The following is a 72,089-nucleotide window of genomic DNA, read 5'->3' on the forward strand; positions in this document are numbered from 1 at the left end:
TATATGATACACCTAAATAAAATGGGAATGGTTGGTGATATTAACTTCCTGTTTGTGGCACATTAGTATATGGGAGGGGGAAAACTTTTCCAGATGAGTGGTGACCATGGCGGCCATTTTGAAGTCAGCCATTTTGATCCAAACTTTATTTTTTTCAATGGGAATAGGGTCATGTGACACATCAAACTTATTGAGCATTTTATAAGAAAAACAATGGTGTGCTTGGTTTTAACATAACTTTATTCTTTCATGAGTTATTTACAAGTTTATGACCACTTATAAAATGTGTTCAAAGTGCTGCCCATTGTGTTGGATTGTCAATGCAACCCTCTTCTCCCACTCTTGACACACTGATAGCAACACCGCAGAAGAAATGCTAGCACAGGCTTCCAGTATCTGTTGTTTCAAATGCTGTACATCTTGTATCTTCACAGCATAGACAATTGCTTTCAGATGACCTCAAAGATAAAAGTGTAAGGGGGTCAGATCGTGAGACCTTGGTGGCAATTCAACTGACCCACGACTACCAATCCACTTTCCAGGAAAATGTTCATGTAGGAATGCTCAGACCTGACACCCATAATGTGGTGGTGCACCATCTTGTTGAAAAAACTTAGGGAACATGCCATCTTCAGTGCATAAAGAGAGCAACACATCATCATGTAGCAATTTCAGATATCCAGTGGCATTGAGGTTTCCATTGATGAAGAATGGCCCCACTATCTTTGTACCCCATATACCACACAATACCATCAATTTTTGTGTTCCAACAGTCTTGGAGGGATCTATGAACTGTGCGCTAGTGTCAGTGTGTGGTTTTGTGTGTGGTTTTGTTCACCATTCACAAAAAAGTTTGCCTCATCATTGAACATAATGTTCTGCGTAAACTGAGGATCCTGTTCCAATTTTTGTTTTGCCTATTCTGCAAATTCAGTGCGCCGATCTGGGTCATCCTCGTTGAGATGCTGCAGCAGCTGGATTTTGTAAGGGTGTCATTTGTGAGTAGCTAATATCCATCGAAGGGATGTTTGACTGATGCCACTCTCAGGTGACATGCGACGAGTGCTACGCTGTGGGCTCTTGCTGAATGAAGCAAGGACAGCCACTGATGTTTCTTCATTAGTGACAGTTTTCTTGCATCCACATTTTGGCAAATCCAACACTGAACCTGTTTCATGAAATTTGGCAAGAATTTGCTAAATGTAGCACGGGAGATGGGTGGTCTCATAGGGTGTCTTGCATTGAAATCTGCTGCAATGACCCGGGTACTGCATTCACCAAACATCAACACAATTTCTATCCGCTCCTCACGTGTTAACCTCTGTGACATGTCAATGGCTGTAAACAAAGAGAAACTTGTAATAACTCATGAAAGAATAAAGTTACGTTAAAACCAAGCACACCATTGTTTTTCTTATGAAATTCTCAATAAGTTTAATGTGTCACATGACCCTCTTCCCATTGAAAAAAATAAAGTTGGATCCAAAATGGCCGACTTCAAAATGGCCACCATGGTCACCACCCATCTGGAAGTTTTTCCCCTCCTATATACTAATGTGCCACAAACAGGAAGTTGATATCACCAACCATTCCCATTTTATTTAGGTGTATCCATATAAATGGCCCACCCTATACATAGGATATTAAAAGATTATCATTGTACCATAGTTAAATGTCTTAATCATAGGAAATATATCTATATAAGAACTAAATATTAAAATTTGAAAGGTCGAGGGTTTTATCTAAAATAATTAATTTATTTTAATTGGTTAATAAAACCATGTCACAGATCATGGATAATATTGTAGTAAATAGATATTACAATAAAATATCTTATTAAAGATCATGTAAATTATTACAATTAATACTAATGTTAAGGGAGCTTCCACATCAGACTTTCTATCTCCAAAATGACCATATATGTAGATTTCTTACCATCTAAAGCAATGGTCTCAAACATGCGGCCCGCGGGCCACATGCGGCCCCTGAGGCAGGCATCTGCGGCCCGCGGTGCACCACAAGTCTCACCCTAGCAGAGAGGATGAGTGCGCCGCTCTGTAGTGGCTATGGCCCTGCGTTATGACATCCCTCTGGCGCTGCGTTATGACATCCCTCTGCAAGGAGGTGGGCACTGCTATAGAATAGTGAGCAAAACGGGGTGCTACAGTAACCTGATATAATTGTATAATATAGTTTGGAAGAAAAAAGACTCAGGATATACAACCGTGCACACCCAATATTAGAAAAATGAAAAAATCTTTATTACATGATTACACACTGACAACACAAGAAAAAATAAAAACATTTAAAAACAGACAAGGCATAACAATATTCATGGGGGAAGAACAATAATAGTGTTCCAAAGCAATAAATCCCCCCTTAGGCCACAGGTATAATATATATAATTTTAATATCTCATAATACAATAATGGTTTTTAACCAAGCTATGTCACCCTAGTGGAGGGTAGCACAGCACCACTAGACCAAACATAGGTAATGGACCAGGCACTCCCAAATAATGAGACTATACATCATAATAGATCAAGGAATGAAGGAATGAGTGGGAGTAATAACCTGCTAGCACTAGGGGCCCGTATAGTATCAGCATTTACCAAAAAGTGTCATCCCACGTAAGGTACGACATCGGATCATGAGTTAAATCATGTATGGCAAAATGGGCACTCCTGAGTAGTCAAGGGATAAATCAAAAATAATAAATTGACATAGTTACCTGTTGGCACCGAACACCCTACGCGTTACGCTGCTGGACCGCAGCTTCGTCAGGGGTATGTTGTCAGTGAACACATGTGTACATTAAATAATCTATCCAATTTAGTGTGATTCCCTTCAGGTGAGTATAGATGCCCTCAGAAAGTCTCTCCAGCATCGTGGCAAATCGGACGGTAACTTCCTGTTTCCACAGCGTGCCGCCCACGTGCTGTGATGTAACGCAACCGGAACTGGATAAGACGTCATATCCGGTCGGCGAACCGCCGCCCCTTCCTATCTCTCATGCGTTCCACCCAGACGCTATGGTGGAACGCAACCGGAACTAGGTAAAAGATCATATCCGGTTTTGGAAACCGCCCCCTCAGAGATCAAGAGGGATGTAGTCCCTTGGGATGGTCACAATAGGAAAGAAGCTGGCATTCCCGGGGAAGAGAGAACGCAAAAAATATATGTATACCCCCGGAAGTAGCGCGTCCGCTACAAAAAATTACCGGTACAAAGAAAAGAGGGCTGGCCCTGATCAAGGAAAGTGCCTGGCCAGGCCAAAGAGCAAGATGAAAAGTGTGATTGGAGTCAGAAAGTCACCAAATGTGCATAAAAGTGTGACCAATAATAACAATACAAACAAAAACATAAAAGACTTACCAGACAAACCAACCACAAACAAACATAGAACAAACAACAATCATGTACAAATTGTGGGACATTACAAAGGTGGCTAATGAAGCCAAACAGCAACATATATGGATATACGTACAATTATAAATAAGGACCTGGCATTTAAGATGATAAGAATGCTGGGGATTAACTTGTTATGGGATGGAGGAAATGCACAAGCCAGCCACACGAGAAGAGATGGAAGGATAAAAAGGATAAAGAGGAAAAAGGTTGAACCAGAGAGCCCTCAATCTAAAGCGGGATTCCAATAGCAAGGATACCATGGGAGTTTAAGCCAAGTAATCAGTAAATGAAAAGTCCTCATTTATACCCCTAGGGGCCACTGTATCAAGAACAAAGATCCACCTAGATTCAGATCTCAATAGATCCTTGGTGTGATCTGAATTACGTGAATTGGGCCTCATCTTCTGGAGGCCCATGACTCGCAATTTATTGGGGCTACCAGAGTGGCATTGGAAGAAGTGCAGAGCCATCGAAGAGATGGCTTTGCCCTTCTTCAAATCCTGTTCAGCAAGATGGATGTTGGAAACATGTTGCTGTACCCGTCTACGGAGTTCCTGCGACGTTTGACCAATATAAACCTTCGGACAGGGACAGGTCAATGCATATACAACATTAGTGGACCTACAATTGATAAAGTCCCTCAAAGGGTATTGATGGTTGTCAATCGGATTAGTGAAAGTTTTACCAGAAGAGAGAAATGGACAAGCAGAACAATCGCCACAAGGGAATGAGCCCTTAAATTTACTGCCGCCCGAGGTACTACAACTGGGGCGTGTATAGTGACTATGCATAAGTTTATCCCTTAAATTTGGGGCACGTCTAGCCGTCAACAACGGTCTCTCTGGTAAAATGCTAGAAAGACGACTATCCGTCTTAAGTATATTCCAATGTTTCCGAAATAGACTACCACTTCATTCCATTGATTGTTAAACCTGGTGATAAATCTAATCTGTGTATCCTCCATATTGACACGTGATTGTAGCAACATCTCCCGTGGTTTGACCAAAACCTTCTGGTGAGCCTTGGAAATTACCGCTTTAGGATATCCGCGCTCCCGAAAACGTGAGGTTAAATTGCTGGCCTCGGTTTTGTAATCCTCCTGTGTTGTACAGTTCCTTTTAGCCCTTGAGAATTGTCCCACCGGTATGCTGAGGAAGATATACAATGGGTAAGATGAATGTTAAAATCATTAACGTTCAGCCTATCAATGAAGGTAAGTGCCTCGGCTTCCGTGCCCGTCCAGATAATCTGCAGAAAAACCAGGAATTCCTGATAAAGGAAGCAGACAAAGGGGGAAATATTGTTTTATGGCCTCGTGGCATGTACACTGCTGAAGTACATAGACAGCTCAATAACACCAGATTTTATTTGAGACTTCCCTCGGACCCCACACAGGTCTTCTCGGCTAAGCTTGAACGACTACTTTTGAAGGCTTTCTCTATGGGAACCATTAATAAACAAGAGAGGGAATTTATGATAGTGAGGAAACCTACCATACCCACTTTCTATGTCTTGCCCAAAGTCCACAAAAATCTGGAATGTCCACCGGGTCGACCTATTGTGTCAGGCATAGGAAGCATTTGTGAAAAGGCATGTATTTACATAGATTTTTTCTTGCAGCCCCTCGTTACCAGTTTACCCTCTTATCTCAGAGATTCATCTCATCTGATACGGACTCTCAACTCTCTTTGCTTACCTGACCAGTTCTTATTCATCACTGTTGATGTTGAATCGCTATATTCAAATATAGCCCACAAAGATGGCATAGCAGCAGTCCTCTATTTTCTGAATGCTACAAGTGGAGGTAATCGTTTACATGACTCTTTCATTGTGGACCTCTTGAACTTCATTCTTACCCACAATTATTTTGTGTTTGATCATATCTTCTATCGACAAATCTCTGGGACCGCCATGGGGGCACGGTGTGCGCCCTCCTTTGCCAACCTTTTTCTGGGTTGGTGGGAGGACACACACGTGTACCCCTCACAGGCATACAATCGGGGGGTCTTCAAGTGGCTACACTTCATAGATGATATCTTGATTATCTGGACGGGCACGGAAGCCGAGGCACTTACCTTCATTGATAGGCTGAACGTTAATGATTTTAACATTCATCTTACCCATTGTATATCTTCCTCTGCAGTTAACTTCCTGGATCTGGAGATCAGGAAAGTGGGTGGCTCACTTGTATCCAAATTACATAGGAAATCGACTGCCACAAACAGTCTCTTACACTACTAAAGTTTTCATCCTAGAAACTTGAGAGACAGCATACCGGTGGGACAATTCTCAAGGGCCAAAAGGAACTGTACAACACAGGAGGATTACAAAACCGAGGCCAGCAATTTAACCTCACGTTTTCGGGAGCGCGGATATCCTAAAGCGGTAATTTCCAAGGCTCACCAGAAGGTTTTGGTCAAACCACGGGAGATGTTGCTACAATCACGTGTCAATATGGAGGATACACATATTAGATTTATCACCAGGTTTAACAATCAATGGAATGAAGTGGGTAGTCTATTTCGGAAACATTGGAATATACTTAAGACGGATAGTCGTCTTTCTAGCATTTTACCAGAGAGACCATTGTTGACGGCTAGACGCGCCCCAAATTTAAGGGATAAACTTATGCATAGTCACTATACACGCCCCAGTTGTAGTACCTCGGGCAGCAGTAAATTTAAGGGCTCATTCCCTTGTGGCGATTGTTCTGCTTGTCCATTTCTCTCTTCTGGTAAAACTTTCACTAATCCGATTGACAACCATCAATACCCTTTGAGGGACTTTATCAATTGTAGGTCCACTAATGTTGTATATGCATTGACCTGTCCCTGTCCGAAGGTTTATATTGGTCAAACGTCGCAGGAACTCCGTAGACGGGTACAGCAACATGTTTCCAACATCCATCTTGCTGAACAGGATTTGAAGAAGGGCAAAGCCATCTCTTCGGTGGCTCTGCACTTCTTCCAATGCCACTCTGGTAGCCCCAATAAATTGCGAGTCATGGGCCTCCAGAAGATGAGGCCCAATTCACGTAATTCAGATCACACCAAGGATCTATTGAGATCTGAATCTAGGTGGATCTTTGTTCTTGATACAGTGGCCCCTAGGGGTATAAATGAGGACTTTTCATTTACTGGTTACTTGGCTTAAACTCCCATGGTATCCTTGCTATTGGAATCCCGCTTTAGATTGAGGGCTCTCTGGTTCAGCCTTTTTCCTCTTTATCCTTTTTATCCTTCCATCTTTTCTCGTGTGGCTGGCTTGTGCATTTCCTCCATCTCATAACAAGTTAATCCCCAGCATTCTTATCATCTTAAATGCCAGGTCCTTATTTATAATTGTACGTATATCCATATATGTTGCTGTTTGGCTTCATTAGCCACCTTTGTAATGTCCCACAATTTGTACATGATTGTTGTTTGTTCTATGTTTGTTTGTGGTTGGTTTGTCTGGTAAGTCTTTTATGTTTTTGTTTGTATTGTTATTATTGGTCACACTTTTATGCACATTTGGTGACTTTCTGACTCCAATCACACTTTTCATCTTGCTCTTTGGCCTGGCCAGGCACTTTCCTTGATCAGGGCCAGCCCTCTTTTCTTTGTACCGGTAATTTTTTGTAGCGGACGCGCTACTTCCGGGGGTATACATATATTTTTTGCGTTCTCTCTTCCCCGGGAATGCCAGCTTCTTTCCTATTGTGACCATCCCAAGGGACTACATCCCTCTTGATCTCTGAGGGGGCGGTTTCCAAAACCGGATATGATCTTTTACCTAGTTCCGGTTGCGTTCCACCATAGCGTCTGGGTGGAACGCATGAGAGATAGGAAGGGGCGGCGGTTCGCCGACCGGATATGACGTCTTATCCAGTTCCGGTTGCGTTACATCACAGCACGTGGGCGGCACGCTGTGGAAACAGGAAGTTACCGTCCGATTTGCCACGATGCTGGAGAGACTTTCTGAGGGCATCTATACTCACCTGAAGGGAATCACACTAAATTGGATAGATTATTTAATGTACACATGTGTTCACTGACAACATACCCCTGACGAAGCTGCGGTCCAGCAGCGTAACGCGTAGGGTGTTCGGTGCCAACAGGTAACTATGTCAATTTATTATTTTTGATTTATCCCTTGACTACTCAGGAGTGCCCGTTTTGCCATACATGATTTAACTCATGATCCGATGTCGTACCTTACGTGGGATGACACTTTTTGGTAAATGCTGATACTATACGGGCCCCTAGTGCTAGCAGGTTATTACTCCCACTCATTCCTTGATCTATTATGATGTATAGTCTCATTATTTGGGAGTGCCTGGTCCATTACCTATGTTTGGTCTAGTGGTGCTGTGCTACCCTCCACTAGGGTGACATAGCTTGGTTAAAAACCATTATTGTATTATGAGATATTAAAATTATATATATTATACCTGTGGCCTAAGGGGGGATTTATTGCTTTGGAACACTATTATTGTTCTTCCCCCATGAATATTGTTATGCCTTGTCTGTTTTTAAATGTTTTTATCTTTTCTTGTGTTGTCAGTGTGTAATCATGTAATAAAGATTTTTTCATTTTTCTAATATTGGGTGTGCACGGTTGTATATCCTGAGTCTTTTTTCTTCCAAACTATATTATGACATCCCTCTGGCGCTGCGTGATGACATCCCTCTGGCGCTGGGTGATGACATCACGCCAGTGCACAGAGAGCAGAGGCGTGACTTTCCCCCCCATTGCTGGATTTTGTAGGTGACATATGCTGTGGCTGTACATGTACAGCAAGATGATAGCGCCGGCTCACATGCAGAGCCGACCCTATCATCCGCTGAGGTAAGCTGTACATCACAGCTGACAACCTACTTTAATGGCCACGATTGGTATTAACACCGATCGCAGCCGTTTAACCCTTTAGATACCGCCATCAATTGTGACAGCGGCATCTAGATGGCTATTTCAGGGGAGGGGCTTACTCTTAAGCCTATGGTAACCTGAGACCAAATAATGGCCTTTGGGTTAGCCATCTTTGGGGCCTGGAATATGCAGGGTCCTACATGTGAACTGTCAATATAAGACAGACAGACCTAATATTCTGCAGTGCAGAAGTATTGCAGGATATTAGATCAGTGACTGTAAAGTAAAAGTTAAAAGCTACATAAAAAAATCTAAATAAAATATGAAATAAAAGTATTCTGCTACTAAACTTGAAAGTGAAAAAAAAAAGTACACATTTGTGGTATAAATCTGTACCATATCCCTGGCTTACTGTGCCTTCACATTACGCTCAATGTCCCCATCGGGGCATACGTCCGGACCCCCCCACAAAACGGGATTCAGACATATGTGCCTATGGGGCCATATACTGTAATGGTGCCGACACAGCGAACGTGCGTTCTGCTGGCATCATTTTCGGAAGTGTACACATACTGGAAGCGGACATTCAGATGCAGTCTATTATGTCTGAGTGTCCGCCTCCTGTAGGCGTGCACTCCAGAAAATCAGGCAGAGCGCACGTTTGCTCTGCCGGCATCATTACAGTCTATGGCCCTGTAGGCACAAATATCCGTACACCGTTTTCTTGTAGGGTTCGAACGTATGCCCCAATGGGGACATTGAACAAAAGCGTTTTTGCAGCGTTTTTCACCCATAGCAATAAGAAAGTGGGAAAACACTGATTTTGCAGGTTTTTTGGTGAATAAAACTGACTTTATTAAACGTACTGTAGATTCCTATAATCTCCACCAAAAAACGCCACAAAACCTGTTTTTTAGGCCGGTTTCGCATATATTTCCGTTACTGGAGATATCCGTTTTACATGTTGCATCCGTGTGCGGCCCATGTGCTGCATCAGGATCACACATACCGGCACCAGGGAATCAGCGTACAGCTAACGCTGTTCCCAAGCGCCGGGTGTTGAATGCTGCACTCATCATGATTCCTTGCCTGCGCTGCAATCAGCACCAGCAGGGACAAGGATGAGGGTAGTAGTAGTGTCTGCTCCCGCTGTGTCCCTGTGTAAAACAAAGAATAAAACAATAAAATCCATATACTCACCTCTTCTAGGTGTCCCCCGCTGTAATCCTCTGATACCAAGGAGCCAGGGAGAATGAGTGGCTCCGGAGCTGAGCTCAGGAGCCGTGTCCTGTCACTCACTGAGCGCAGCTCCAAAGCCGCTCATTCTCCCCGTGGAGCGCACTGACACATGGTCTGTGGAAACACATTGAGATGTGCACAGACCAATTCATTCATCGTGTATTGATGTCTCCAGCACGTGTGGAAACTGTCACCACTCATACTGGAAATACTGACGTGTGAAAGAGCCCTTATAAGCAAGAGCAAATTTTGGTTGCAGAGAAAACACTGCAAAAACGTAATGTGTGATCATAGCCTCATGATGAATAAAAAATAATAAACGCACCAAAAATGGAGCTTTTCCATCATACTGACAGAAAATAGAATAAAAAATGATCAAAAACCCATATACCAAAAATGGTATAGCTGAAAACGTCAGAAACAGGAATAATCTGCAGGTAAATAGTGTTACAACGTTTCCTGGCAGCTTTACTAAAAGTTCAGCTACTGGGAGAAACTGAACTATATTTCTTTCAAGAGCCATCGGCTTTCAGTCATGCAAGGAGTTGCTTAAGCCGGCTTACTACACTATGAGTAGTTGCTGTAAGCACGCTCCAGCACTTGGATTGCCAGCTCAGTGTGCAGCGCATCTGTGCGGAGAAAATCAGAAGGTGTGGGGCGTGCTTACAGTATAGTGAGCAGTGCTGTGAGCCATGAATGTAGCTTCTATGACTGAAAGCCCATAGCTCCCGGGAGGAAATAAGTTACTTCTTTCCTGGTAGCTGCACTTACAGTAAGACGGCCATGTAGCATTGTAAAGATATTTACCTGCAGATTGACTCTATATCACCAGGTAAATAGCGTTTTCTGACATTACAGGTTCTCTTTAATATTGACATGTATGGCATTGCTATGTTGAGAAACTACATAAAGAGATTCTGCAGGACTTAAAGGGATTGTCCATTGCTTTTATATTGATGGCCTATCCTTTGTAATGGCTGCAACTGGGTAATGCAAATCTACGCCTCAATAAGAGTGGATATGAAGTGCCGAGCCGTGGCCACTATACAGTTGATGGAGCTGTGTAGTTCCGCTCCGCAAGTGAGCACATACCACGGGCACCAGGAACTGCTGATCAGTGGGGGGAGCTGGATGTTGCATCCCACCGATCAGATATCCATCACCTGTCCTAATGATAGGCCATCAAAATAAAATTGTCTGACAACCCCTTTAATGATTAAATGGCCACTTCATTGAATAAATCAGTGATATGAAATCAGTGGGGTGCGGGCGCCCGGCACACCCCTTTATCAGTTGAAAACTGCTCTGGCAGTGAACTAAGCAATGTATGGGCAGAACACAGCAGCCTCATATATTGCTGACGCCCCTTTCACATTGTGTTCTTGCCCATGTGTGTTGGTCCCGTCGGGGCTTATGTCCGAACCAATATAAAATGGGATTTGGACGTATGTGCCAACGAGGATCATAGAATATATAATGGTGCTGACAGAGTCAATGTGTGCTCTGTCCTGCATCATTTTCGGGCGTATACACCTACTGGACGCAGTCTACTATGTCCGAGTGTCGGCCTCAAGTAGGCGATGCACGACAGAGCAGATGTTCGCTCTGCCAGCACCATTATAGTCCATACTCTGCATACGCCCGCAGACTATGATGCATTTCTATGGGAGCAGGACGGAGTTGCTAACAGACATATTTTTCAATACACAGAGCACCAGTTTAACATCATAAATGGCATCGTCATCAAAAAAGCGCAAGATTGCTGATGATAAACGAATATTTCAGGAAAAGTGGGAAAACTTATATTTTGTCACAGAGGTCGGAGAGAGCCCAGAGTCTGATTTGTCTTCATTTGTCGCAGCTTAAGGACTACAATGTGCGTTGTCATTACATGACGCAGCATGGAGGACAGTATGGAGCAATGTCTGGCAAACAGAGAGGAAAAGCTTCAGCAGCTGAAAGCGTCTCTTCAAAAACAGCGAAACTTCTTCCCAAGTATTAACGGGTCAAGTGAAGCTTCTGGAAAAGCGAGTTTTGTACTCAGTAACATGATAGCAAATCATTCACGACCATTTACTGAGGGTAACAGATACTCCATACTGTGCTGTGTTCATTCGTGGGGTTGATGAAAACCTAAACATAACCGAGGAATTATTGGATTTATTACCAATGAAAGGCACAACGACCGGTCGGGACATTTTTAAAGAGCTTGAAGGTTGTATTAACCCAGCAGGACCGCCATGGGATAAACTGGTGTCTGTGGTAGCGGATGGGGCACCAGCAATGTGTCCTGAAAACATTGGTGTTGTGGGATTATTGAAAGCAAAACGAAGCCAGCGTTCATTGTCAGGTCCTTTCAGTGCTATACACTGCATTCTGCATCAGGGGGCGCTGTGCGGAAAAAGTGTACAAATGAAAGAAGTTATGGACTTTGTGCTTAAGACTGGTAACTTTATACGGGCAAGAGGTCTTAACCATAGGCCGTTCACTTCATTCCTGTCTGATATGGACAGTGAATATGGAGACTTGCTGTAGCATACCGAGGTCAGATGGTTGAGTCGGTGAAGAGGGTTGGAAAGATTTTTTGCTTTGAGACAGGAGATAGATTTTTATGGCGCTGAAAGATAAAGACGCTTTCCAACTTTCCTTCCCAGCTTTTCTATCTGACTTAGTGTTTCTAACAGATGTCACAGAACACCTCAACGCACTCAACTTGAAGCTCCAGGGCCCAAAGAAGATGATTACAATGATGATTGCTGGTATAAAAGCAATCAGATGTAGCTGTCTTTGTGGCCCAGCAGCTGCAGTCTGGCAATTTGTCTCATTTCTCAGCTGTGCAGTCGCTGGTACGAGCGGAACCAGAACACTTGAACTACTCTTCCAATATAATTTCTCAGTTACTACAAGAGTTTGATAGACGTTTTCATGGGTTTCAGGATCTTGAAGCTGAATTTACACTCTTTGCCACTCCGTTTGCGGTAGACATTGCTTGTGTTTCAGAAGATCTGCAGATGGAGATTGTGGACTTGCAATGCGACGCTGTTCTTAAACAGAAGTATATGGACATTGCTGTTCCAGATCTCTATAGGTTTGTCGCACGAGAAAAATTTCCAAATCTTCTTAAAGCCGCTGCCAGGATCATGGCCATGTTCGGAAGTACATACGTACAGTACAGACGAAAAGTTTGGACACACCTTCTCATTTAAAGATTTTTCTGTATTTTCATGACTTTGAAAATTGTACATTCACTCTGAAGGCATCAAAACTATGAATTAACACATGTGGAATTATATACTTAACAAAAAAGTGTGAAACAACTGAAAATATGTCTTATATTCTAGGTTCTTCAAAGTAGCCACCTTTTGCTTTGATGACTGCTTTGCACACTCTTGGCATTCTCTTGATGAGCTTCAAGAGGTAGTCACCGGAAATGGTCTTCCAACAATCTTGAAGGAGTTCCCAGAGGTGCTTAGCACTTGTTGGCCCTTTTGCCTCCACTCTGCGGTCCAGCTCACCCCAAACCATCTCGATTAGGTTCAGGTCTGGTGACTGTGGAGGCCAGGTGATCTGACGTAGCACCCCATCACTCTCCTTCTTGGTCAAATAGCCCTTACACAGCCTGGAGGTGTGTTTGGGGTCATTGTCCTGTTGAAAAATAAATGATGGTCCAACTAAACGCAAACTGCATGGAATAGCATGCCGCTGCAAGATGCTGTCGTAGCCATGCTGGTTCAGTATGCCTTCAATTTTGAATAAATCCCCAACAGTCTCACCAGCAAAGCACCCCCACACCATCACACCTCCTCCTCCATGCTTCACGGTGGGAACCAAGCATGTAGAGTCCATCCGTTCACCTTTTCTGAGTCACACAAAGACACGGTGGTTGGAACCAAAGATCTCAAATTTGGACTCATCAGACCAAAGCACAGATTTCTACTGGTCTAATGTCCATTCCTTGTGTACTTTAGCCCAAACAAGTCTCTTTTGCTTGTTGCCTGTCCTTAGCAGTGGGTTCCTAGCAGCTATTTTACCATGAAGGCCTACTGCACAAAGTCTGCTCTTAACAGTTGTTGTAGAGATGTGTCTGCTGCTAGAACTCTGTGTGGCATTGACCTGGTCTCTAATCTGAGCTGCTGTTAACCTGCGATTTCTGAGGCTGGTGACTCGGATAAACTTATCCTCAGAAGCAGAGGTAACTCTTGGTCTTCCTTTCCTGGGGCGGTCCTCATGTGAGCCAGTTTCTTTGTAGCGCTTGATGGTTTTAGCAACTGCACTCGGGGACACTTTCAAAGTTTTCCCAATTTTTCGGACTGTCTGATCTTCATTTCTTAAAGTAATGATGGCCACTCGTTTTTCTTTACTTAGCTGCTTTTTTCTTGCCATAATACAAATTCTAACAGTTTATTCAGTAGGACTATCAGCTGTGTATCCACCAGACTTCTGCACAACACAACTGATGGTCCCAACCCCATTTATAAGGCAAGAAATCCCACTTATTAAACCTGACAGGGCACACCTGTGAAAACCATTTCCGGTGACTACCTCTTGAAGCTCATCAAGAGAATGCCAAGAGTGTGCAAAGCAGTCATCAAAGCAAAAGGTGGCTACTTAGAAGAACCTAGAATATAAGACATATTTTCAGTTGTTTCACACTTTTTTGTTAAGTATATAATTCCACATGTGTTAATTCATAGTTTAGATGCCTTCAGTGTGAATGTACAATTTTCATAGTCATGAAAATATAGAAAAATCTTTAAATGAGAAGGTGTGTCCAAACTTTTGGTCTGTACTGTATAAGAACAGTTTTTCTCTTCAATGAAGCTTAACAAATCAGCATTATGGTTAAGACTTACAGATGAACATCTTCGTGCAACATTGCGATTGGCCAACACTCAGGATTTCAAGCCCAATCTTGACATTCTCGTATCTGGCAAATGCTGCCAACTGAGCAGCCAGATTGAATTCTGCGACACTTGAAGTGGAAAACTGGATTGTTAAAATAAGCATGTGGAGTAAGCCGGCAAATTTCCGTTAAGTTTAAACCTAGCAGTATTATAGTAACGTAATGGAGAATTGTTATAGTAGTTCAAATAGATAATTGTTTAACAATAATTTTGTACTGTATTAAATTTGAAAGGAATGCGGCCCGCCAGCTTACAATTTTTTTTAAGTGCGGCCCATTTACTCTATCGAGTTTGAGACCCATGTACTAGTGGAAGTCACGAGTGCAAGGGTTCATGGGCGCCAGTAGTGGAAGACATAGTGCGCGAAACCGAAGAACAAGTAAGCAGACCTGCTGATCAGCACTGCAGTGCTGAGGCCGAGTTATGGCGAAATAGGGAGCGACAGTGCGCCTCACCAGTCCTGGAGTATATTACAGAGGAAGGATACTGTGTGGAAAATGCTTCATACTGTAAAGGAAACCTCCAGAACACTTTGTGCCCCCCGATATCCCTTGTATGCCGGGACGTTGCTAGGGTCCTAAAAGATCAGGGGCCAAAGCCCCAAAGTAGGTGTTTCCCCATACAACCTCCCCGCCACTTAAAAGAGGACCTATACATATATAATTACAGTACACCATTGTTGCTAACCTAAAATACACAACTGAAAGACCAATATTCCCAAAATTACTTCTATACAAGGCAATAATAATCCCGCTACACAATGCCCTCTACCATCAACACTACACAGTGAGTACATAGTATTATGATATGACCATTGTCTCTACATAAAAAACACACTGTACAAAGACCATCTGACTTCTCACATTTCCAGCACCGTCCCCATCTATTCCCACCCTGCACAACCTCCCCATGCTGCCTGCTCTTCCGACGTGGAATAGGAACCTCAATGCTTCAAAAATTATGTCATTACTATGATTACCCTCCACCAATTAATGCTACAAAGACTGTGTGCCAGATAGAGGGGACCTATAAAAATAATAGCGTCCCATAGAAAGTAGTAAAGACCCCACTGTGCTACCTAGCAAGTAATAATGCCAGATATGCTCTTATGAAAGTTTCAATATCTGAAGTGTTCCCTCCAAGCAACAAATACCGTTGAGTATCCCCTTTAAGTAATAATGCCCCCTTAAAGCCACAATCAAACTACACCCAACTACAAAGTTCTTCTTCAAGTCTATGGACGATAATTTCGGGGTGGTGAAAGAAGAAATTTCTGATGATGCACCCATTTAAAAGAAATAATGTCCTGAGTGCCCCCATAGCACCCTGTATATTGTATGATAGTCCCACAGCTCCCTACACACTGTATGATGGTCCCCACAGCTCCCTATGCACTGTATGATGGTCCCCACAGATCCCTATACACTGCATGATGGTCTCCACAGCTCCCTAGACACTGTATGATGGTCCCCACAGCTCCCTACCCACTGCATGATGATCACCACAGCTCCCTACGCACTGTATGATGATCCCCATAGCTCCCTATACCCTGTATGATGGTCCCCACAGCTCCCTATGCCCTGTATGATGGTACCCACAGTTCCATATGCACTGTATGATGGTCCCCACAGCTCCCTACGCTCTGTATGATGGTCCCCACAGCTCCCTATACACTGTATGATGGTCCCCACAGCTCCCTACACACTGTATGATGGTCCCCACAGCTCCTTAGATACTGTACGATGGTCCCCACAGCTCCCTAGACACTGTATGATGGTCCCCACAGCTTCCTACACACTGTATGATTGTCCCCCCAGCTCCATAGATACTGTATGAGTGTAAGCACAGCTCCCTAGACATTGTATGATGGTCCTCACAGCTCCCTATGCTCTGTATGATGGTCCCCACAGCTCCCTATGCTCTGTATGATGGTCCCCACAGCTCTCTACGCTCTGTATGATGGTCCCCACAGTGCCCTATGCATTGTATGATGGTCTTCACAGCTCCCTATGCATTGTATGATGGTCTCCACAGCTCCATATGCATTGTATGATGGTCCCCGCAGCTCCTTATGCACTGAATGATGGTCCCCACGGCTCCTTATACACAGTATGATGGTCCCCACGGCTCCTTATGTACTGTATGATGGTCCCCGCAGCTCCCTACGCTCGGTATGATGGTCCCCACAGCTCCCTATACACTGCATAATGGTCCCCACAGCTCCCTATGCCCTGTATGATGGTCCCCACATCTCCCTATGCACTGTATGATGGTCCCCACAGCTCCTTAGGCACTGTATGATGGTCTTCACAGCTCCTTATGCATTGTATGATGGTCTCCACAGCTCCCTATGCATTGTATGATGGTCCTCATAGCTCTCTACGCAATGTATGATGGTCCCCGCAGCTAATTATGCATTGAATGATGGTCCCCACGGCTCCTTATACACAGTATGATGGTCCCCACGGCTCCTTATGTACTGTATGATGGTCCCCGCAGTTCCCTACGCTCGGTATGATGGTCCCCACAGCTCCCTATGCACTGCATAATGGTCCCCACAGCTTCCTATGCCCTGTATGATGGTCCCCACATCTCCCTATGCACTGTATGATGGTCCCCACAGCTCCTTAGGTACTGTATGATGGTCTCCACAGCTCCCTATGCGTTGTCTGATGGTCCCCACAGCTCTCTACGCACTGTATGATGGTCCCCGCAGCTCCTTTTGCACTGTATGATGGTTCCCACGACTCCTTATACACTGTATGATGGTCTCCACGGCTCCTTATACACTGTATGATGGTTCCCACAGCTCCTTATGTACTGTATGATAGTCCCCACAGCTCCCTACACTCTGTATGATGGTCCCCACAACTCCCTATTCACTGCATAATGGTCCCCACAGCTCTCTATGCACTGCATAATGGTCCCCACGACTCCTTATACACTGTATGATGGTCTCCACGGCTCCTTATACACTGTATGATGGTTCCCACAGCTCCTTATGTACTGTATGATAGTCCCCACAGCTCCCTACACTCTGTATGATGGTCCCCACAACTCCCTATTCACTGCATAATGGTCCCCACAGCTCTCTATGCACTGCATAATGGTCCCCACGACTCCTTATACACTGTATGATGGTCTCCACGGCTCCTTATACACTGTATGATGGTCCCCACAGCTCCTTATGTACTGTATGATAGTCCCCACAGCTCCCTACACTCTGTATGATGGTCCCCACAACTCCCTATTCACTGCATAATGGTCCCCACAGCTCCCTATGCACTGCATAATGGTCCCCACAGCTCCCTATGCACTGCATAATGGTCCTCACAGCTCCCTATGCACTGCATAATGGTCCCCACAGCTCCCTATGCACTGCATAATGGTCCGCACGTCTCCCTACGCACTGCATAATGGTCCCCACAGCTCCCTACGCACTACATAATGGTCCCCAGAGCTCCCTATGCCCTGTATGATGGTCCCCACAGCTCTCTATGCACTGCATAATGGTCCCCACAGCTCCCTATGCACTGCATAATGGTCCCCACAGCTCCCTATGCACTGTATGATGGTCCCCACAGCTCCCTATGCATTGTCTGATGGTCCCCACAGCTCCCTATGCACTGTATGATGGTCTCCACAGCTTCCTATGCATTGTCTGATGGTCCCCACAGCTCCCTATGTACTGTATGATGGTCCCCACAGCTCCCTATACATTGTCTGATGGTCAACACAGCTCCCTACGCACTGTATGATGGTCCCCACAGCTCCCTATGCACTGTATGATGGTCCCCACAGCTCCCTATGCACTGTATGATGGTCTCCACAGCTCCCTATGCATTGTCTGATGGTCCCCACAGCTCCCTATGTACTGTATGATGGTCTCTACAACTCCTTATAACTGGCATGATGGTCCCTACAACTCCCTATATCCTGTATAATGGCCCTCACAGCCCCATATATACAGTACTGTATGATGGCCCCCGCAGCCCCTTATAAACTGTATTCTGGCACCCACTCCCCATTTTATATAATATGATGGCCCCACTGCCCCTTATATATAGCATGATGACTCCCATAGCCCCTTATAGTATGATGGCACCCACACCCCTTATATATACAGGTGCATCTCACTAAATTAGAATATCATCAAAAAGTTTATTTATTTTAGTTCTTCAATGCTGAAAATGAAACTCATATATTATATAAAGTCATTACAATCAAAGTGATCTATTTCAAGTGGTTATTTCTGTTAATGTTGATGATTATGGCCAGGGGCGCACATAGAAATCATGAGGCCCCATAGCAGAAGCTCTAAAAAAAAATAACTAAATATTTGTCTGTGTCACAGAAGAGCCGATCTCACAACTTTCCAGCCTTTACTTCGTTTTTCTAATTTTCCTCCTACTGAAGTCCTAGATCCCTCTTTCATTGCCCCCATGAAGTAGGATGCCAATAAAAGTGCCCCCCAAACACAGTATGATACCCCCATGGTGCATTCCTCCACATTAGCCTCTACATGAACAGTATAATGACCTTATTGTACCCCACTTCAACTCCCAAGGCAAAGTATGGTGACCCTAACACTGTATGATTTCCCCAACTGTGACTCCCACACAGCCCTCCATACAGTATAATGGCCCACACAGCCCTCCAAACAGTATAATGGCCCCACACAGCCCTCCAAACAGTATGATGGACCCCACACAAACCTTCACACCGTATAATTGCTTTCATACAGTATAACGGCCCCCCACATAGCCCTCAAAATATCATAATGGCCCCACATAGACTTCCATATAGTATAATATGCCACCCATAATCCTCCATATAGTATAATGCACCCTCCAAAATCCTCCATATAGTATAATGCACCCCCGATAATCCTCCATATAGCATAATGAACTTCCCATGGTCCTCGATAGAATATAATGCACTCCTCATAGTCCTCCATACAGTATAATTCACACCCCAAAGGGTAAAATGCAGCCCCCATATAATATAATACACCACACAGTCCTGCAGTATTATGGGCACCACGTACTCACTGATTTTAAAATACCGTATGTTTTAAATAAGACGACCCGAGTATAAGCCGAGGCCCCTAATTTTACCACAAAAAAACTGGGAAAACGTATTGAGTTGAGTATAAGCCTAAGGTGGGAAATGCAGCAGCTACTGGAAAATTTCACCATCCTGGTATGTATGGCTCCCTCATCACCAATCCTGGTATGTATGGCACCCCTCATCCCCCAATCCTGGTATGCATGGCCTCCCCCTCATCCCCCAATCCTGGTATGCATGGCCACCCCTCATCCACCAATCCTGGTATGCATGGCACCCCTCATCCCCCTATCCTGGTATGCATGGCCCTCCCTCATCCCCCAATCCTGGTATGCATGTTCTCCTCATCCCTCAATCCTAATATGAATGGTCTCCTCATCCCCCAATCCTGGTATGTATGGCCTCTTCATCCCCCTATCCTGGTATGCATGGCCTCTTCATCTCCCATTCCGGGTATATATGGCCCCCCTCATCCCCAATCCTGGTATGCATGGCACCCCTCATCCCCCAATCCTAGTATGCGTGTCCCCCTCATCACCCAATCCTGGTATGCGTGGCCCCCTCATCCCCCAATCCTGGTATGTGTGGCCCCCTCATCCCCCAATCCTGGTATGTGTGGCCTTCTCATCCCCCAATCCTGGTATGTGTGGCCTCCTCATCCCCCAATCCTGGTATGTGTGGCCTCCTCATCCCCAAATCCTGGTATATGTGGCCTCTTCAACCCCCAATCCTGGTATGTGTGGCCTTCTCATCCCCCAATCCTGGTATGTGTGGCCCCCTCAACCCCCAATCCTGGTATGCATGGCCCCCTCATCCCCCAATCCTGGTATGTGGGGTCTCCTCACCTCCCAATCCTGGTATGTGTGGCCCCCTCATCCCCCAATCCTGGTATGTGTGGCCTTCTCATCCCCCAATCCTGGTATGTGTGGCCCCATCACTGCACACTGTCTGTCATCACTGTGTTCCTGTGAGAGCCAGCCTGTTGCTAGTGTTCATAGGCGATCGTGATTTCTGCTATATATAGCAATGCTGTATATAGCACAAGCAATCAGATGATCGCAGGTTCAAGCCCCCTAAAGAGACGAACAAATACAGTGAAAAGTAAAAAAAAAAATGAAAAAAGTATAAAAGTTCAAACCATCCCAGTTTTCCCCCCATTAAAAATTAAGAAATATAAAACATTTAAAAAATACACATATTTGGTATCGCTGCGTTAGTAAAAGTCAGATCCATCAAAATATAAAATAAATTAATCCATTTAGTAAACGGCGTAACTAGAACATTACATAAAATGCCAGAATTACAGATTTACAGTCGTTGCAACAAGAAAAAAATATATAATAACAGACAATCAAAACATTGTATATACCCCAAAATGATATCAATATAACCATCAGTTTGTGGTGCAAAAAACTAGCCCTCACGCAGCCCCATTCCCGAAACATGAAAACGCCACGGCTGTCGGATCTCGGAAAGTGGCGACACAAGCAAATTATTTTTCATCACTAAAATATAAATCCTATAAATCGTCACTTAAGTAGAAGAGATGAAGCTTTACTACCTCCTGCTCCAGGTCCAGCACTTTACCGCTGCCACTGATCTTTAGTCACTGGCTTCAAGGGTGACATCATGACTGCAGCTCTGCAGCCAATCACTTGGCTCAGTGGCCCATGCTGACAGAGCTTCTAAGCTCAGTGATTGGCTGCAGCAATGATGTGTGCTGAAGTTGAGCCATCACCCCTGCAGCCAGTCACAATAGAGCACAGGAAGCGCTGAAGATCCAGAGCTGGAGCAGCAGGAGAAAGTAAAGCTCTGTGTGTTTTCTCTACCACTGGGAACCTCCTATATATTACATAAAAACATTCCTGAAAACCCCTTTAATCTGACTTTATAGAAAAAGTCTATATCCGGCTACTGTCCTCCCCTCATGAATCACAAAATATGCCAAGTGTGAACAACTCCTGTCCCCAAATGAGGACTTGCAGGTGATCAGTTGATAGTCGGGGGTCCGGCAGTGAACCCCCTCAGCAATCAGCTGTGTTTTGCTGGACGTAGTGGCCTCTCCAGGACACATGTGGTATTACATGGTTCGCTTTCAAAATAATATGTAATATGTAATACATGATATCTTGAAGTCTTCCAGAAGAAGATATTGGCAGACAGGTAATGACTTATTACCTACCAGCCATTGTCTCCTTTATCACTCGCTAGTTCTTATACACATTTGGATGATTTCACATCTTCGTTGGAAGCCGTATTAGGAACCTCCATCGCAGATTTTATCATACAGGACGAGTTCTCAGCCAACAGCTATTTGGCCATTGTTCACATGACGTAAGCCTATGTTATATACAGCAATATGCAGCAGGATACACGAGATCCAGGGAAATATCCGATCGCCAAAAATGGGGTCAAGAATGGTATGTGGGGCCTTCTCATCCCCCAATCCTGGTATGTGTGGCCCCCTCATCCCCCAATCCTGGTATGTATGGCCTCCTCACCCCCCAATCCTAGTATGTGTGGCCCCATCACTGCACACACAAAAAATAAACACTTATACTCCCCTTCCTTCCTCACCTCTGCTCCAGAGCTGCTGTGTTCTGTCTGCCAGCAGCTCATGTTGGTATCTGAGCAGCGCGCGCTCTCAGTTGCCGAGGTGAGCTGCTGCTGCTGCCGGCATATTCACTCCTCTCCACGCCGGGACTATGAGCGTTGACAAGCGTGAATATGCATTCTCTTTGGCAGCGGGCACTGTAAGCAGGAGCCACGGCTCAGCGCTCCTCCGTGCCCGCTACTAAAGAGAATGAATATTCCCTCTTCTCCACGCCCATGGAAGTGGAGAAGAGGGAATATTCATGTCCTTTTAGCAGCGGGCACACGTGGTAGCTACAGCAGCCGCTACTGCTTGTGCCCGCTCCTCCGTCGCCGCAACCTCCCACCCCCCCAATACTCACCTATCCTCCTCGCTCCCCCGAGGCTCACGGGCCCCATAGCAGTGGTGTGGCCTGCCACCATTGGCGGTGCGCCACTAATTATGGCTTACAGCCAATGAAATCACAAAAGTCATTATCTCAGTAAATTAAAATACTTTATAACATCAGCTTGAAAAATGTTTTTAAAATCCGAAATGTTGGCCTACTGAAATGTATGTTCAGTAAATGCACTCAATACTTGGTCAGGGCTCCTTTAGCATCAATTACTGCATCAATGCGGCGTGGCATGGAGGCGATCAGCCTGTGGCCCTGCTGAGGTGTTATGGAAGCCCAGGTGGCTTTGATAGCAGCCTTCAGCTCGTCTGCTTTGTTGGGTTTGGTGTCTATTATCTTCCTCTTGACAATACCCCATAGATTCTCTATAATAGATTCTCTATGGGGTTAAGGTCATGTGAGTTTGCTGACCAATTAAGCAGAGTGATACTGTTGTTTTTAAACCAGGTATTGGTACTTTTGGCAGTGTGGACAGGTGCCAAGTCCTGCTGGAGAATGACATTTCCATCTCCAAAAAGCTTGTCGGCAGAGGGAAGCATGAAGTGCTGTAAAATGTCCTGGTAGACGGCTGCGCTGACTTTGGTCTTGATAAAACACAGTGGACCTCCACCAGCAGATGACATGGCTCCCCAAACCATCACTGATTGTGGAAACTTCACACTAGACCTCAAGCAGTTTGGATTGTGGCCTCTCCACTCTCCCTCCAGACTCTGGGACCTTGATTTCCAAAGGAAAATTGGAACTCTGGGACCTTGTGGATGGTGTCAATGACTGCCTACTTGGCATTTGTCAAGTCAGCAGTCTTCCCCATGATTGTGGAGCCTACTGAAACAGACTATGGGACATTTTTAAACACTTAGGAAGCCATTGCAGGTGTTTTTTGTTAATTATTCTAATTTACTGAGATAATGACTTCTGTGTTTTCATTGGCTGTAAGCCATAATCGTCAACATTAACAGAAATAAACATGTGAAATAGATCTCTCTGTCTGTAATGACTCTATATAATAGATGAGTTTCACTTTTTGTATTGAAGAACTCAAATAAATTAACTTTTTGCTGATATTCTAATTTAGTGAGATGCACCTGCATATGATGACTGTTGGCCCCAGTGGAATATATGCGGTGTCTATTTTGGGATATTTTAGTATACCCATGATGATACTATAGACAGCCATTATACCTGGAATGACAACATTCAATTTAGCACATAAAGTATTGAAAAATGGGGAAAAAATCAAAGTAAGGTTATTATTTATGTTTGCTTGTTTTTTTTTTATGAACATTTAAAAAAAATGTGGTTTGTGAGACCATTTTCATCTTGCGAAGACCTAATTTTATAAAATGATCCCATTGATGGAGTTGTCGGCTTCTTCTTGTGGAGAGATCAGTAGTTACAAGTTTCTGATTGCATTTTTGGGAGGGAAGTAGAGAGACCCAAAAACCACAACCACAACCATGGCACTTTACTGTCCTTTACAGCATTGACCCGACGTGTAATAGATTTATATATACTGAAAGATTGTACTTATGTCAATGCAGCAGAAACAAATATTGTTTTACGCTTTTTCTTTTTTATAGTTGGCCAGAAAACCGCAGAACCTTAAGCAGAAAATGACATGAATGAGAACATCTGCCCGGCTTGTACCGGATCCGGGGGTATTACGTACAAGGCGAAGTCCCCAGAATAAGGATTTGCTTCATTTTGGTGCAGAGTTTCTAGTAGTTTCTGGTTACTACTGTTACAGGCAGATGCCGTCTGCATAATACAGCCAGCACCGCCTCAACCCCTCCATGCATGTGGACCCCGGCACAAACACTCAGGTCCATCCTTTTATGCTGAGACATTAATAATTCTACAATTATCACACACAACTTATATACAGAAACCCCCCAACCGTCCCCGATCCAATGGGACTGTCCGGCTGTCGCTGGAGGTCGGGGCTATGTCCTGACGAGCTGTGTTCTGTCAGGACAGTCTGTGTAGTACAAGAAAGTCTCATGCCGTGCTGCTGTGATCGCTCCTGGAGAGGGGAAGCATCCGCTCCGCACGCCTCGTACACGCCCGGCTCCGCTCCGCACGCCTCGTACACGCCCGGCTCCGCTCCGCACGCCTCGTACACGCCCGGCTCCGCTTCGCACGCCTCGTACACGCCCGGCTCCGCTCCGTACGCCTCGTACACGCCCGGCTCCGCTCCGTACGCCTCGTACACGCCCGGCTCCGCTCCGTACGCCTCGTACACGCCCGGCTCCGCTCCGTACGCCTCGTACACGCGCGGCTCCGCTCCGTAGGCCTCGTACACGCCCGGCTTCGTTCTGTACACCTCGTACACGCCTGGCTCCGCTCCGTACACCTCGTACACGCCCGGCTCCGCACGCCTCGTACACGCCCGGCTCCGCACGCCTCGTACACGCGCGGCTCCGCTCCGTAGGCCTCATACACGCCCGGCTCCGTTCCGTACACCTCGTACACGCCCGGCTCCGCTCCGTACACCTCGTACACGCCCGGCTCCGCACGCCTCGTAAACGCCCGGCTCCGAACGCCTCGTACACGACCGGCTCCGCTCCGTACGCCTCGTACACGCCCGGCTCCGCTCCGTACGCCTCGTACACGCCCGGCTCCGCTCCGTACGCCTCGTACACGCCCGGCTCCGCTCCGTACGCCTCGTACACGCTCGGCTCCGCTCCGTACGCCTCGTACACGCTCGGCTCCGCTCCGTACGCCTCGTACACGCCCGGCTCCGCTCCGTACGCCTCGTACACGCGCGGCTCCGCTCCGTACGCCTCGTACACGCGCGGCTCCGCTCCGTACGCCTCGTACACGCGCGGCTCCGCTCCGTACGCCTCGTACACGCGCGGCTCCGCTCCGTACGCCTCGTACACGCGCGGCTCCGCTCCGTACGCCTCGTACACGCGCGGCTCCGCTCCGTACGCCTCGTACACGCGCGGCTCCGCTCCGTACGCCTCGTACACGCGCGGCTCCGCTCCGTACGCCTCGTACACGCGCGGCTCCGCTCCGTACGCCTCGTACACGCGCGGCTCCGCTCCGTACGCCTCGTACACGCGCGGCTCCGCTCCGTACACCTCGTACACGCGCGGCTCCGCTCCGTACACCTCGTACACACACGGCTCTGCTCCGTACACCTCGTACACGCGCGGCTCCGCTCCGTACACCTCGTACACGCGCGGCTCCGCTCCGTACACCTCGTACACACACGGCTCTGCTCCGTACACCTCGTACACACGCGGCTCTGCTACATCCACACTGTAAACCCCTCCTGACCCCACACATAAACTTCAGCTCATCCAGCACCATGACAACCAGCACAGCAGAGTCCTGCATCCACTGAGGCCCCTGATCATGTGACCCCTGACTCCTCCCCTCCTGTGACCTCATCACAGCTCCTGTGCGCACAGAGCAGCCATATATGTGGTGGCGGCTCTGCAGGTGGAGGTATGTGGAGACCCCATTACTGGGCGCAGGGGGCATTAACACCTTAAGCACCGAGACTCTTTTGGGGTCTTGTGTTGCCCCTTTATAAGAATCATAAGGTTTTTGTTCTGTTTCCTGTAATAGATACATACGACCCAACTATGGAGACAGGAAGGGGGGAAACGTATTGTTCTCATAGTACAGGACCCCTTTACTGCCCCCACAGTGTAATGCCCCCATTATGCCCCTTATGCAGGATGTATGATGCCCCCACACAGTGTAATGCCCCCATTATGCCCCTTATGCAGGATGTATGATGCCCCCACACAGTGTAATGCCCCCATTATGCCCCTTATGCAGGATGTATGATGCCCCCACACAGTGTAATGCCCCCATTATGCCCCTTATGCAGGATGTATGATGCCCCCACACAGTGTAATGCCCCCATTATGCCCCTTATGCAGGATGTATGATGCCCTCACACAGTGTAATGCCCCCCCATTATGCCCCTTATGCAGGATGTATGATGCCCCCACACAGTGTAATGCCCCCGTTATGCCCCTTATGCAGTATGTATGATGCCCCCACACAGTGTAATGCCCCCATTATGCCCCTTATGCAGGATGTATGATGCCCCCCCACAGTGTAATGCCCCCATTATGCCCCTTATGCAGGATGTATGATGCCCCCCACAGTGTAATGCCCCCATTATGCCCCTTATGCAGGATGTATGATGCCCCCCACAGTGTAATGCCCCCATTATGCCCCTTACACAGTATGTATGATGCCCCCACACAGTGTAATGCCCATATTATGCCCCTTATGCAGGATGTATGATTCCCCACACAGTGTAATCCCCCCATCATACCCCTTATGCAGTATGTATGATGCCCTCACACAGTGTAATGCCCCCATTATGCCCCTTCTGCAGGTTGTATGATGCCCCCACACAGTGTAATGCCCCCATTATGCCCCTTATGCAGGATGTATGATGCCCCCCACAGTGTAATGCCCCTTATGCAGGATGTATGATGCCCCCATTATGCCCCTTATGCAGGATGTGTAATGCCCCCATTATGCTCCTTATGCAGAATGTATGATGCCCCCCACAGTGTAATCCCCCCATCATACCCCTTATGCAGTATGTATGATGCCCCCACAATGTAATGCCCCCATTATGCCCCTTATGCAGTATGTATGATGCCCCCCACAGTGTAATGCCCCGATTATGCCCCTTATGCAGTATGTATGATGCCCCCACACAGTGTAATGCCCCCTTTATGCCCCTTATGCAGGATGTATGATGCCCCCCACAGTGTAATGCCCCTTATGCAGGATGTATGATGCCCCCATTATGCCCCTTATGCAGGATGTGTAATGCCCCCATTATGCTCCTTATGCAGAATGTATGATGCCCCCCACAGTGTAATCCCCCCATCATACCCCTTATGCAGTATGTATGATGCCCCCACAATGTAATGCCCCCATTATGCCCCTTATGCAGTATGTATGATGCCCCCCACAGTGTAATGCCCCGATTATGCCCCTTATGCAGTATGTATGATGCCCCCACACAGTGTAATGCCCCCTTTATGCCCCTTATGCAGGATGTATGATGCCCCCACACAGTGTAATCCCCCCATTATACCCCTTATGCAGTATGTATAATGCCCCCATTATGCCCCTTATGCAGTATGTATGATGCCCCCCCACAGTGTAATGCCCCCATTATGCCCCTTATGCAGGATGTATGATGCCCCCACACAGTGTAATCCCCCCATTATACCCCTTATGCAGTATGTATAATGCCCCCATTATGCCCCTTATGCAGTATGTATGATGCCCCCCCACAGTGTAATGCCCCCATTATGCCCCTTATGCAGGATGTATGATGCCACCACAAAGTGTAATGCCCCCATTATGCCCCTTATGCAGTTTGTATGATGCCCCCATTATGCCCTTTATGCAGTATGTGTAATGCCCCCATTATGCTCCTTATGCAGAATGTATGATGCCCCCCACAGTGTAATGCCCCCCTTATGCCCCTTATGCAGTATGTATGATGCCCCCACACAGTGTAATGCCACCATTATGCCCCTTATGCAGTATGTATGATGCCCCCACACAGTGTAATGCCCCCATTATGCCCCTTATGCAGTATGTATGATGCCCCCACACAGTGTAATGCCCCCAATGCAGTATGTATGATGCCCCTACACAGTGTAATGCCCCCATTATGGCTCTTATGTAGTATGTATGATGCCCCCACACAGTGTAATGTCCCCATTATGCCCCTTATGCAGTATGTATGATGCCCCACACAGTGTAATGCCCCCATTATGGCTCTTATGTAGTATGTATGATGCCCCCACACAGTGTAATGCCCCCATTATGCCCCTTATGCAGTATGTATGATGCCCCACACAGTGTAATGCCCCCATTATGCCCCTTATGCAGTGTGTATGATGTCCCCACACAGTGTAATGCCCCCATTATGCCCCTTATGCAGGATGTATGATGCCCCCACACAGTGTAATGCCCCCACTATGCCCCTGTAATCAGGTGACAGGATACAACACACAGGTAAACAGAAACCCTTTAATCGTATGTTACTTTACTGACAAGGATGTTGGTCCGGACACATATAGGCCATTATGGTCTCCGGCGTGGAACACATAACTACGGTCATGAGCAGTCACGGGTACGAGTGGCGCGGCGGCAATCAGTTTATTTGGTGTTTCAGTGTAAAGCGCGTCACTTCCAGACATGCACACTAGGGGGTGGATATTATTGTAGACAGACTGCATTCAATATATTCTATGACAATTTACCTCTAGGAATGGGAATGGGTCTCCTAGTCTGGGAAGGGGTTTTGGATGAAGTGGGATATTTATACTTGGACACCTGGCTATTAGACACACTATGCTGAACATCATGAATTATCATCCCTGTATCAAGCCTCCTGATGAAGCTGTTGGGGAAACGCATCGAGGCGGATTATTGAACCGTTCTCTGATGACTATCATACCCTTTCCTTTATATATACCTGGAGACATATCTGATCCTATTTAATTTATCAGTGTATTTTTTATATGTATATCAGCATTAAGTAGAGCTTCTGAGAGACAGCCACCAGTGAGCGGGGGCACCATTGTTGAGGGTGCTAACCTCCGCAGCTAGGCAGTATCCGCTTTGTTTAGGTACAGGATAGGGTAAGGTAGTGACTGTATCAATTATTCAGCAGCATCATTGTTTACATCTGTTTATATACAACCATAGAAAGCCATTGAGCTTGTAATTTTGCTAGCTTTAAGTATATATATATATATATATATATATATATATATATATATATAATTAGTTCAATTTTCAATGCATATATTTAAAAAGGGTTTAATATTTTATTTTAGGGGGGTTTTCCCACAGTATGGCCCCCTACACACGCAACATGGTACCATCCACCCCACCAACTACCCCACAACTAATGAATGAATACTCACTGAGCCCCATTCTTGGTGCAGATACTAATGAACCCAGGATCTATGAGATATTATTTACCACACAATAGTTGGCAGGGGCGTATCATTCATAACGGAAGCCCTTGCGGCCTGTATGGTGCCCATGAATTGAGACGGCTCAGCACCGAGCACACTCTCCTTACCCATCATCACAATTTCAGTGATATCCACGTTCCTATGACAATGATACCAGTGAATAGAATAGTAAATCAGGGAGTTGAAAGCTCCCCGATCCACCATTCATCCTTCAACTGTGAATCTGAGGCTCCGTGCACTGCAGGCACAATGGCGTCACTACATCACAGCTGTAGTACGGCGCCTCAGTACTCACACTGCACAGACCGGAGCAGCGCATCTCAGGAAAGGGGTTGGTTGAATAGTGTGTGTGTTTTTTTTTTATATATCAGTAATTGTGGGGGCATCATACTGTGTGGGAGCCCTCATTCTGGGCTAGATGGGCACACATGAGAACAATTTCCTGGTGATGAGTCAGATAAGGATAAGTGAGAAATACAGACATTCAGTCCATCTGGTTGCAGACTTGAATTGATATGGTGTTGTGTGCCAGGAGTGGAGACATCAAATAGTACGTTCTGAAGGAAAGCAAAGATATAATGGCAGTGGGAATCTGGATTCCAGGCAGGGAGCATAGTGGAGACAAAGAGCAGGATAAGGTCCTTATCTCAGGCCAGGATGCTTGCTTAGATGGTACAGAACTTTGCCCTGAGTGAACAGTAGGTCTAATTAAAGGAGATTAACCCCATTACGTTCAGTGACGGGGATAGCCCGTCATGGCCGGGTGCTAGTTCGCGCACCAAGATGGGTTATCCCCTCACAGCATGGTCTCACAAGTATTCTACAAAGGTATAATGTACTGCAATGCTAGTGCATTGCAATACATTATACCTGTGAAAAAAGTGAAATTACCATATCGGGACTAAGTAAAAAAAATGTTAAAAAATAATAGCAAAATATATTACACTAATAAATACACATTTTTATGTAAAAAAAAAAAATAAACAAAAAAAGTAAACATATTTGGTATCGCTGTGTCCAGAATGACCAGTGTCACACTAGTTAACCCCTTCAGTGAATAGCGTAAAAGCCTTTTCATCATACTGCTGGAATAAAACGCGATCAAAAAGACAGATGTAAATAAAAATGGCACCGCTAAAAACGTCATCTTGTCCCGTAAAATTCAAGCTGCCATACAGCTCCATCAGCCGAAAGATTAAAAAGTTACAGCTCTCAGCATACAGCGATGTCAAGATAAAAACTTTTATAGAAAAAATAATTATGTAAAAGCGCAAAAACATAAAAAAAATTACATAAATGAGGTATCTCTATAATCGTACTGACCCGAAGAATAAAGCTGCCTTATCAGTTTTACCACACAAGTAACGAAAAAAAAAACAATTCCTGAATTGTTGGTTTTAGTTCATTCTGCCTCCCCAAAAATCTGAATAGAAAGCAATAAAAAAATGTAATTTTCCCGAAAATTTTACCAATAAAAACATTAACTTGTCCCGCAAAAAACAAGCCCCTACATGACTCTGTCGGCAGAAATATGGAAAAATTATAGCTCTCAAAATATGGCAATGCAAAGACTAGTTTTTGCAAAAAAAAACATTTTTTAGTGTGTGACAGCAGCCAATCATAAAACCCAATATAAGTCTGGTATCACTGTAATCACACCGACCAAAGAATAAAGTTGCCTAATTACTTACACTGCACAAGGAACAGCGTAAATAAAACCAATCATTCACCTGCTGTTGATTTGTTCATTCTGCCTCCCAAAGATCTCATTAAGGCTCAGTCATTCATTTATCCGGCACTCTGCGCTGAGCGCTTACACCGGGGTTTCCGTGTAAATCTCTGAAATAAATGATTCAGACTGAACCCCCGGTGGAAGATTCCCTGTAATGAGGCAAATGGAGGCACTGTGGACGTCGTCTGACCTATGATTTGGCGGTGTCCTTCTTTTTAGCCGTAGATAAAAGCGCGGTCAGCCACAGTTTTGTGCACCTCTGAAAAGAAGGACAACGCTGAATAGAAAAAAAATACAGTAATTCCCCAGACGGAGTCCAGAGTAACTCTGCTGCCTCATCTCATTATAGTGAATGGATCTCTCGGGGATTTCATCTGAATAACATCATTCTGAGATTTAGATGGAAACACCAAAGTAAGTGCTCAGCGTAGAGCGCTGGATAAATGTGATCCAAAATGTTATGTAAAATATTCCCAATTAAAGCTTCACCTAAAAAGCCCCCACTCAGGTACGTCATGTGTTAATGGAATTATAGGGGGCTTCCACGTTACTGGTAGTACAAAGGCTCTGGAGAAGCAAAATGGGTTCTCGCCCCCCTCCCCTCGCCAAAAGAAATTCAGCAAATTCTGCGCTCCCAAATCCCCCCTCCCTTCTGAGCACCACAGTGTGTCTTAACCTCCTTTAGCGTCCACGTGTTTGGCAGGGGTATGATTTCCAAAATGGGGTCACTTGAGGGGGGATTCTGACCTTTTAGCACTTAGGGGCTCTGTATATGGAGTCCGCAAACTATTTTAGGACAATCTGCCCTCCAGCAGGCAAATAGCTCTCTGTCCCTCCCGAGTCTCACTGTGTGGCTAAGCAGTACTGTACAGCCACATATGAGGTATTGCCACGTTGAGCAGAAATTGTGTGACACATTTTGGTGCCTTTTTTTTTTTTTCCAATTTCCCCATGCGAAAATGTAAAATCTGGGGCTAAAACAAAATATTTGTGGTAAAAATGTAATTATTTTTTCCTTCACTGCCCAATGGTATAAAATTCTGTGATATACCTGTGGTGTCAATATGATAACTGCACCCTTAGACGAATTCATTGAGAGGTATAGTTTGTAAAATGGGGTCACTTATGGGGGATTCTGCTGTTTTGGCACCTCAGGGGCTCTGCCAATGTGACATGGCATACTCAAACCATTCCAGCAAAATTTGAACTCCAAAATGGCGCTTCTTCCCTTCTGAGTTTTGCACTGTGCCTCAAAGGTAGTTTTCGACCACACATTGTATATTGGTGAACTCAGGAGAAATTGCATAACAACTTTTGAGGTCCATTTTTTCATGTTACCCTTGTGATAGTAAAAAATTTGGGACTAAAAGATCATTTTTGTAGAAAAAAATAGACATTTCATTTTCACAGCTCTATGTTATAAACTTCTGTGAAGCACCTGGGGGTTCAAGGTGTTCACCACACATCTAAATATTCCTTGAGGGGTCTAGTTTCCACAATGGTGTCACTTGTGGTATGTTTCCACTGTTTAGGCACCTCTTTTAGAACTTTTGTTTTAACCCCTTAATGAACGCCGATGCGCATTAAAACTGCTGTCGTTAAGGGGCTTTATTCCCTCATTGCCGTTTTAAAACTGCAATTGGGAATAAAGGAATATTGCCACCCGGCGGTGGCAATTCGCGTGGGTGTCAGCTGTATGTGACAGCTGGCACCCTGCAGTATCGGCCCCGGACGGTTTTGCAACCGATCAGGGCCGAGTAAACCCTTAAATACAGCTGTCAATTGCGACAGCAGTATTTAAGTTGTTACAAGGGGGTCACAAGATGTAACCTTGAGACCCCCGCGATGAAAATTGCCGGTCACGATGGTTACCATGGTACCCTGAGGTCATGTGATGACCCCAGGGTACGGTGGCCTTTGAGATCCAGCTATAAGCTGACTACACTACACGAGTACTGCAGTGTATGAGACCAGTGATAAAAATAAAAATTATACATGTCCCACAGTGAAAAAAGAAAAAAACGCACACGTCACAAAAAGCTGTTTCGCCATTCAAAACACAGCGTTTATGATAAAACAAAAATAAACAAAAAAGTACACATAAAATTGGTATCGCCGCGTCCGGAACGGCCCGCTCTATAAAACTGGCACATTATTTATTCCTTATGGCAAACACCATACTGACTCACAAAAAAGTGAATTAAAAGCAATCAAAAAGTTATGTAAAAAAAATGGTAAAAGTGAAAACGCCAAACTGCAAAAAACAAGCCCTAGAATAGCTAATTCGGCAAAAAAATAAAAGTTACAGCTCTCAGAATATAGCGACAAAAAAACTAGTATTTTATAAAAAAAAACAAAAACATTTTTACTGTGTGATGGCAGCAAAAGCTTAAAAAATATATATACAGTATATATAAATCTGGTATTGCTGTAATCGCACCGACCCGAAGAATAATCTGCCCTATCACTTTTACCACACACAAAACGGCGAAAAAATTAAAATAAGAACTATTCTTGTACTGCTGTCTATTTGTTCATTCTACCTTACAAAAATCGGAATAAGGCTCAACTCACATTTCTCCTGCTCTCTCCACTGAGAGCTTACGTCTAGGTTTCTGTGTTAATTCCCCAATACCACGATTCAGACCAAACCCCAGACGGACCCACTTACTTATGAGGCTGATGGAGTCACTTTGGACTGGTCTCTGATCCAGGGTGTCCCAGGGTGTCTTTTTAGCACACAAGTGTGGGCAACCACAGATCTTTGCACGCCTAAAAAGATGGAGACCACCGGAGCAGATGCCAAACAGAGCCCAAAGTGTCTCCATCTGCGTCGTTATGGTGGGTGGGTCTATTGGGGGTTTCGTCTGTATCGCATTTTTGTGGAATTTACACGGAAACCCCACGGTAAGTGCTCAGCGTTGAACACGAATGTGATCCCAGCCTTATTCTGGAAGCGATCAAAAGATTTTATGCGTCCCAAAATGTTACCAATAAAAACCCCTAATTTATCCACACAAAACCAGGCTCAAGTCCGTCATCTGTCACTGAAACTATATGGGGTTCCCACGTTACTGGTAGAACAAACTGAAAAGCGACATGGCTCTCTTCCCCCTCAAATTAAATCCAGTGGCTAGATTCTGCTCTCCCAAATCAAAATGCCCCTCCTTCTGAGCCCCACTGTGCCTAAACCCCAATAAGCAGCCACATGTTTGGCATTGTTATAGTGGGAAGAGAGCACTTGACAGTTTACATGCCGCGTATCGCCAGAAGCACAAGCTGGGCACAATGTATGGGGGCGCTACAATATATGGGGGCGCTACACTGTATGGCGGCACATTGTGTGGGCACTAATCTGGCAGTTTTGCAATTCTCCAAAAAAAAAAAAAAAGCCTGGCATGGATGTTACAAAATAGTCACTGCAGCCGTAGATGAATTCATTGAGAGGTGCAATTTCTACAATGGGGTTACTTTTGGGGTTTTTCTGCTGTTCTAACACCTTCAGAGGTCTGAAAATGTCGCCCGCAAACTATTCTAGCAAAATCTGTGCTCCAAAAGCCAAATAGCGCTCCTTCCTTCTCAACCCTGACGTGTGGCCTAAAAGTAATTTCTGATGACATAGGGGGCATCACAGCGTTTGGAAGAAATTGTGCAATAAATTATGGGGTCCAGTTTCACCTATTAACCCTTGTGTACCTGAAAATTTGCAGCAAATACAATTATTATATTTTTACAATTAAAATGTCATATTTCCATGTTTCAGTGTTATAAAATTCTGTGAGGCACCTATGAGTTCAAAATACTCACTACACCCCTAGATGAATTCCTTAGGCAGTGAAGCTTCAAATATGGGTTCACCTGGGGGGTGGGGGGTTTCTGCTGTTTTCGCATGTCGGGTGCTTTCCAAATGCGACATGGCATTCACAATTTATTCCAGACAAATAGTTCTTTCCTTTCCTAGCCCTGCCATGTGCCCAGACAGAAATTTTTGACCACATATGCAGTATCATCGTGTTCGGGAGAAGTAGCGTAAGAAATTATGGTGTCCATTTTCACCTATTATCCATTGTGAAAATTACAAATTTGAGGCTAAAACAATATTTTGGTGAAAAAAATTTTAAAATTTTCCGTATGATGACCTAATGTTATAAAATTCTGTCTAGTACCTGTGGGTTCAAAATGCGCTCACTACACCCCTGGATAAAATCCTTGAGGGGTCTAGTTTTCAAAATGGGATCACTTGTTGGGGGTTTCCACTGTTTAGGCACATCAGGGGCTCTCCAAACGCGACATGACACCCGCAGACCATTCCATCAAAGTCTGCATTCCAAAACGTCACTCCTTCCTTCTGAGCCCTGCTGGGCGCCCAAACAATAGTTTTCCTCTATATATGGGGTATCAGCGTACTCATATGAGATTGAACAACAAATTTTGGGCTCCAATTTCTCCTGTTACCCTTGTGAAAACAAAAAATTTGGGACTACAATTACATTTTTGTGGAAAAAATAGAATTTTTTATTTTCACTGCTCTACGCTCTAAACTTCTGTGAAGTACCTGGGGGTTAAATGTGATCCCCACATATCTAGATACAGTCCTTGAGGGGTGTAGTTTCCAAAATGGGGGCACTTGTGGGGGGTTTCCATAATTTAGGCACATCAAGGGCTTTCCAAACGCGACATGGTGTCCGCTCTTATTTCCAGACATTTTTGCTTTCAAAAAGTCAAACAATGTTCCTTCCCTTCCGAGCCCTGCCGTGCACTTAGACAGTGGTTTTCCCCCACATATGGGATATTGGCATGCTCAGCAGAAATTGCACAACAAATTTTGTGGTCCATTTTCTATTGTTACCCTTGTGAAAATAAAAAAATGTGGGTCTGAAGTAAAATTTTTGTGAAAATAGTTAAATGTTTACTTTTTCCTTCCATGTTGCTTCAGTTCATTTGAAGCATGTGACATAATGCTCTGATTTAAGGGCATAAGAATTCAAAGTTTGAAAATTGCAAAATTTTCATCAAATTTTCATTTTTTTTTTTTTTACAAATAAATGCAGATCATATCGAATAAATTTTCACTATCGTGAAGTACAATATGTCACTAAAAACAATCTCAGAATCAGTGGGATCCATTTAAGCGTTCCAGAGATATTGCCTCATAAGGTGACACTGGTCAGAATTGTAAAATTTGGCTTGATCATTAAGGTAAAAATTGGCTCCGTCATTAAGGGGTTAAACAACTCTCCTTAGTTCGATCATACAACATACAAGCCTCTGATTGCTCAGATGATGCGCTGTACTTCTGTAGTGCCGTATATTATCCCTGCTCATCAATGTAATACTAACGGCCCCATACACATGAGATAAGTGTTGGCTGAATGGTCATTTGGCAGACGGCTATCTCTCCAGACTCCCCCATACACACAAATATTCCAGCTTTCCTGTGGTCTGTATGAGAGAGTCACCTCCAGACTCCTCTAGTGGAGGATTATCTACAGGAAGAACAAACGGATTAGCCTCTGAAATTCAGGATGCCAGATCCTTCTCTGCCCTGACATCATCTGTCGGGAGGCCCCCAACTACAACATATAGTCAACCAAACCCCCGAAATCAGTGCTTTCATGCAACTTTAGTCTAATGTGTATGTGGATATTAAAAAGTAACTTATTGGACGCTGCCTCTGGCCCGGCCTAATTGACTTTTGTACATTGCGGGCCCAGACACCATTATTGGTCATTTAAGTATCTTAGTAACTAGACAGCCCCATACTATCGAGTACTTGGGGGAGGAGGGGCATTCAGCTGAACTCTGTCACACCTTAGATGCCATGTTTGCTTTAACCCCTCCTTGCACATAGCGTGCTAGAGGAAACTTAATGGTTTTAATTCACTGACGCCAATAGCCTCAGGGAAACATATCTCCCGTCCAGCACTTTACCAGTGACTTTGTCACATATCCCCCTCCCCTGCACAAAGCCGGGGTTTTTGGCACCTTCACTTGCTAAACAGGGAAATCTGGACAGGGCATCTGCATTTCCATGTAGATTCCTGGGCCTGTGCTCTACATGAAAATTAAAGTCTTGGAGTGCTAGGAACCACCTAGTTACCTGGGCATTGATCCCCTTTCTTTCCCTCATCCATCTCAGGGGTGCATGACCTGTCACTAGCCCGATTTTCGGCCTAACATATAATATCTTAGGGTCTCAATGGCCCATTTGATGGCCAGGCACACCTTGTCTACGATGGCATAGTTCTTTTCACAGGAGGAGAGTTTCCTACTCCAGGAATAGGACTGGATGTTCGTCCCCATCTATTTCCTGGGACAACACAGCTCCCAAACCGACCTCGGAGGCATCAGTCTGAACCACAAACTCCTTAGTGAAGTCAGGTGCTACTAAGGCTGGCTGCTTACATAGGGCGAGCTTCAACTCCTGGAATGCCATCTCCGCTAGTGTTGAGTAAATTTGTTCGGCATTTCAGTTTCGGGTTCGTGTTCCGGCTTGTTCGCGCCAAAAATTCGGCTCCGCCCATTAACATCCCTGATTTGCCACGCTGTCACGCCAATAACATCTGCATGACAGCGTGGCAAATCAGGGATGTTCATGGGCGGAGCCTATTTTTTGGCGCGAACAAGAAACCCGAAATTGGAATGCCGAAAAAGTTTGCTCAACACTAATCTCCGCTTCAGGGGAACACTTGGCCATCGATATTTTCGTGCCTTTAAGAAGATCAGTCAGGGGGACGGTTATCATGGGGAAATTTGGGATTAATTGCCGATAATACCCCACAATTCCCAGAAACGAATGAACTTGCTTGCGGGCAGTTATGGATAGCCTCCATCTTCTTTACTTGCAGCTTTATTTCGCCCCTTCCGACAATGTAGCCCAAGTATTTTGCCTCTTTCTTCCCAATGGTGCACTTCTTTGGGTTTATCGTAAACCCTGCTTTCCTAAGCACATCCCGTACCAGCCTGGACCTTCTGTAAATGACTTCCTCAATCCTGGCTGAAGATTACGATGTCATCCAGGTAAGCTGCAGCATACTTCTTATGAGAGACTAGGATCCGGTCCATGGCCCTCTGTAAGGTAGCTGGGGCTCCCTGCAGACCGAACGGCATCCTGGTGTACTGAAAGCACCCTTAATGAGTAGAGAAGGCCGTTTTCTCCTTGGCACTTGGGGAAAAGAGAATCTGCCAGCACCCTTTCGTTAGGTCCAGGGTGGTGATATTGAGAGGCTAGGGACAGCCAGATATAAGATCATCTACGCAGGGCATCGGATACGCGTTGAACTTTGACACCTCATACAGCTTCCTGTAATCATTACAGAGCCGTCATTTTTCATCTGGCTTCGGCACCAGGACAATGGGGCTGGACCAACCGCTCTTTGACTCCTTGAATGACGCCCAGGCTCAATATTCTCCTCACCTCTTAAGGAATGCGATACGACATTTGATTCACCCTTACATTAAGCTCTGTAAGGATTTCATGTTCGTCCACCTGTGTACAACCTGGCAGCTATGAAAACAGGTTCTGGTTCCGCTGAAGTAGCTCTCGGCACTATTGCTTCTGGGCCGGTGATAGTGTCTCTGCCACTGTGACATCGTCAACTTGGGCTTCAGGATGGGCCCCCAGGCACGTAGCTTCCACTGGCTCCCTGTCTCGCCAAGGTTTAAGCAGGTTAACGGGGATATACTGGATATGACTTCCTTCTTCCTGGTTGGTGGACCTTGTAGTTGATGTCACTCAATTTTTCCACCACCTCATATGGCCCTTGCCACTTGCCAGGAATTTACTTTCCACCGTAGGGATCAACGCCAACACCCGGTCTCCAGGGCTAACTTGCCTCAGTCTTGCTGACCGATTATAGACCCTTGCCTGGGCCTCTAGGGCTTAAAGGAGGCTTTCTCTTACAATTGGCATCACCCTCACGATCCGGTCTTGCATGTGGGCCACATGCTCGATGATGCTCCAATGGGGTGTTACCTCTGCTTTCCAGGTCTCTTTCGCAATGTCCAGTAGTCCCCAAGGGTGTCGTCCATAAATCAGCTCGAAGGTTGAGAACCCAGTAGAGGCCTGGGGAACTTCCCTAATGGAGAATAGCAGGTAGGGGAGTAGGCAATCCCAGGCTCATCCATCTTTCTCCATGACCTTTTTAAGCATGGACTTTAAGGTCTTGTTAAACCTCTCCACCAGGCCGTCCGTCTGTGGATGGTGCATTGCGTAATCTGTAGAGCCTTACACAACTCCCTCATCACCTTCAACATGAAACGGGTTCCCTGGTCTGTCAGGATCTCCTTTGGCAGGCTCTCCTGGAGAAGATGTGTACCAGCTCTCGGGCTATGCTCCTAGCAGAAGAGTTTCCCAATGGTACCGTCTTTGGGTACAGTGTTGCATAGTCCAGCACAACCAATATGTATTGGTGACCCCTGGCAGACTTAACTAAGGGCCCTACAAGGTCCATGGCAATTCGGTCAAACGGGATCTCTATAATGGGTAACGGAACCAGGGGACTCCAGAAGTCAGACACGGGAGCAGTTAGCTGACAATTAGGGTAAGACCGGCAGAAATTAACAATGTCTCGGTGACACCCAGGCCAGTAGAACCTCTGCAAGACCCGCTCTTGGGTTTTGCCTACTCCCAGATGCCCCCCTAAGACATGCGAATTGGACAAATCTAATATCCTATGTCTATAGGGACCCGGCACCAACAACTGCTCTATCACTTCCCATCTTGGTTTAGTGACCCGATAAAGCAGCTCGTCATTTAAGGTGAAATACGGGAACCTGGTGTCAGCCCCCGGGTCTTGGGCAACCCCATTTATTACAGTCACATTGTCAAATGCACCTTTTAACGTAAGATCCTGCATTTGCGCTGTACCAAAATTCCCCCCCCAGAAACCCCCAGTTCAGGAATCTCATCCTCATGGGTCGCTGTCTCATCCTCGTTACCAGCCAGGACACACAGGGGGAACTCATCTTACTCTGGCTGTAATGGTGATTTTTCGTGGACGAACCGGATCCGGTCTGAGCTAGTGGGCACCCCTGCCTTTCCCCACAAGTCCTAGAACAGCCAGAATCCCACCCGATTATAACCGGGTGTAACAAGCCCTCAACCACCCCAACCTCACAGTTAGTTTTTATTGTCACTCGGGCAACGGGGTAGTCCTTGGCATCCCCGTAGATACAGCGGACGCGCACGTACTTCCCTGGGATCAACTGGTGGGGAAGTGTAGCCTTTACCAGGGTCACCAAACTTCCTGAGTCCAGGAGTCCCGACACTAACACACCATTTATTGTTACAATACACGACTGGGGCCCCTCACAGGGCTGATAGTCCACACTGCAGGTGGGGTAGGCATTGTATGAGCAGCGTCTTCCTATGCTGCAGTCCATCTGCTCAGAGGACAACTGGCAGTTGTGTGTCCAGGAGTTCGACACCTCCAGCAGATCATGTCTTTCCCAGCGGCCTTTGGCAGCCCCTCAGCAACCCCTTGGGACATTGGACTCCCACCACTCGTGGCTCTAACCCCCCCTCCTCTTTTGGGACTCTGGCTCCCCCTGAGTACCCCAGTATGGGGATGCAGCACCACCCGGCTTCCTTGGGGTCCTCTCGACCACCTGGTATCTATCTACAAGGCTGACCAGGTCATCCGCATTCCGGGGGTCTCCCTGGGCAACCCAGGTCTGCATGGGCCTAGGTAGGGAGTGCACAAATCTGTCCATGACAACCCGCTCGACTATCTGGGCTGGAGTGGAGGACTCCGGCTGCAACCACTTCTGCACAAGATGGAGGAGATCGAACATTTGGGAGTGAGGGGGTTTATCACCGCAATACGCCCAGTGGTAGACCCTTTTTTTGAGTTTAATATACTCCTGGGCATCCTGCAAGGCCAGGTCGTAATAAGCCTTTTGGGGCTCACCATTCAGATAGGGGGCCAACACCTCCGACCACTGCCCCGGTGGTAGCTTCTCCCGCTCTTCCACCCGCTCAAACACAGTCAAAAATGCCTCCACATCATCGCCCGGGGTGATTTTTTTTGCATGGCGCGCCTTACCACTTTCCGGATGCTCGAGTCATCACCTGGAGTTGGGGGAGGGGCTGTCGGCCTTCCACGAACCACCTCTGCGAGCAATTCCATCTGCTGCTGCTGTCAGAGCTGGTCCTGTTGGTGCTGCTTCTGCTGTTGGTGGATCTGCTGCAATAGTAGCTTGCTTGTCTCCTGCTGTGCTATCACAAGATGCTTGACCAGGTCCTCCATACTGTCGGTCTTCATTTCCTGATTTATGGCCGCCTTTACCCAGGACATGTGGTTTGTCCTCATCCGTTACACGTGCCTCCTGGGGATCTTGCCCGCACTTCTACCGCCACCTGTGGTAGATTACTTACTTGGCTGCACACGGAGGTAGACACAGATACGCCGTCTCTTTAAATCTTTGGTTGATTTATTATAATTCTGCATAAACCAAACTTTAGTCCATAAAAATAAACACAGCTGGCTGAGCAAAACAGGAAAACAAAGCAAAAATGGTAACACATAGAACATTGTCCTTGGAGTAACAGGGATTCGTCTGCTGAGAGTTCAGCAACTTTGCATGGTTCAAACACAAGCTTACTTCTCCAGACATTGAACTCTGAATGCCTCAGCTGGCCTAGTGTTTAAACCTCCCCCAGACCACACCCTGGGGAGGAGATATGGAGAACAACCTCCCGCCCGCTCTATTGTGGTTCTCCTAAAAACATGCCCTTTGGAAATGGAGACTTAACCCCTCCTTGCACATAGCGTGCTGGAGGAAACTTAATGGTTTTAATTCACTGATGCCAATAGCCTCAGGGAAACATATCTACCCTCCAGCACTTTACACAGTGTTAAAAAGTAACTTTTTGCATGTTTTTTTTTTCTTTTTACAAGAATTGTTGGTGCCAATTTTTTTTTTTTTTTAATATATTCTTTTTTATGTATTTTTTTTGTAATATAGGAAAGCCTAAGCCCAGAAATAAACCCCATAAAACACTGTACATGGAGACTTTGGTATCAAATAACTCCTGTCTTGGTGTTCTTACAAACAAGCTTTTATAAATGCCTCAAACTTCTGTGTGTGAATCAGACCTGAGATCTAACGAGATAGAAGATTACAGTCCGGGGAAGACAAGAAACATATAGACGGCCGGTGCTGATGTAGTCAGTGACGGACTCTGGCCAAATACATTTATAGAGCCATAGTGGAAGATGAAGATGAAGATTTCGTCTTCTTCATGAAGTAGTTATTTCTCATGTCGTGTAATGAATATCTCCTGCAGTATTGCTAATGCTGATTCGGTAAATGAGAAGAGAATTAGCTTTATGGAAGATGAGTCTTTGAGAAAGGTATTCAGCTGCCGACTCCAAGGAAGAAACTGCTTGTTGTCTGTAGCCTAAAATATATAGTTTTTATTACTAGATGTAAAGAAGAAAACTAAATACTGTAAAAAAAATAAATCTCAAATGTTTCCCTTTATTATCTCCAGTAATTGTATTATTACACAGGATATTTATGACTTTACATTGGCTCATCATCTTCTCATTCAGGTCTCTACAATATCAGATCCTCTCAGTGAAGATCTTCTACATAAGAGAATTTTCCTGATTTACCCATCAAAGATGGATATGAACAGAGACAAGATGGCGGAGAGGATATTACACCTCACCCTAGAGATCCTCTTCCGGCTTACTGGAGAGGTGAGAGATTCTGATGACGTCACATTACATCATTCTTATCTATGGGAATAACAGATGGACAGAACTGGAGAGGTGAGGACTCTGGAAATGTCTCTAGTGAGATTTATTAATGTCTCTCTCCATAACCAGGATTACACAGTAGTGAAGAAGACCTCTAGTGAGCGCTGTCAGGACCCTGTGTCTGAGGGATGGGGAAGACCACTGAGCCCAATCACAGGGCCTCCACCTCACCCCCTGATACATGAGGACATCAATAACCAGAAGATCCTAGAACTCACCTACAAGATGATTGAGCTGCTGACTGGAGAGGTGACACTGCTGGGAATGCTGGGACATTTTATAGTAAAGCTATCAAGGGATCGGGGGATGACGGTATCATTGTATGTGTCAGGTTCCTATAAGGTGTCAGGATGTCACCGTCTATTTCTCCATGGAGGAGTGGGAGTATTTAGAAAGACACATAGATCTGTACAAGGACATCATGGTGGAGGTTCCCCAGCCCCTCACATCACCAGGTAATAGACAGGGCTAAATACACACGGCCTATAATTATCTGTATGTAAAGAATTAATTCAATCCCTGTATGTGTTTCCTCCAGATCTATCCAGTAAGAGGACAACACCAGAGAGATGTCCCCGTCCTCTTCTTCCTCAGGACTGTAAACAAGAAGATCCCAATGTTCCTCAGGATCATCAGGTAGATGGAGAGAAGGTGTCATGAGATCTCCCCTATGATGTGTAGACGGCTGTGAAGGTCTTGTGCTCAGTCTTGTTTTATCCACCAGTATTATATGTTTTATACTTGTGTAATGAGAACGGTGGAGATGGCAGGATTATATTTATATAAATATTTGTTTCAGGGTGAAGATCTGACCCATATTATTACTACAGGGACATATGTGAGAGGTGATGAGCGGTGTAAAAAGGAGATTCCTACATATGACCACCCAGGTGAGTAGTAACCACTAAATGCAGAGAAGTCACAGATTCTTCTCAGTCACCGGCTGTGGCTGGTTTACCAATCATGTAGTCCGGCCATGTCACAAACGTGTGATCACCATTTTGTATCTAGACCAAAACATTCTCCTCCACGAAAAACTTTTTAAATGACTTTGGGCATTGAAACCCCTTTTCTATAGAACTTGCAACTTGGAAGATCCACCTACCCCCTGGGATTAGATGATGCTGACCGTTACCTGTCCAGATCTGTAAACTACAAAGCCAAAAGGCAGTGTACGTAGAAAGTGCTGACAAGTTAGAAAATCACTCACAGAAAAATATTATGATGGGTCTGTAAGAGAAAGCGGAGGGTAATGATGCTGTTGGCTTCCTAGAACCCTGATAACTTATTACACTGTGTGCAGAATTATTAGGCAAATGCATATTTTGATCACATGATACTTTTTATACATGTTGTCCTACTCCAAGCTGCATAGGCTTGAGAGCCAACTACCAATTAAGTAAATCTGGTGATGTGCATCTCTGTAATGAGGAGGGGTGTTGACTAATGACATCAACACCCTATATAAGGTGTGCTTAATTATTAGGCAACTTCCTTTCCTTTGGCAAAATGGGTCAGAAGAGAGATTTGACGGGCTCTGAAAAGTCCAAAACTGTGAGATGTCTTGCAGAGGGATGCAGCAGTCTTGAAATTTCCAAACTTTTGAAGTATGATCACAGAACAATCAAAGTTTCATGGCAAATAGCCAACAGGGTCACAAGAAGCAAAAAAAAAAAAGGTGCAAAATAACTGCCCATGAATTGAGGAAAATCAAGCGTGAAGCTGCCAAGATGCCATTCGCCACAAGTTTTGCCATATTTCAGAGCTGCAACGTTACTGGAGTATCAAAAAGCACAAGGTGTGCGATACTCAGGGACATGGCCAAGGTAAGGAAGGCTGAAAAACAACCACCTTTGAACAAGAAACATAAAATAAAACGTCAAGAATGGGCCAAGAAATATCTTAAGACTGATTTTTCAAAGGTTTTATGGACTGATGAAATGAGAGTGACTCTTGATGGGCCAGATGGATGGGCCAGAGGCTGGATCAGTAAAGGGCAGAGAGCTCCACTCCGACTCAGACGCCAGCATGGTGGAGGTGGGGTACTGGTATGGGCTGGTATCATCAAAGATGAACTTGTGGGACCTTTTCGGGTTGAGGGTGGAGTGAAGCTCAACTCCCAGACCTACTGCCAGTTTCTGGAAGACAACTTCTTCAAGCAGTGGAACAGGAAGAAGTCGATATCGTTCAAGAAAAAGATGATTTTCATGCAGGACAATGCTCCATCACATGCATCCAACTACTCCACAGCGTGGCTGGCCAGTAAAGGTCTAAAAGAAGAAAAAATAATGACATGGCCCCCTTGTTCACCTGATCTGAACCCCATAGAGAACCTGTGGTCCATCATAAAATGTGAGATCTACATCGAGGGAAAACAGTACACCTCTCGGAACAGTGTCTGGGAGGCTGTGGTGGCTGCTGCACGCAATGTTGATCGAAAACAGATCAAGTAACTGACAGAATCTATGGATGGAGGCTGCTGAGTGTCATCATAAAGAAAGGTGGCTATATTCATCACTAATTATTTTTGTTTTTGCATGTCAGAAATGTTTATTTCTAAATTTTGTACACTGATATTGGTTTACCTGGTGAAAATAAACAAGTGAGATGGGATTATATTTGGTTTTTATTAAGTTGCCTAATAATTCTGTACAGTAATAGTTACCTACACAAACAGATATCCTCCTAAAATAGCCAAATCTAAAAAAAAAAACCACTTCAACTTCCAAAAATATTAAGCTTGGATATTTATGAGTCTTTTGGGTTGATTGAGAACATAGTTGTTGATCAATAATAAAAATAATCCTCTAAAATACAACTTGCCTAATAATTCTGCACACAGTTTAGATAAATCTGCTCATATGGTCCCTGCAAGACCAGGTCCAGTCTTTATGACCAAACCTCGCTATTATGACCGACAACATTTGCCCAAAATTTTGAAAATGTAGAAATTTTCAAGCTTTGAATCCTTGTGCCCTTAAATCGGAGAGTTAAAATCACAAAATAGTTAATAAATAACATTTTCCACATGTCTAATTTACATCAGCTCGATTTTTGAAGCTAAATCTTTTTTTCTGTTAGGGAGCTATAAGGGTTAAAAGTTAACCAAGTTCTAATTTTTCCACCAAAATTTACAAAACCATTTTTTAGGGACCACATCACATTTGAAGTCACTTTGAGGGGTCTATATGAAAGGAAATACCCAAAAGTGACACCATTCTAAAAACTGCACCCCTCAAGGTGCTCAAAACCACATACAAGAAGTTTATTAACCCTTCACATGCTTCACAGGAACTGAAGCAATGTGGAAGGAAAAAATGAACATTTAACTTTTCTTGATAAAATGCTTACTTCGGACGCAATTTTTTTATTTTCACAAGGGTAACAAGAAAAAATGGACCACAAAATTTGTTGTGCAATTTATCCTAAGCATGCCGATACTCCATATGTGGGGAAAACCACTGTTTGGGTGCACTTCAGAGCTCAGAAGGTAAGGCGTACAATTTACTTTGGTGCAAAATTGGCTGGAATCGAGAGCGGACGCCATGTTCCGTTTGGAGAGTCCCTGATGTGCCTAAACACTGGAAACACCCCACAAACCACAAGTGACCTCCTTTTGGAAACTAGACCCCTCAAAGAATCTATCTATATGTGGGGTGAGCACCTTGAACCGCCAGGTGCTTCACAGAAGTTTATAACGTAGAGCCGTGAAAATGAATCAAATTTTTTTCCTACAAAAATTTACTTTTAGCTCCAATTTTTTTATTTTCACGAGGGTACCAGGAGAAAATGGACCATTGAGTATGCTGATACCCCATATGTGGGGTAAAACTACGGTTTGGGCGCACAGTAGGGTTCGGAAGGGAAGGAGCACTGTTTGACTTTTTGAATGCAAAAATGGCTGTAATCGAGAGCATAAGTCATTTTGCGTTTGGAGAGCCCCTGGTGTGCCTTTTTGACGGTGTTCGCCAAATGGAATAAATAACGTGACAGTTTTATAGAGCGGGTCGTTCCGGATGTGGCGATACCAATTATGTGTACGTTTTTTGTTTAATTGCAAACGCTGCATTTTGAGTGGCGAAATGGATTTTAGTGATTTGTGTGCATTTTTTTGTGTTTTTTTTTTCACTGGTCTCATACACTGCAGTACTCCTGTACTGCTGTGTATGAGACCTATCAGTGAGTCATTGACTGCACCTGTGAGATCCAGCTTACTGCTGGATCTCACAGGCCACCGTACGCTGGGATCATCACATGATCTCAGGGTACCCTGGTAACCATCGAGACCAATGATTCACATCGCGGGGGTCCGATGGTTACTAAGGGGATCTTGCGACCCCCTTGTAACCACTTAAATAGCGCTGTCACGATTGACAGCGGTATTTAAAGGGTTAATCGGCATCTAAACTGGCCGGGGCTGATACTACAGGATGTCAGCTGTCGTAGACCTGCACCGCTATAAACTTATGTCTCAGTGCAGTGAAAGAGCGGCACTGAGTCATAAGTACCCTTAACTTCCGCCGTAAAAATGTGTTACAGCTGTTGTTAAGGGTTAAACCAAATAACTTCAAACAGAATCGTGATAAAGTATACAAAAAACATTACACCTGTGCCATGATATATCTCTAAGCTGTGCCTGGCTGATGGCTGTAATATACAGTACAGACCAAAAGTTTGGACACACCTTCTCATTTAAAGATTTTTCTATATTTTCATGACTATGAAAATTGTACATTCACACTGAAGGCATCAAAACTATGAATTAACACATGGAATTATATACTTAACAAAAAAGTGTGAAACAACTGAAAATATGTCTTATATTCTAGGTTCTTCAAAGTAGCCACCTTTTGCTTTGATGACTGCTTTGCACACTCTTGGCATTCTCTTGATGAGCTTGTCGGCCCTTTTGCCTTCACTCTGCGTTCCAGCTCATCCCAAACCATCTCGATTGGGTTCAGGTCTGGTGACTGTAGAGGCCAGGTCATCTGGTGTAGCACCCCATCACTCTCCTTCTTGGCCAAAAAGCCCTTACACAGCCTGGAGGTGTGTTTGGGGTCATTGTCCTGTTGAAAAATAAATGATGGTCCAACTAAACGCAAACGGGATGGAATAGCATGCCGCTGCAAGATGCTGTGGTAGCCATGCTGGTTCAGTATGCTTTCAATTTTGAATAAATCCCCAACACTGTCACCAGCAAAGCACCCCCACACCATCACACCTCCTCCTCCATGCTTCAAGGTGGGAACCAGGCATGTAGAGTCCATCCGTTCACCTTTTCTGCGCTGCACAAAGACACGGTGGTTGGAACCAAAGATCTCAAATTTGGACTCATCAGACCAAAGCACAGATTTCCACTGGTCTAATGTCCATTCCTTGCGTTCTTTAGCTCAAACAAGTCTCTTCTGCTCGTTGCCTGTCCTTAGCAGTGGTTTCCTAGCAGCTATTTTACCATGAAGGCCTGCTGCACAAAGTCTCCTCTTAACAGTTGTTGCAGAAATGTGTCTGCTGCTAGAACTCTGTGTGGCATTGACCTGGTCTCTAATCTGAGCTGCTGTTAACCTGCGATTTCTGAGGCTGGTGACTTGGATAAACTTATCCTCAGAAGCAGAGGTGACTGTTGGTCTTCCTTTCCTGGAGCGGTCCTCATGTGAGCCAGTTTCTTTGTAGCGCTTGATGGTGTTTGCAACTGCACTTGGGGACACTTTCAAAGTTTTCCCAATTTTTCGCACTGACTTACCTTCATTTCTTAAAGTAATGATGGCCACTCGTTTTTCTTTACTTAGCTGCTTTTTTCTTGCCATAATACAAATTCTAACAGTCTATTCAGTAGGACTATCAGCTGTGTATCCACCTGACTTCTGCACAACACAACTGATGGTCCCAACCCCATTTATAAGGCAAGAAATCCCACTTATTAAACCTGACAGGGCACACCTGTGAAGTGAAAACCATTTCCGGTGACTACCTCTTGAAGCTCATCAAGAGAATGCCAAGAGTGTGCAAAGCAGTCATCAAAGCAAAAGGTGGCTACTTTGAAGAACCTAGAATATAAGACATATTTTCAGTTGTTTCACACATTTTTGTTAAGTAGATAATTCCACATGTGTTAATTCATAGTTTTGATGCCTTCAGTGTGAATGTACAATTTTCATAGTCATGAAAATACAGAAAAATCTTTAAATGAGAAGGTGTGTCCAAACTTTTGGTCTGTACTGTACATTTATTCACGCCTGCAGGAGATGTATTGGAATTGCTCTAGCCCTGAATTCATGGATTCAATCCACGTCATAAATTATATTATATTATCGATCCTAAGGAATTCAGATACAATCTCTCCTGAAATGGGAAGCACTAATACTTTCTTTACTCTTCTGGTCAGGACTCATAGTAGCTCCAACGGTCCACCATAAATGAGTGCAACTCTGGTTTAGTGTTAGAGTTCTCCCCCAAAACATACATTCTTGTTGGGGATATAACGTGTTTTTTTTTTTTATTTTCCTATCACCCATGACAGCACCACAACAAGAGAGGGGATCTGCCCTTCAAGAACAGGAAACCTACAGAATAAAAGGGTGGTGCCTCTCCACCACCTCAGTTGGTTCCCTGTCCTTGAGGGGGAATCTTGTTAAAATGACGGCAGAAGAAAGAAGAGAGGATTATTCCCACACCTGGGCCAGTCGGTTTGTAACAGGGCACAGTCTCTGCTGTGGCCTGCATCAGGAAGCGCCGCGGTGGGTCCAAGGGGGCCTGTTCTGTCAGACGGGCGTGAGCAGCAGCCGCACCATTAGCTTTGATGGCCTGGCGGCCACGCATCCCGTTTGCGCAGGCGCAGTACACTACCCAGGAAATCGCGCCCTAAGACGCACACTGGTAAAAAGGAAAAAGAAGTAGCGGAGACCAATGTCTTCTAGCATGTTTCCGGCTACCGTCTTGTACCAGGCTGCACATATGCAGGGCGCGCTAGAAAGCTGTGCCCTGATGACGAGCTTGCCAGAGGAGCGGAGCAGTTGTCCCTGAACTGTAGCTGGTCCCCCATTTGAAATGGGGTCTGACCGCAGTATGAGTGTGGAACAGCAGCAGGCAGTCGCTTGAGCCTCCAGAAAGGAACAGTCTTGTGACTTGGTCCAGCCTCCGAATTTTGTACAGCTGGCGGTGAGTGATCTTCGTGAATGTTCACCTTGTTTATGGGGCCCTTTCTTTGTTATGGTTACTAGGAAAGGCTTAAGGAAGTTAGCGCAAAACTCAAAAATGGGTGAGTGTGCGCTCTGTAAGACCTCATCTGTTGCTTAAATTTGACTTCAGGACGGAAGCTGGACCTCTAGGCTAAAGTTAGCCACATGTCTGGGCTGCACAGAGTCTCATGATCGGGCTTCAGAGTTTACCACAAAAATGAGGATCAATTTGCTCAGTAAATGTTAAAGTAACACTCAGAGGTTTGGACTGTTGTCCTCCAGTCTGTTTACTCCATCCATAGGACGGCACATTGTGTTAATACAGGACATGGTTTCTGTGAAGGTCTGTTGTCCAGCTGCGTCTCATCAGTTGGCTCCTTCGGGTGGGGCAAGTCTGACAATTGAGAATTATCACCCAAAGTAAAGGTTTATCCTTCATTCAGATGGATTACTCTTTTAATGAAAATCTGAGCGCCTAATAGCGCTTCATAGTGTCTCATAGCACTTCACAATGCCGCATAGCGCTTCATAGCACATCATAGTGCCTCATGGCACATCATAGCATAGCACTTCATTTGCGCTTCACAGTGCCTCATAGCGCATCATAGTGCTGCATAGCGCCTCATAGTGCTTCATAGTGCCTCGTGGCACATCATAGCATAGTGTATCATAGTGTTTCATGGCTCTTCATAGTGCCTCATGGCACTTCATAGTGCTTTATAGCGCCTCATGGCTTTTCATAGCGCCTCATGGCTCTTCATAGCGCCTCATGGCATATCATAGCGCCGCATAGCATATCATAACATATCATAGTGCCTCATAGCATATAATAGTGCCTCAAGACACATCATAGTGCCTCATGGTGCCTAATAGTGCATTCATAGTGCCTCATAGCACCTGTTAGTACCTCATAGTGCCTCATAGCGCTTCACAGTGCCTGTTAGTACCTCACGGTGCTTCATAGTGCCCCTGTGCCTTGTAGTGCCTCGTTGCCTCATAGCTCATAGTCCCTCATTGTAAAGGTACTGGTTGCACAACTAAGTTTATGTCTGACAAAACCAAGTTCAGCCACTGTTAACTGTGCATGGCAAGCTTATAGAATTCAAGGGGAAAAATATTCTAGCCTCTATTTGAGACAGAGGGTGGCAGTATTCCTGGCTGATGCTCAGCTGACTCAGTGGAATGCTGGTTGGATGATGTCTTGGGAAAGGCAGGTGACAATAAGAGCGCTTCCTTAGTTTTGCAGGTCAATAATAAACCTTGTAGGGTTTCACTCTCAAAGGTAGGAGGCATCGCATAGTGCTCATACAGCCATTCTGGGTTTGGTCCAAACAAGTGCAGTTTTATTTCTTTTACAGGTTGCACGGAAGTCATAAATATAATATTTCTGGCCTTGTACAAGCGCTGACTAAATAGGACAGACCCTGACTACTCATATACAGCTCAGCTAGCCCAGCTTGATCAAACAAAACAGCATTTATCCAGGGCAACCACTGATGCTTGCATACTCCGCTCAGGTGGAGCCTGGCCTGTATCTCTGTTTAGTTCCAAGACACATATAGTCTGCTCTGCTTTTCAGCAGTCTGACTAAGTTGAATGCCTAGCCTGCTCTGGTGCTTAGCTCTTCAGGCGCCCTAATCAAGACCTGTAGCTATTATTTAACCCAGCTCTACCTGGGTTTACTACAACCGGAAAGGGCTGTACAGATTCTTGAGAGTTAGATCATTTGAAATTGACTCTATAAGATCTGCTATTAAATCTGTAGTGCCAGATTGCTATATAGTAGTCTAGCAGTTAAAGAAGGTATACAATCAGGTTCCAATTCACATGAAACATCAAATTTCCTGAGGATCCTGGCATAAAATGAGGATTTAGGCTTTCAGTTTGTGTCCTTCCCTTCAGATGTCAATGAGCCTTAAGGCTTTATCGAGACTTATAGTAGTTAGGACAACTCTCATATTGAAGGAAGAGGCATTGGCAATAGGTTACCTCAACTATTTTGGGATTATGGGCAGATCCATTGAGTGCTGCAGAACTCACTGGGCAGTGAGCCAGAGTTGTGGTCTCCCAAGGGAGAATAAGGAGTCCTGTTAAATGTCAAAATTAATAAGCAGTCTGACCACAACTCTAAACAAGGCAATATTGCTGTTAATAACTCTAATCTCCTACATTCCATAAGTAGCATGGTCACAGGTATATACCCGTGTGTTGCCTCTAAAGATCCGGTTCCTCTAACCTAAAGAAGCTTTAGGCAGTATATAAGAAAGCTCCATTCATCTATACATGGTCACCATGTAAAGATCTTGTCATACAACAGAGGAGCTTTAGCTTACATAAACCAGTATAGAGGAACTCGGCCAAGATCTCTAATGACACTGTCTAATCAGTTCGGATGGCGAAGTCTCACCTTTTATCTTTAACAGCACCTCATATAAAGGGGAAGAGAATTAAAAGTGGACATTTTGAGCTGTATACAGCTGAAACAGTGTCCAACCTTCAATGAAGTATGGAATTTGAAAGTGAGCTTTGGATCTAGGCCCATTTCCAGTCCAAAGATGGCACTCTGGGATCTGAATCCAGTGCTTACGGCTCTAACAAGCCTTCGCTTGAACACATGGATTCAAGGTCTTCACATTAAAGACTATTATCCCGGTGGCTCTGACTTGAGCATGGTAAGTTAGTGACATTCAAGCTTTTGTCGGTTAATCCTCTATTTATACAGATCCTAGAATATAGGCTGGTTCTGGAACCAGCCTATCTTCCCAAGATGGCTTCCAATTTCCAAAGAAATCAGGAAATTGTGCACCGGATGTCCCCATCAAGCAATATGTAAGGTTGTGATTCAGTCTTCACCTTGCACCTTCTAAAGACACTATAGGCTTGATCTGGAATCTTCTGCTGTCCTTTCCTTTAGGAAAAGGGTTCTACAGGCTGTGGTCCCACCCTAACGTTAAAGTTTCTCTGTAAATCTCTCGTTGTGGTGCTGTCATGGGTGATAGGATAACACTAAATTACTTACTGGTAATTTGTTTTTCCTGAGCCTATGACCGCATCCTTATATTCCCTTTCGTCACTGGTAGAGGATGATCACTTCATTTCCTTCGTGGTGTTTGATTCACGCGGTGTGTAGGAGGAAAAATCATGGGGTATATAACTATTAAGTAGTGTCCTCTCATACTCTGTAAACAACTGAGATGGTGGAGACATGCCGCCCTTTTATTCTGTAGGTTTCCTGTCCTTGAAGGGTGGATTCCCTCTCTCGTTGTGGGGCTGTCATGGGCTCAGGAAAATCACATTACCGGTAAGTAATTAGTGAGACACATACTCCAATTACCCGAGAGAGGTTTCACCACTAGTTACTCTTTTTTTTTTTCAATAGATGTGTTATTGCCTATTGTCAGGAAAACTTGCCGGCCGGTGGGTGCCGCTCTCTGGCGCCCTCTGACCTCTCAGGTCAGTCAAGGTACTGCACCTAGAGTAAGTAGTGCCAGGAAGCCGCCACCAGCGGGGGAAGACACTGTGGGGTGTTATCCCTTACACGTCACCAATCCGTGACGCCACAATACAGGCACAACTCTCTGGCGCCCCCTCGCCTCTCAGGTCAGTCAAGGTACTGCACTTAGAGCGAGTGGTCGCCGGAGAAGCTGTCCTGTAGCCCACTGGGTATTTGAAGCCCTCTGCAGTGAGGGCGGTATATATATATTTCGCTGGCTGCGCCAGTAATATATATCCACACCTCCGACCGTCACTGCCAGCCTTCCTCAAATCCCCCAGATGGTATGCTGCCACCAGTTCTGGTTTGATACAGCCCGGTGTCAATGGACTTGTATCGGGTCAGGAACCAACCTGGTAGCGTTTATGGCTTCAGGGAGGAGAACGATTACAGAACAAAAGAAACAGAACTATTAAATTTTATATTTGATCCAAAAGGGAGGCAGTGTTTAGGAAAAATATATACATAAGGATGTTACAAAGGGGGCATTAAAATACATAAGCAGATACATAAAATAAAACAAGATAAAGAGTGAAAATTACTTACACTACACGATCACGGAGACGATTCAGTATAGTGGGAGGGGAGGTTCTCCAGATTGCTGTTATTGAACAGGACCCTTTGCGTATAATTCGTATTCCCCCCAGCAATGAGTGCTTCTGTCTTCCCCCTAGATTACTTTATACCTAAGGAGAGACCTGGCCACACGCCCCTTGCGGTGACATCATGTGGGCCGGTCTTCAGCCTGTAGATTTTTATTAGAAATGCTGACTTTTGCGATAACTCATCACCCGTTAATCGCAGAAGCTCTCAACATACGCCATATTTTCCCTCATGATTTTATCTTTCTTTTGATATCACGTATCCCAGAGCTGCAGTCTACTATTCGGGTGTTTTTGCGCTGCAGCTCCCTGATTGTGATTACAGCCATGGAAAAATACCTGCATATTCTGGGGCTGTTTTGGTCACTACCCATTTGGGTCTCGTTATTGTCGGACCTATGGAGCTCATATTATTTCATAACTAATATCGGAGTCAGTGAGTCTGCAAATTCCCCTTTGAAGCTCGGGGAAGACCCTTCACAGTTACACACAAATTAGGGAAATCTGCATTTTAAGTACCTCCTGCGTCTTTCAGGGACAAGAGGCCTGCTTCCTAACGAAGTTTTCACACTTCTTCCCTGGCCGTGTGTGAATAACTATTTATCAGTCGTGCATTAATTGGGGCTTTTGTGCTGAGCGGAAAGGGAATAAGGGAGGGGGTTGAACATGTGTGTCACGCAGATGGAGGGACATTTTCCTGATATTAATATTTTATAATATTCCTGACACCTATAGTCAAAGTTTTGCCCATCATCCTTTAATCCCTCTACTTGGTTCAGGACTTACACCGAGGCCCCTAGGCTTGGACTACGGTGTTGCCTGCTGTTCTGTGGAGTTTGATGACAAGAAGAATTGTCAGGTAGCTGAGTCAGAACCAGGAGGGTAGAGAAGATACAAAATCAGAAGACACAAGAGTAGTCGGTAAACGGTCTGGGATCACAAGAAAAAACAAAATACACAAGCCGAAAGCTGAGTACAGAGGACTGAACCAGAGGAGAACAAGGCTGTATCTAAGAGCTTCCGGTAATATGCTTTGAGATTTAGTAGGGTGTGGTGCTTTCTGTTTGGGTTAAGTAAGGAGCTTATTTGACTTTGGAAGAGCAGATTTTTCTGGGTTGGTTCATGGAAGCCATGTTGCTTTTCAAGAGCCTAAGAGCCACTAATGATGTGGAAACCTTTTGTTTTTCCATTGAAAGATGATGGACCTGAGTGAGGGCTTGCTTTTTGTGAGATGAATAGAAGGTTTTATTGGTATCATTTTTGTCTACATATCATTGTTTGGATTTTTATTCCATATTTGGGAGGCAGAATGAACAAACAGTTGAAAACCACGCTCTACTGGTTCATGCTATGAGGTTTTCTATTAGACTGTGCACTGTCATTGTCTTGGTGAATATTCATTATTTTTATATAACTTGCCATTCCTACCGATACTTTAAGTAAAAATGTTCAAAAATATAAATTTCAAGAATATTTTATTCAAAAATAATATTTTTTTTTTACTTAGCAGATGACTGTGCCAGGAGATCAGAGGGACAGCTGACATCCTCAATTTTCAAATCAGATGATCTTGATATCCCACAGGATATAATTGAAGTGAATCCCATTACTCCAGATATACCATCATCCCTTCACAGCAAAGATCTGTCTCATCCTTTGAAACAGGTCCTAACTTTTGATTCATTACAGACTACTAAGGAAAATCAAAGTCACAAAATAAGCATTAAAAAACGAACTACTCCTAAAGCTAAGAAGCCATTTTCACTGTCAGAATATGGAAATAGCTTTCTCCTCGAAAAATCTTTTCTTAAACATCAAAAAATTCACACAGCAGAGAAAATATTTTCTTGTTTCAAGTGTAGGAAATGTTTTAACCAGAAATCAAATCTTGTTAGTCACCAGAGAACTCACACAGGGGAGAAGCCTTTTTCATGTTCAAAATGTGCAAAATTTTTTAACTGGAAATGGAGTCTTGTTCTACACCAGAGAACTCACACAGGGAAGATGCCTTTTTCATGTTCAGAATGTGGGAAATGTTTTAACCAGAAATCAAATTTTGTTAAGCACCAGAGAACTCACACAGGGGAAAAGCCTTTTTCCTGTTCAGAATGTGGAAAATGTTTTACACAGAAATCACATCTTGTTATACATCAGAGAACTCACACAGGGGAGAAGCCTTTTTCATGTTCAGAATGTGGGAAATGTTTTAACCGGAAATGGAGACTTGTTATACACCAGAGAACTCACACAGGGGAGAAGCCTTTTTCATGTTCAGAATGTGGGAAATGTTTTAACCGGAAATGGAGACTTGTTACACACCAAAGAACTCACACAGGGGAGAAGCTTTTTTCATGTTCAGAATGTGGGAAATGTTTTAACCAGAAATCAAATCTTGTTAGTCACCAGAGAACTCACACAGGGGAGAAGCCTTTTTCATGTTCAAAATGTGCGAAATGTTTTAACTGGAAATGGAGTCTTGTTCTACACCAGAGAACTCACACAGGGAAGATGCCTTTTTCATGTTCAGAATGTGGGAAATGTTTTAACCAGAGATCAAATTTTGTTAAGCACCAGAGAACTCACACGGGGGAAAAGCCTTTTTCATGTTCAGAATGTGGGAAATGTTTTAACCAGAAATCAGATGTGGTTAAGCACCAGCGAACTCACACAGGCGAAAAGCCTTTTTCCTGTTCAGAATGTGGAAAATGTTTTACACAGAAATCAACTCTTGTTATACATCAGAGAACTCACAAAGGGGAGAAGCCTTTTTCATGTTCAGAATGTGAAAAATGTTTTAGCCGGAAGTGGAGACTTGTTATACACCAGAGAACTCACACAGGGAAAATGCCTTTATCCTGTTCAGAATGTGGGAAATCTTTTAACCAGAAATCAATTCTTGTTACACATCAAAGAACTCACACAGGAGAGAAACCTTTCTCATGTTCAGAATGTGGGAAATGTTTTGCGACTACATCAAATCTTTTTAGTCACCAGAGAACTCACACAGGGGATAAGCCTTTTTCATGTTCAGAATGTGGGAAATGTTTTACAGAGAAGTCAAGTCTTATCAAACATCAGAGAATTCACACAGGGGAGAAGCCTTTTTCATGTTCAGTATGTGGGAAATGTTTTAACCAGAAAGCGCATCTTGATAGACATCAGAGAAGTCACAAAGGAGAGAAGCCTTTTTTATATTCTTAATGTGGAAAAAGTTTTACTTGGAAAGACACACTTTTAGCAAGAAAAAAACTTGCTAATAAATGAGTGCGTCCTATAGACTGGAGGTAGCTTCCTATGACTGAGAACAATGAGACAATGTCCTTTCTGATCAGTGAGAGAACTGCTCTCTCGTCCGGCCCCACAGTTATCTAACTGATTGGTGCAGAGCAGGAAAGTAAGGTACCGGGACCTGCACAGAGGCTGCACATCCTTAGTGAGCAGCTGAAGAACCTTCCACCTGACTAGCTTAAAGACCTTTGAGATCATGTAACACTGTTTTACATATTTTCAAAAATTGTCAGGTTCAGTTATGAAATGAGCCCTTTCTTAATGATTTTCACTTCCTGAATTCAAATTGCATGATAAAAAATTTTAGTTGTCTCTTGTTTCTATATCAAAGAGTTTTCCTTTTGTTGCTGCTTATTTATTTTTACTTTTATGCGTTATATATTATTAATGCATAAAAGTATCAGTACTTTGAAATATTATTTTTTGTAAATATACAGATGCTGAATATTTTATGACAGTTTTCTGATATTTATTTAGAGGAAACTTAGCAACAATTTGGATAACTAAAACATGTCTAAACACTATTGCGAATTATAAACAGTTGCAGAAATTGCTCTACAAAAATTAGTCCTCATTCAATGACAGCTCTTTTTTGCTTGTTTCTTGTACTCCTGCATCGGCTCATCTCTTACAATTGTGCAGCAGTAATCTGCAAGGATTGATGCATTCATTTTTCCTTGATATCTTTTCTCCATAGCCACAATATCTTGGTTAAATCTCTCACTGTGCTCGTCGTTCACTTCTCCTCCTTGTCCTACAACAAATGAAGAAATTCCTCATCTTGAAGAAGCTTACGAATCTGAGGTCCAATAAAGACGACTCCTTTTATCTTTGCTTCACTTAAAATTGGAAATTTATCGATGAGATGCATGAATGCTTTTACATTTTTATCCATTGCCTTTAGAAAGTGCTTCAACAGGCCCAACTTGCTAAGATTTTGTTACCACCATTACCTAGGTGGATCAACAACTTCTGGATGCAGGACAGTTTTACTCCCTTGCTGAAGTGAATGTCAGAGAGGCCGGTCTCTTTTATTGTAGTGATATTTTTTGCGCGACTATCCCACTTACACAGAAAGCAGCAATACTTTTGTGTATCCGCCATGTAGACTAAGTAGGTGGGCAACCACCTTAACGGCATGCGAGAACAAGCAGATGGAGAAGCTCCTGTCGAGCATCTAGCTATTTATCAAATATAGGACCCGACGATCATCCTGAAAATAGCTATCTACCGGATAACTTTGCTCCAGGGAAAAACAAAATAACCAGGAAAAGCCACAGAAAGACAGCGGGAGAAGCAGGCTTTCAGCTCCAAAATGACACCACGCTTGACATGCTGGAGACAGATGGAGGAGGGAAGTGGTGGCCAGGCTGGAGCAATTTGCCCGCACACAAATACAGGTCTCAGCAGATGACAGTGACCTTATAGCAGCTACCCCGCACCTGTGCATGGCCTCCAGAGCAGAGAAGTTGGATGAGGGGGAGATGGGAGAGGGATCCAGATTGATGGAGGGTCGAAAACTGCATGTGACAGAGTACTCGCTGCCCCACGGTCTAATTTGTGCCATTGGGACATACAGGTACCTGAGGAACCTACTTTAAAAGATGTTTTCATGGCAGAGGTACATGGAGAGGATTTACAATCTGCTTTGAATGTACATTTTGGTGGTCTTAAAGCGCACCTGTCAACAGGATTGTGCTTAGTAAACCACATACACTGTAAGGTGGGCGCTGTTATAGTGAGTAAAATGATACCTTTGTTAATGAAATCCATCCAGCATTTTTTTTTATAATCTTTACTTTCATTTATGACATAATGATATGCATGTGCTCTCATTATGTATTCATGTATGCCTATCTCTGCCTTGTGACAGGTCACTGTGCTTTCAGTGACCTGCCTACTATTTTACATACTGACTGTGTAATTTGTGTCACAAAGTGAAATTTACATTCCCCAAAATGGCCGCGGCGGCCAGCGTATGCGCAGTAGCATCTCTTGTTTGCCAAGAAATGCTACTGTGCATGCCAGGGCGCCATTTTGCTTTTGGAAAAATAATTTGGGTGCAGCAATATGGCACCGCACATGCGCAGTAGCATCTCTCAGCTACCGAGAAATGCTACTGCGGAAGAGCGGGGGCCATATTGCTGCAGGAAAATTTATTTTTCCTCTAGCAAAATGTTTTCGGGTACTGTCTGCAAATTGAGTTTTTGGTTCTGGCTTATATCCTAAGTTATGTGATAAGGCTCGTTAAAGGGTCACTATTGACTTTTAGAATTGCTACTTCCTGCAGGTGGCACTCGAGTTCTGGTCCTCTTCCTCTCTGAAGAGACAATTTGCACAGTCAGTACGTAAAATAGTAGGCAGATCACTGAAAGTACAGTGACCTGTCACAAGGCAGAGATAGGCATACATTAATAGGTAATGAGAGCACATGCATATCATTATGTCAGAAATGAAAGTAAAGATTATAAAAGAACCGCTGGACGGATTTCATCAACTGTATTCAGTATAACGGCACCCACCTGACAGTGTATGTGGTTTACTAAGCACAATCCTGCTGACAAGTGCTCTTTAAAGATGAGATAGCAGGTATACAACACAAACTGCAGAAAATAGAGCAGGGGCAGAGTCAGCGCCATTGAAGATCAGATTGCCTATAGAAGCAATGAGAGCAGCTTTACAGCACAGCAAATATCAGCACTTCTGGCGAAAACAGATGACCTTGAAATAGATCCAGGCTCAGTAATATACCACTTATTGGTGTGCCTAAAAAACTAGAAGGCTCTTCTCCTACTGAATTCTTTGACAACTTGCTGAAATTAATAATAGGGCTTGAAACCTTAACCCACCCCTATAGGCTGTAGAATGAGTTCATAGTGTACCTGTAGCGCCCCGAGGGTTCGGTTGCTACAGGGGTATTGCCCCTCAACCAGAGGTGTGATATTCCACTCCCAGGTAAGGATGGAGTGTGGACCAGGGCTCAGTTAGCTGCATACACACACTCACCCCATTTCCGGGGGACAGCTCGACGGTGCTCCCATTTATGCAGGCACAACTGACCATGTCCCTGGCTGGAGTGGGGAGGGGGGAGAGAACCCAGTGATGTAGGAGCAGAAGGGGAAGGTTTCTGGAGCATAGTAAGGAGCTCATTGGGTGCAGGTCACCTGAGCTGAGACACAGAGAAGCAGATAAAAGGTGGGAGCCATCTTAGTCAGGAAATAAGAAGTCGAGTCGGCTCAGCCTGAGCTCAGCTCCACGAAGCAGGCCTAGAGAGAAGGCCGGGGCCAGAGAGGAGAAGAGAAGAAGGAGAAGAGACAGAGGAGTAGAAAGGCTCCAGAAACAAGAAGGCAGAAGGGACCCTAAGAGAGCAGAACGGACAGCAACCGTTGCAAACCCGCGTTATATCAGGTGAAGGGTCAGGCTGTGGAAGTGTACCGGATTCCCAAGTTGGTGGAGGTAAATCATCCCTCAGCCAAGAACCGGAGATCGTGATCATTTATTGGTGCGACCCCCCGCCAAACCTGCTAGAAAGGCACCATATAGGATAGCGGGAAGCGGAGGCTAACGCTTACCCGACACGGTCCACGGTAGTTGGACAGAAGTTTGGTCACTGGTGGGGCACGAGAGGCCAGAGAAAGGACAGAAGGGGGTCCTGTGCCATACTCCTGAATTGCCTGGGGGTTGACCCAGCTCCTCACCTGGTGGACGCAGCACGGCTTGGGCAGTCATTGCTGACAGAAGTGACATGGATAACAACTGTGAGTAAAAACCCTGGACTGCTCCATTGGACTTAGTGTGATCTTTGCTGCGCCTGCACCATCACCCCCAGCATCCACCTATACTGCCCTGAGGCTACACTCTTCCCGTGGGGAAGCACCCCTGTGCTGCACACCAACACCAGCCTCAGCGATCTGCCTTGCAGTGGCGGTTATCTCTGACTGCAATCCACGGGTGGCGTAGTCGGACATTCAAAACACTGATAAATAGACTGCCACAATTTGGTCTGACCACCCTGAGCCACAGGATCGGGTTGCCACTACTACCCCCATCAGCACCATACACCAGAAGGCCCGGTTCCGGATACCCCACGGCCCAGGGGGCGAGTCATACCGACCCGTCCTCTTCCTCCTGGGCTTCCACCAAGACTTGTGCTGGCTAAAATTGTACACTACCGGGACAAATATATTATCCTGCGGCAGGCAAGGGATCACCCAGCTCTAACGATTAATAGATCCAAAATCTAGATCTTTCCAGATTATTCTATAGAAGGGCCGAAACAAAGAGGCAGATTCCTTGATATCAAAAACATCTGAGAGATCTGCACGTTCTATATTCAATGATATACCCTGCCAAGTTAAGGGTGGTAGCCGGAGGTACTGCACACTTTTTTTCAAGATTCAAAAGAAGTCCTTCGCTAGCTGGATTTGAATGAGAGGCAAATACACCGGGATCAAATTTGGGATGCTACAAGTTGAAGATCCTTTGGTACAAACCCTAATTCTTTAAAAACACGATGATTCGTGAGTATATGGGAAGAAGTGTGTTGCTGCTTGTTGGACAGTTCTTTACAAATGTTTTTTTCCTCAGGTTCTATTATGATTATATCGCAGTTTTTATGCCTAATTGGGGTTGAATTATCCCCGAGGAGCCTTACATTCTAGGCGGGATTCTCCCATACGTTCAAAAGTGACCGAGCCACCATTTTTTCTACTTTAAAAGAGACCGCTATGGAAATACTTTGCCCAGTCTCTCACCTGGAAAAAAGGTGTTTTATATCTGCCTTTTGGGGTTGGGGTTTTATGGGGGTGGGGGGTCTCTTTTTTTTTTTTTTTTTTGGGTATGTTTTATATTGTTGACACTAGCTATGTAAAACGTAAATGCTCTGCTAATAGGATATTGGAAACAACATATGTACTACATTAAATATGGCGGGGTTGGTGAAATGAATTAGTTAGAATGTGAGGGGTCTTTCTTCTAGTGTTAAAAACGGCAATCTTTCAGTATCTTTAAACAGCAAAACCTGCTCTGATTTGTCTGCAAAAAACACATCTTACCTCTGAGAAACTTCATCTGCTAAACAAGAAGTGGTTACAGCCGACTATCACTCCACGCACTCTACTAGATATGTCACTAGATATGTTTGTTCTGTAAGTTACTTACTAAATCTCTATTAATAATCTCTATCTACATACCACCACTATATTCCAGGATAATCATACATAAAATTCTCACTATTATTTCCGGCTTCTCGCAAACCCCCCTATATTATAATAGGGGACTTTAATAATATACTGGACTCTCAATGGGATAGAGGGAGGCATGAAGCTAAGAGGGTAGAAAGCAATTGTACCCCTTTTGGTCACTTACTTAAGGAGACAGTCATAATTGCTCTTTGGAGAGCCCGTCCTCCTAATGTATACCAATACTCCTGCTTCTCATCCACGTTCTCCTCTTTGTGGAGAATGGATTTGTCTCTTGGAAATGAACTGATGCAGGGTCTTATATCTGACATCAGCTCCTGCCCAGAGTCCTATCCCATCATTCTCCTCTGTGTCTCCCTAAGCTTAATCTCCCAATGCAGTACAGACCCACAGGGAAATTAAACCCCTTTTGGTTGCAAGTTATAGACCTTGAGAAAATTGATGGAAAACTAAAGGAGTATCTTGTGATTAATAAAAATACAACTTCTATCTTTATATGTATGGGAAGCCATGAAGGTGAACCTTTAGAGGTATTTTTATTAAATAAATTTCAGCAGCTAAATCCCGAACTAAGCAGCAGGATCCATGTTTCAGGAATTGGGAGATGCAGAGAGTGCGATGATTACAGATCCAACGCCGGCTGCGCAAAACAGGCTGAAAGCAGCTCAGGACCTGCTGAATCAGGGAACATTGCAGCTGCAGGAAGGAAGAAGATGTTTCCCAAGATGCAATATTGTGAAGAGGGGGATAAAACAGGTCACTTATCTGTGATAGCTGCTGCCCAGAGGGACTCCGCCTTTATATACAGTCTGCAGACTAGGAGGATAATGTGGTACAGTCCACAGTGGACATACTGAAAGTGTTGGAGGAATACTATGCAAAGCTGTATACTTCTCAGGTTCAACCCTCAGAAGAACAGACCCAGACCTTCCTAGATAAAACTGAGCTCCCGGTCCTTTCCTTAAACTCTCGGAATTTATTAGATGAACTGCTTGATGTACAAGAACTAGAATGGGCACTGAGATCAATAGCCAACGATAAAGCACCGGGAATGGACGGTCTTCCAGTGGAAGTATATGAAAGATATAAGGAAGAATTACTACCAGTGTTATTGGAGGTATACAATTCCTGTTTTGGAGGAGGATCATTGCCCACGTCCATGCAGGAAAGCCATAATTATTGTGTTGCCTAAACAAGGCAAAGACCCCAGCTTGCTGGCATCCTATAGACCCATCTCACTTTTAACAGTAGACGTCAAACTTCTTGCTAACAGACTTTCAAAAGTAATCTCAATAATACACCCAGATTAGTCTGGGTTTATGTCCATTAAGTCCACCACGATCAATCTCCGAAAGCTTTATTTAATATGCAAGCTAGGGCTGATAATATTGGTCATTGAGTGATCCTGTCTTTGGACGCCGCTAAGGCCTTTGACAGTGTAGAATGACAATATTTGTGGTCTATGTTACAGCAGATGGGCTTTGGTGACAAATTTATAAAATGGTTGCAATTGCTTTATTCGATGCCAAAGGCCAAAATAAGAGCTAATGGCTGTCTAATCAATTTTTATTTCACAGAGGTACAAGACAAGGGGCCCCCTGTCTCCCTTATTGTTTGTAATAGTAATTGAACCTCTTGTGACAGTAATTAGTAAAACGTCTGAGATAAATAGATTTAAATATGGGATCAATATAGTGAAGTGAAGAAAACTGGAAAGGATAAAAATCGCAAATAGGGTCTTATCTGGTTAAAATTGTAGAGAGAACATGCGCAGCGGAGCTCACCTGGTTTGTTGTGTGCACACAACCACTGATAGAGCTGAAGGCTGCTGCAGACCCACGAGATTCAGAAGATAAAAACTGGAAACAAAGGGGTTAATCTGCTCTGCCGTTGAAGAAAAGTGAAGAGATGTAGAATCCAATGTGAGCGGTTTATTCGTCAACGCGTTTCAACGTTTTACAACTTTTTCATCAGGACAAACCACGATATAGTCACAATCAGCAGAAGCAGGAATATATAGACAAGACGTCAAATAAAGGCGCTAAAAATGGGGCCAACAAGATCATATGACCACGACGTCACATTTATCCTGCAGGTCAAGAGTTGCCATTTACATGTTTATATAATATTGTAAAAATGATGACAAAACACAGTGTTACAGATGGTAGTAAATATGAGACAAACAACTAATGAAGTGAAGAAAGAAATATATAATAAAAATAAAATAAATGGAATTGAACTTGTCTTGGAGCTTTCTTTGACAATGAGGAGATATATGAATGGTCATGTGAAGCCACGCAAGTGTTTGGAATTTCTATTCGTACAAAAAACAATAAAAGAACATATAGAAATGTATTTATATAATGAGCATGATAATTATAGTTATAAATTAGGTATATATGAATACACATGAAAAACTGGAGAGAACGCGCCTATAATCATAGTATAAATAAATATAGTCTATGGAGAAGCGACGAACTAGGATATTCACACACAAAAGCATGTGGTAACACTCCTAGCTGTATGTTCTGTACCATTAGTTCAGTATAAATACACTGCTCAAAAAAATAAAGGGAACACTCAAATAGCACATCCTAGATCTGAATGAATGAAATATTCTCATTGAATACTTTGTTCTGTACAAAGTGGAATGTGCTGACAACAAAATCACACAAAAATCATCAATGGAAATCAAATTTATTAACCAATGGAGGCCTGGATTTGGAGTCACCCCCAAAATTAAAGTGGAAAAACACACTACAGGCTGATCCAACTTTGATGTAATGTCCTTAAAACAAGTCAAAATGAGGCTGAGTATTGTGTGTGGCCTCCACGTGCCTGTATGACCTCCCTACAATGCCTGAGCATACTACTGATGAGATTGCGGATGGTCTCCTGTGGGATCTCCTCCCAGACCTGGACTAAAGCATCCGCCAACTCCTGGACAGTCTGTGGTGCAACGTGACGTTGGTGGATGGAGTGAGACATGATGTCCCAGATGTGCTCAATCGGATTCAGGTTTGGTGAACTGGCGGGCCAGTCCATAGCTTCAATGCCTCCATCTTGCAGGAACTACATGGAGGGCTGTGCGGCCCTTCAAAGAAAAGCCACCCCACACCATTACTGACCAACTGCCAAACCGGTCATGCTGAAGGATGTTGCAGGCAGCATATCGCTCTCCACGGCGTCTCCAGACTCTGTCACGTCTGTCACATGTGCTCAGTGTGAACCTGCTTTCATCTGTGACGAGCACAGGGCGCCAGTGGCGACTTTGCCAATTCTGGTGTTCTGTGGCAAATGCCAAGCGTCCTGCACGGTGTTGGGCTGTGAGTTATATTCTGTTGTTTAAGTGTTCCCTTTATGTTTTTGAGCAGTGTATATTTGTAAAATGACAATTGATGGGACGCACAAGTCAGTGGAGTACAGGAACCCCGGCTACTAGAGGATGATTAACAGCAGAGAGATGCTCGTGTAGAGGAGGTGAGATATAATGGAGGCTATGGTGGGAAAAATAATTCCCCCGGTCATCAGAGATCACTAGCGTGAGAAATCATACATGAGTGATTTTTATGATTTACTCCAAATAAATCCACAAGTTTTAACCTATTGTGTTTCACTCAACCCCTGATCGCACGAAACATCTGAACTTTTACCAGTGATTTGGGAACTCGCCCTCCAACGGGAGCGCCTCTAGGAACCATTTGCCATTTTAGACCCAAACTGCTGGAATTGATCCAGGTAATAAAGTTATGTACATCAGTACTAGAGTTATCCCAGATGATGAACAGGTCATTGATATAGCGTTTATAGAAAATATTATTATTAAAATTAGTATAATTAAAAATATTCTCAAAAATCCCCATAAATAAATTAGCTTAAGTTGGTGCTACTTATGAGCCCATCACTGTACCATGAATCTGATTATATGTTTTTTCTAGGAAAGTAAAATAATTTTTTTCTGGATAAAAGAAAGCCCCATAAGAAAGTCAGGAGTGGGTGAAAAATTCTGAAGTAGTGCACGTGTTTCTATTATACTTTTCTTCTGACTGTTCCACTCCTTGGCTTGGCTTACAAATACCGAGGTAAAAAACTCACCAAGTACTCAACATGTGCACGTGGCCTTAGAGGCGAACTCAGTAAGAAGTAAGAATGAAGACCAGTCCTCCTGCTGAGCCGCAACAAAACACCTTAAAGTTTGTTCCAAAGATTGACTTGTCCTTTCTGTCTGACCGGTTTCAGGGTGGTAGGCACAGGAAAATGACAAGTCAATCTCCAGTTTTTTACAAAAAGCTCTCCAGAATTTGGAAACAAATTGCACTCTACTATCAGACAATATGTTAGGAGCAATTCCATGCAATCTCACAACATGCCAAACAACCTGAGTGTCTCGGCATTAGGTAACCCTGACAAGGGAACAAAATGAGCCTGTTTACTGAATCAGCCAACCACCATCCAAATAACCATGTTCCCACCAGAAAGAGGCAAATCCGTGATGAAATTCAAGGACAGATGAGTCCACTGTCTTTCTGGAATTGGCAATGGAGCCAATTTCCCGGCCGGCCGATTATGATAGACTTTAGCGTGTGCACAAACTTCACAGGCGGATACAAAATCTTCAAGATCATTATTCATAAATAGCCACCAAAAAACCTAGTAATAGCATTCCACATAGCTGTGACCTCAGGATGACCACTCAAGATGCAATAATGCAACTCCTGAAACAGATCCAATATTAGGTACACAGCTACAAATAATTTGGACCCAGAAGTGGTGGAAGGAGCCAACGATTGGACTTTAAGGATCTCAGCTTCCAAATCCGAGGATACAGCAGAAACCACAATATCCTTAGGAATAATGGAGGATGAAAGAGAAACTGAACTAAAACTGCGATATAGTATGTCAGCCTTCACATTCTTAGATCCTGGCCTAAAAGTGATAGAGAAGTTGAATCTAGTGAAAAATAAGGACCCTCTGGCCTGTCTAGGAGTTAGCTGTTTAGCTGAATATACGATCAATAAATGTTAAATTCTTCTGGTCAGTGACCACAGTGACTTTATGAACTGCCCCCTCGAGAAAATGTCTCCATTCCTTAAAGGCTAATTTAACAGAGAGTAACTCACAATTCCCAACAGCATACGAAAATGTTCTCGAGAAAAAAGCACATGGCCGCAAATTAGTCAGAGTTTGGCAACACCTGAGATAAAACAGCCCCGACCTCCGAATCATCCACCTCCAGAATGAATGGTTCTTGGAGATGGGGTTGGATTAGAACAGGAGCAGACATAAAACACTCTTTCAATTTTTCAAAAGCCCCAATAGCATCCGGTGGCAAAACCTTTAAATCCGCCCCCTTCTTCATTCGTTCTCAAAAGTCTTCCCCACTTTCTCTGGTCAGATCATGCTCAATGTAGCATAGTGTTCGGGTGTTGGCAGTCACATACTGTTACTTTACATGATGTGTCCCTCTCACATCTCCAGCCTTTGCTTTAGTCAAAGCTTCTAAATCTCTCCAGGTACAGTTATAGGTCACTCGTATCTCCTGTAGGGATCTGACAAATGCTGCCAGACTCTTTTCAGGGTTTGTGAGCTGTTTTAGCATGGAAAGCTGGACCCCTGGGCTCCATGTACGGTATTCAGTCACCCTAACCTCCCTTGTGTCACCCCTATCCCACACCAGTTTCAGTGTCTCAAAAGATGTCGAGGTCTCGCCCTACATCGTCTCCTGTATGTCCTGTCTGATCCAGGGTAGTAATTTTTGCAGCAGTGGTGGAGGAAGCGTCTAGTCCACGCTGTGGGGAATCTGTTTTTATGACACGGGTCTGGGTGTACAGTGGGTACATGTGGACAGTACGTCCAATATTTGTCGGGTATTCACCTTTTGCTGTCTTATGTCGAGGAGCACCACAGGCAAAGCAAGTGTCTCTACAGTCTGGTTTCTGTTGTCCACAGTTCCAACATGTCCATCCTACAGGTCCATTGAACGAAGGAGGCACCTGAGGAGTAGCTCTGGCAACAAGACTACTCAGAGTGGTAGTCGGCTGAATTGTTTGGGGGTCATACACATGATAACAATACTTATTGCCTGTCTTAACTTCTTTGCAACCACCAATCAGCACATCCTTTGAAACTATCAACTAATTCTTGGCGGTGCCCTCCAAACCGTGATCTTTCAACCAACCACTATTATTCTCTATAAACCTTTCCCATTTAACTTCACTTATAACACCACTTGAAGGCATTCTGCTCCGTACACCTCGTACACACATGGCTCCGCTCCGTACACCTCGTACACACACGGCTTCGCTCCATACACGCACGGCTCCGCTCCGTACACCTCGTACACACCCGGCTCTGCTCCGTACACCTCGTACACGCGCGGCTCTGCTCCGTACACCTCGTACACGCGCTGCTCTGCTCCGTACACCTCGTACACGCGCGGCTCTGCTCCGTACACCTCGTACACACACGGCTCCGCTGCGTACACCTCGTACACACACGGCTCTGCTCCGTACGCCTCAGACACACACGGCTTTGCTCCCTACAGCTCGTACACACACGGCTCCGCTTCATACACACGCGGCTCCGCTCTGTACACCTCGTACACACACGGCTCCGCTCCGTACACCTCGTACACGTGCGGCTCCGCTCCGTACACACACGGCTCTGCTCTGTACACCTCGCACACACCCGGCTCTGCTTCGTACACCTCGTACACACGCGGCTCTGCTCCGTACGCCTCGTACACACGCGGCTCCGCTCCGTACACCTCGTACATACGTGGCTCCGCTCCGTACGCCTCGTACACACGCGGCTCCGCTCCGTACACCTCGTACATACGCGGCTCCGCTCCGTACACCTCGTACACGTGGCTCCGCTCTGTACACCTCGTACACACACGGCTCCGCTCCGTACACCTCGTACACGCGGCTCCGCTCCGTACACCTCGTACACACACGGCTCCGCTCCGTACACCTCGTACACACACGGCTCCGCTCCGTACACCTCGTACACGTGGCTCCGCTCTGTACACCTCGTACACGCGCGGCTCCGCTCTGTACACGCACGGCTCCGCTCCGTACGCCTCATACACACGCGGCTCTGCTCCGTACACCTCGTACACACGCGGCTCCGCTCCGTACACCTCGTACACACGCGGCTCTGCCCCGTACACCTCGTACACACGCGGCTCCGCTCCGTACACACGCGGCTCGGCTCCGTACACCTCGTACACACGCGGCTCAGCTCCGTACACCTCGTACACACGCGGCTCTGCTCCGTACACCTCGTACACACGCGGCTCTGCTCCGTACACCTCGTACACACGCGGCTCTGCTCTGTACACCTCGTACACACGCGGCTCTGCTCCGTACACCTCGTACACACGCGGCTCTGCTCCATACACCTCGTACACACGCGGCTCCGCTCCGTACGCCTCCTACACGCTCGGCTCCGCTCCGTACGCCTCGTACACACGCGGCTCTGCTCCGTACACCTCGTACACACGCGGCTCTGCTCTGTACACCTCGCACACACGCAGCTCTGCTCCGTACACCTCGTACACACGCGGCTCTGCTCCGTACACCTCGTACACACGCGGCTCTGCTCCGTACACCTCGTACACACGCGGCTCTGCTACATCCACACTGTAAACCCCTCCTGACCCCACACATAAACGTCAGCTCATCCAGCACCATGACAACCAGCACAGCAGAGTCCTGCATCCACTGAGGCCCCTGATCATGTGACCCCTGACTCCTCCCCTCCTGTGACCTCATCACAGCTCCTGTGCGCACAGAGCAGCCATATATGTGGTGGCGGCTCTGCAGGTGGAGGTATGTGGAGACCCCATTACGTATTGTTCTCATTAGTGATGAGCGAGCGTGTATTGTTAACCCTTCGGTGAGCACGCTCGGGTGCTCGGCATCTATGTTAGTGCCGCTGAGGCTGCATGTGTCAGGGTTGTTAGACAGCTGTGACACATGCAGGGATTTCCTAACAAACAGACAATTCATCAGACATGGTTCCATTAACAGACACCTTGGCTGAGGGTATTGTATAAAGGGCTCTAATGAAGTGAATAATTGGACCCAGAAACCCAAACCTATTTAACATCGAGAAGACAAACGACCAATTGAGTTGGTCAAACACCTTCTCAGCGTCAATTAAATGACATTTTATTGCATGAAATAAGTAATTGATCACCTACCAACCCGCAAGAATTCTGCCTCTCACAGACCTGTTAGTTTTTCTTTAGGAAGCCCTCCTACTCTGCACTCATTGTCTGTATTAATTGCATCTTGTTACATGTATAGAAGACATCTGTCCACACACTCAATCAATCACACTCCAACCTCTCCACCATGGCCAAGTCCAAAGAGCTGTGTAAGGACATCAGGGACAAAATTGTAGACCTGCACAAGGCTGGGATGGTGTCATGGGTGTGTCAGATGTGACAGTCACCCTGCAGGTGGTTGCAGGAGATATATTAATTTAGCATTACATACACCTTCTTAGATCTGTCTCACTCTAGGACCCAGCGGCTACCTCCCTCTTGCTAATTAACACCCTGGCCTGGGTGTTTAAATACTTTCAGTCTGCAATAGGGAGGCGCCGGTGATATTCACATGTTTCCTTGTGAAAGCTTGGAGCAGGTGCAGTCTGCTTACTTCCTCTCTGGAGCAAAGAGGACATGTGTGTTATCTCTCTGAAGTCGGCTCAAGCCAAGTTATTTTCCCCCATATCTGTCTACCTTGTTGTCTTTAGTGTTTAGTGGGGACTGACTAGTGCTCACCCCCCCCCCCCATTCCCTAGCCAGGGCCAAGCGCTAGGTAAATACAGGGGTAGATTCCTGTGCGGCGATTGGCGAACAACCAATATAGGGACAGTAGGGGAGACAGGGTGATGTCAGATCAGTCTAGGAGGTCTCCACTCCCCCCTTCCCCTAATCCCTTCGTGTTGTATTTAGTCTTTCCCTCACCTTGCGTGATATTATCACTGGCTGTGCACATTTAGAGACAAAAAATAACAACTGACATTTGGGTTTAATTGTGTGTTGTTTTTTTTCGTGTGTGGGTTTTTTTCCTTTCTCCTTAGTATGGGTTCTGTTGCAGAGCTCACAGAGTGGCTGCACGGTCTGTCTCTGGAGGTGAATGACCTCCGTTGTGAGGTTCAGCAACAGCATCAGCGGCTACAGGTCGCTAATGTGGGGGTCTCTTCAGGTAGGCCTGTCCAGCCTGAACCCAAGGTTGCCCTCTTGGACAGGTTTTCAAGAGGTAGGGACAAGTTTTTTTGTATTCAAGGAGGCCTGGAAACTGTATTTTATACTTCGTCCTTACTCCTCCGGAAGTGAGGAGCAACGAGTAGGAATTGTGATCTCACTGTTGCA

At 44.9% G+C, this 72,089-nt stretch overlaps 2 protein-coding genes across 2 annotated transcripts in view; both read left to right on the plus strand.

The window, feature by feature from the left end:
* Positions 1-11,402: 11,402 nt before the first annotated feature.
* Positions 11,403-58,193, plus strand: LOC141218920 (uncharacterized). Its single transcript, XM_073665974.1, has 7 exons — positions 11,403-11,583; positions 12,334-12,665; positions 43,015-43,194; positions 43,277-43,400; positions 43,484-43,581; positions 43,745-43,835; positions 55,723-58,193. The coding sequence occupies exons 1-7, from the start codon at positions 11,403-11,405 to the stop codon at positions 57,414-57,416; spliced, it is 2,700 nt and encodes an 899-aa protein (XP_073522075.1). The 3' UTR covers positions 57,417-58,193.
* A 12,276-nt stretch (positions 58,194-70,469) lies between these two features.
* Positions 70,470-72,089, plus strand: part of LOC141218900 (uncharacterized) — a 356,089-nt gene continuing 354,469 nt past the window's right edge. The window contains exon 1 of the mRNA XM_073665952.1: positions 70,470-70,536. The gene's annotated coding sequence lies outside the window, so the exon portion shown is untranslated. The remainder of the gene's footprint in view (positions 70,537-72,089) is intronic.

This window comes from Phyllobates terribilis, unplaced genomic scaffold, assembly GCF_046119375.1.
Source record: "Phyllobates terribilis strain yellow unplaced genomic scaffold, ASM4611937v1 Scaffold_251__1_contigs__length_2838608, whole genome shotgun sequence".
NCBI lineage: Eukaryota > Metazoa > Chordata > Amphibia > Anura > Dendrobatidae > Phyllobates > Phyllobates terribilis.

Excerpts from the sequence above, each read along its gene's own strand:
- LOC141218920 (XM_073665974.1), top strand. The coding sequence starts at position 11,403 with ATGGAGGACAGTATGGAGCAATGTCTGGCAAACAGAGAGGAAAAGCTT. Across the intron at positions 43,401-43,483 it reads CCAGCCCCTCACATCACCAG|ATCTATCCAGTAAGAGGACA; the intron begins GTAATAGACAGG and ends TGTTTCCTCCAG. Across the intron at positions 43,836-55,722 it reads TCCTACATATGACCACCCAG|CAGATGACTGTGCCAGGAGA; the intron begins GTGAGTAGTAAC and ends TTTTTTACTTAG.